Source organism: Diospyros lotus, chromosome 12 (genome assembly GCF_014633365.1).
Source record: "Diospyros lotus cultivar Yz01 chromosome 12, ASM1463336v1, whole genome shotgun sequence".
NCBI classification, from domain to species: Eukaryota; Viridiplantae; Streptophyta; class Magnoliopsida; order Ericales; family Ebenaceae; genus Diospyros; species Diospyros lotus.
Window position 1 is genome coordinate 31645079 of NC_068349.1, and position 52936 is coordinate 31698014.

At 35.2% G+C, this 52936-nt stretch overlaps 6 protein-coding genes across 7 annotated transcripts; 4 read left to right on the top strand and 2 right to left on the bottom strand.

The window, feature by feature from the left end:
* Window positions 1–25720: 25720 nt before the first annotated feature.
* LOC127787610 (uncharacterized) lies at window positions 25721–26557 on the bottom strand. The gene is made up of 2 exons (XM_052315674.1): window positions 26185–26557; window positions 25721–26064 (listed from the first exon to the last, which is right to left on the bottom strand). Exons 1-2 carry the CDS (start codon window positions 26555–26557, stop codon window positions 25721–25723), a joined length of 717 nt encoding a protein of 238 aa, XP_052171634.1.
* A 1426-nt stretch (window positions 26558–27983) lies between these two features.
* On the top strand, window positions 27984–30778 carry LOC127787612 (protein FAR-RED ELONGATED HYPOCOTYL 3-like). The gene is made up of 3 exons (XM_052315676.1): window positions 27984–30291; window positions 30384–30521; window positions 30692–30778. Exons 1-3 carry the CDS (start codon window positions 29404–29406, stop codon window positions 30776–30778), a joined length of 1113 nt encoding a protein of 370 aa, XP_052171636.1. The 5' UTR covers window positions 27984–29403.
* On the top strand, window positions 28107–28730 carry LOC127787611 (protein FAR1-RELATED SEQUENCE 5-like). The gene has a single exon (XM_052315675.1). It carries the CDS (start codon window positions 28107–28109, stop codon window positions 28728–28730), a length of 624 nt encoding a protein of 207 aa, XP_052171635.1.
* Window positions 30779–34939: 4161 nt separating the features above from the next.
* On the top strand, window positions 34940–38094 carry LOC127814074 (zinc finger protein WIP2-like). 2 transcript variants are annotated; one of them, XM_052355307.1, is made up of 2 exons: window positions 34940–35657; window positions 37468–38094. In XM_052355307.1, the coding sequence occupies exons 1-2, from the start codon at window positions 35229–35231 to the stop codon at window positions 37963–37965; spliced, it is 927 nt and encodes a 308-aa protein (XP_052211267.1). In that variant the 5' UTR covers window positions 34940–35228; the 3' UTR covers window positions 37966–38094. The 2 variants fall into 2 exon arrangements, with proteins under 2 accessions (XP_052211267.1, XP_052211268.1); XM_052355308.1 differs by having other exon boundaries at window positions 34942–35657; window positions 37504–38094.
* A 3627-nt stretch (window positions 38095–41721) lies between these two features.
* Window positions 41722–43710, top strand: LOC127787349 (uncharacterized). The gene is made up of 2 exons (XM_052315344.1): window positions 41722–42005; window positions 43335–43710. Exons 1-2 carry the CDS (start codon window positions 41801–41803, stop codon window positions 43562–43564), a joined length of 435 nt encoding a protein of 144 aa, XP_052171304.1. The 5' UTR covers window positions 41722–41800; the 3' UTR covers window positions 43565–43710.
* A 749-nt stretch (window positions 43711–44459) lies between these two features.
* LOC127787348 (thylakoid lumenal 19 kDa protein, chloroplastic) lies at window positions 44460–45327 on the bottom strand. The gene has a single exon (XM_052315342.1). It carries the CDS (start codon window positions 45266–45268, stop codon window positions 44564–44566), a length of 705 nt encoding a protein of 234 aa, XP_052171302.1. The 5' UTR covers window positions 45269–45327; the 3' UTR covers window positions 44460–44563.
* Between the last annotated feature and the right edge of the window lie 7609 nt (window positions 45328–52936).

Consider the following 52936-nt stretch of genomic DNA (forward strand, 5'->3'; position numbering starts at 1 on the left):
GCTCAGCTAAGTACCTTTCAAGCTCATTTTTCATTTCAAAAGCATTATTTTCAATACCATCTTTCTCAAAATAAAATTCAAACATATTAACAGCATTATCATCATCATCATCAAAATCCACTACTGAAAACTTTTGTTCAGAAGTTGTCCCACCCTGTTTATCTTCTAGTGATTGTCCATTTGAGTCATTTGCTACATAAAAATGCACCAACTTCTCTAGAGTGCTCTTGATATAATCCATTATGGTTTTAACTTCATCTTTAGAATAGAGTTTTGTGCAAATAAAATGCCACATATTTTATCTTATACCTAGGATCAAGCACAACCGCCACATAAAAAAACATATTCTATTTTTTAATGTTACCCCAATACTTATCAAATTTTATATTCATTCTAGAAGCCATATCTTTCAAGATTGATTCATAAGATGAACTCCATTTGATTGGTCTCTCAAGCACGTTACAAATTTCATGAAAATAATTATTTGCAGTAACATTCAAAGAAGCACTAAACTCGAGGGTAGCATCATAAAAAGTATTCAAAAACTTACAGAATGTTGTACAATTCTCCTAGTCTTTAGAATTTGGTGGCCTAATAGGCTTTTTTCCCATTTTATGCTCTTCACAAAAATATTGTGAATAGAGCAAATCCTCTTCTTCCAACAATATTTAAAAGCATCAACAAATCTCAGTGCATGCTCCAACATTAAATAAGTAGAGTTCCACCTTGTTGGTACATCCAAGCACACTAGAGCCTTTTTTTCCTTTCAAGTATTCTTCATACAACTTTTGAATCTTGCAAATCTTGAAGGAGAAGCTCTAACATATCTAACTGCATTACGTATAGCCATAATATAGAAGTCCAATTCCTTTAAGCCATCACCCGCTACCAAGTTTAGAATATGAGCCGAACACCTCACATGTAAGAATTCTCCATCACAAACAACACTCTTCCAAATCTGTAATCTTTTCTTCATGTGTGAAATAACCCCATTGTTAGAAGCAACATTGTTAACTGTGATTGTGAAAACTTTCTCAATACCCATTGTTTCAAACATGCCTAAATTATTTTACCAGTTGTCTCTCCTTTATAATTTGGAATTTAACAAAAGTTCAAGATTCTTTTTTTCATTTTCCATTTAGAATTTATAAAATGAGTTGTGAGCACCATATAATTGACATTTTGAATGGAAGTCCATGTATCAGTGGTAAGGAAGACTCTTTGTGAATTCTTAACAAAAAATAACTTTAACTTTTTCTTTTCATCATTGTAAAGACTAATTATATCCTTAGCAATTGTAGTGCGTGAAAGAGGATCAAACATAGGGCATGTAGTATCACAAAATAATCTTAAACCTTATTACTCCACAAACCTAAATGACAATTTATAAATGACAATCATTTTGGCACATACAATCCTACAAGCTGTCTGACTAAATCCCATAGTTAGAAGATTACTACATGCAACACTTTCATCCTCATTATTACTATTTTTTTAAAAATGTAAAATTTTCTGCTTCTTATCTTTTAATCTATAAAGATTCTTCTTACATTTATTGTTTACATGGTTTCATAGAGTACTTATTCCATTTTTTCTACTATCACTTTCATAATCTTTATCACAATAATGGCACACAATTTGTTAATTGTCGACAACTCAAAAGGTAAAATAAAAGCTATTAGTTCAATAGGTACTTCTTCTCAAACCTTTATTTATGATGTTTATTATGTTAATGACCTTAAACATAATTTGTTAACTATCAGTCAACTATGTGATAAAGATTATAGTGTTTCTTTCAATGAACTTAAGTGCAATGTAGTACATAAAAGGACAAATAATGAAATATTTACAGGCAAAAGAAGTGGAAATGTTTACATAATTAATCTAGGAAAGGTTAAAAATAATGCACGTTTAGTAGCTGTAAACAATAATCAAAGCATTCTATGGCATAAAAGTCTAGGTCACAATGGAACTGTCTAGAATCATAATTACATTCCCTTTAATTTCACCACCAGAATTTACAAATTTCGTAAAATGATCCCATACCTCAAACTTTGATTTGATTATTTTTCTCTTTACCTTTCCAAGTGATGTTGCGTATGTACATCTTAACCTTGACTTGGTGCTGGTATTGGTGTGGGCCTTAAACTGTCATTGGTAAGGTTGTTTGTGGTGTGACTTGTGTCTTCTTGTCTTGCCATAAAAAATCAATATAGTTTTAATTAATATATATTAAAATAACTTATATGATAAAATCCAACAAAAAAACTAGTGATGAAACCAGCATTTAACTTTTGTATTATGAAACCAAAAATAATACCATATCCTAATAAGACACAAAAGAAATACCTAGCAGCTAAAACCAATTTCAAGTTTCTCGTATTATGAAATTGAACCAATTACAACATCCTAATGCAATTGAAAATTAAAAGGAGCATTTCTATCATGCTTGAATTAGAAACAAATATAATATTTTCATGCAATTAAATGAGAAACGTTCAATTAAATTCACATTCAATTAAAAAAAATACTACACTTACATTGCAACATGACGATGTTGAGGTTGTTTTGTATCAACTAGGTATCATTGTATCAAGAACCTGTTAGAAGAATGTTGAAAAAATTAGTCTCAGGCAAGTAGACATGCAAAATAGAAAAATCCATCGCAAAACAATTGAAAAATTAAAACCCTAATTCAAACTCACATTTGTGGGTCACTAGTAGGTTAGTCGTGAGTAGTAGGTCGAAGAAGGGGAAGGTTGTAACGTCCCGCTTTTCGAGCGTTAAATAACTTAGGAATTTCGAAAATATTTTTTTTTCCAATATAAATCATTTCCCGACAATCCCTTCTACCTTCCTAGCATACTAAATAAGAATCAATAAGTTAAGACAGGTAATCATCATAAATGCGGAAGCTTAAAATCGAAATCTGATATAGTACATATCTAAATTCACTTAATCATATCATAAGAATCTGTACCATCTTATCATTAAATACTTAAATACATAGAGACTTAACATCAAGAGATAACAACTAAGTACCTTAGATGATTCCTCAGAAATACATTAACTAGTAACAATTATACATGATCTTCAATATAGTACAATCTTCTAACCATGACTAAGAACATGTCCTGAATCCTCACGAAGGAGCATATACCCGAACAACTCGCTGAACCTATCGGCCATGTCATCAATCATTCCTTTGCCATAGCTGCAAATCCTAACTAGAACATTTGAATGTTCTAGGGGCATAACCCAATTAGAATATGAAACTTCTAGTGAGGGTTTAGAAACATGATACATGAATGCATGATGCAATAACATGAACAATCACATGCTTTAGTGTAACTTCCATGTCCACCAGCCCGGCATGGAATCCTAGGCAAAATCTTGGCACCTCCGGCAAGATAATCCTAATGTTATTCCATCAATTACCCTTGGAGAATTACGGCTACACTATCGAGGCGACATCTCATTCCCATGCATAAATAACAATATGCCAATAATATCGTGCCATGCAACATCATGACTTTCCATACAATATGACAAAATGATCATAGCAATCATAAAAATCATGCATATATAAGCAATCATATCATAAATATAAGTTCTTGGAATAAAACCACTTACCTTAGCACGAATTTCGGACTACCTCAAAAAATGGGCATCGTCTCGATTTGCGAGTTAACCTCGAAAATAACAAAAATCATAAAGATCCTTGGTCAAATCACTTCCTGACCAATTATTTCCAAGAAAAATCGATAATCTAATTTTTCTAGATTTTTTCTTATTTTTTCTCTATTTTTCCTATTTTTCTTCTATTTTCCATAATCATCAATTCTTCAAAAATTCAAAATAAATATCCAATCAAGAAATTTCGTCAATTTTTACTCATAAAAATTCCTAAAATAACATTTATAACCTTCTTAAATTTTCTGGGAATTTTCAGAAATCTCTTCCTATTTTTTTCTAATTAACTTTCCTTTAACAAATTCTCAATAATTATTTTATCATGAGATTTCTAAAATAAAAATTAATAAAAATAAAATATTCATTGTTTCTGTATTTTTGGATTTTTTTATAGAATTTTATCCATTTTATTTCTATTTTTAATCTATTTTCCTTTATTTTCAGTATTTAAAAATAATAAAAATTATCTCCGATCATCTTCTCCAGCGTTGGGACACCGAAAAATTAAACGGATTATACAAAAAGATATCTTACCTTGAGTGGATCACCTTGACCAAATTTGAGCTTGAAATAACACCTGAAAGACCTCCCTCTGAGCAAATATCAGTCCATTTCCAACGAGATTTGATTTTTTCGGCGAAACTCCGATCGCCCCTCAAATGAACTCCAAAATTCCTCAAACTTTCCAGAAATGATCCTCACCTCATGGGAAACAAAATCCCTATGGTTTGGTGCCTCAATTTGTTCAAAAACAAGGTCGATTTAAAGCTTAAATCTTGCAAAACTTTCGGCCACTATATCTTCTATTTATAACCAAATTTGAACCCCAAAACAACAAATCTCGAGCAACCCAAGGCCTCTGATGTCTCCTCTTGCATTTAATGAGTCCAAATCCCACCAAAAGTTGCCTTAAAAATTGATTTTCAGTGGATAAAAATCTAGTTTCTTTCAGCCGAAAATTTGACCAATTTTGACCAAGCCAAGGCTAATTGCTGGCCTAGACTCGACCTAAGAGCATCCTAGGTTACTTTTCTCGAGTCATTCTCCATCGAATTCGGTGATGGGAGGTGGTGGAGGAAGCTTGGTCGGCCATGGCATAATTGCTCTTTGTGTAATTTTGTAAAATTGCACTTTGACCCCAACTTCTTCCAATTTTGAACTTTTGGTCCTTTCCTTGAAGCCCATGAGCTTCCCAATAGTGCTATTGTAACCTACAAGTTCTATACTTTCCATTGCATCCCCAAATATTTTGAAAAAATGTCATTTCGACCTCCCTCCGGTAATTTTTGAAAAACTGCACTTAGACCCGAATCTTTGTTTTGGCCCTAAACCTCTTCGTTTTTTCTTGAAACCAACGAAAGGTTGTTCCCTATGAAAAAATGAAACCCCCTCAAGCTTTCGTTGATTTCTCAGAAATCGTGTATAACAATTCGGTATTGCAGCCTAATTGGCAGTTGTATTTTAGCTATATCGAAAACTATTTTTGATCTCATTTCTTTCAATACCATAAATCATGCCTCGAAATACTCATCACGGTCATATTATTTTCCTTTGGCATCTCGGCTCCAGGCCACTCCCTGCAGTCGATTCGGTCAATTTTTCAGGTTATTTAGATACCAATCTTTCCCAAAATTTCGTTTTTCTAATAAAATGCTTATTTTCTAATAAAATGCTTATTTTCAAATAATCCGAATTGCTTAGGTATTACAAAGACAGAACGGAAGGAAAGTCGAAGGCAAATGAGACTTGTATGAGTCGGTTCTTTGTTTAGGTTGAGTAGGTATCACTGTATCAACCACGGTTGTCGGTTGAAGGTTGACAGCAAAGGGGAATGCAGAATATAAGAAAGGTCGATTAGCTGAAGGCGAGGTGAGAAGTGGGATGATGGTCGTTGGTTGAAGGTCAATGGCTGGCCAAGGGGAAGGCGGGTCAAAAGGAACAAGGAAGGTTAATTGGCTGAAAGAGATGTGAATAGGGACGACAATTATCTGGTCTTCTCTTTTTCCTTTCTTTTTCTCTTATTCTTTTCCTTTTTAATGCCTGTGACAGGCTTAAAACAACGTCATTTTATAAAATGATGTCATTTTAAAGTTCATCAGTTTAGTTATTTCCAAGCAAAAAAACTTAACCAAAACCAAACAACTGAAATTTCTCAAAAAAAAAAAGAAAAAAGAGAGACCAAATAAATTTGAATTAAAAAAAAAACTAAACCGAATTGATAATTTCAATCGGTTAGGTTCGGTTATTTTAGTTAGTCCAAAATTTTACACACCCCTAGTCAGGTCAACCTAATCCAAAAATTGTGTGGATTTAATTGCAGTAAACCGGATCCAAACCTCAATAATGGGTAAGGTGATCCATCAAATCGGGTCAAAGACCTGCCTTCTTCAAACAACCTAGGGTTTCTTATTATCTCTCTTAATTGCCACCCCCACCCCTTTGCATCCTCTGATTCTCGACTACTTCATGGCCGACAACTTTAGTTGTCAACTTTATTTCTTCTTTGATGACCTTGCGACAGGGAGCTTTGGTCGTCGGTTACATACACAATAAGAAGCAATGCCTTCCACCGACCACTCAATAAGTTAGTAGCTTCATGCCCATCGTAGGCCATAAATGGAGGCTTCTTGCAATTTCCATCACCAGATAAGAAGAAAACTCATGGTCGAGACAACCGATCATTGTGTGGCAAAAATTAAAGGCAACGACTGGTCAATCATGGTAAAGACATAAGACCCAAGGCCAAAGACGATGACGAAAACCTCTAGAGAAGACGAAGAGATGCAGCCAAAAAACTGCTCTTAACCGGGTAACCGCCACCACCACTGTCATAGTTCACTACCACTATCATTTCCACTGAGTGATCTGTCATCATACGGCCTAGTTCAAAACTTTTAGCGATTTCTAGTGTTCGATAGTGAGTTTCAACAACCATCATCTCCTTCCCCTTTTCCTTATGTACAAATTTTCTAATGCAAAAGGAAAAAATCATACAATTTTTACAACCTTGCTCTGATACCACATGTAATCATAATTCGTATGAATCATAAACATTTAACCACACAATAGGATTGTGAAATTGATATGACTTTGTGCTGAAAATTAAAAGAGCGTACTCGAATTGATTGATGATGAGGACACCATGATCTTCCTTAGAGTGTATTCTGATTCAATATCTCAATTTCCCTCTCCTGGCTTTATTTGCATAAAAATGACTTCAACGATGGATTGTGATTTCTATCAATTTATAAGAAGAAAGATGACCGATAATCACTTTATGTAGCGGTTACAGGAAATTTCTCTCCCATCAAAATAACTACCGCCTTCCACTACTCCATTATGTCATTAATCCCATTAATCAGGCCACATTATGAAAATATATTTTACAGTCGGTCCCTTGTAGCATTGCTGACAGTGGCCCTGGTCGTTCCTGGTAACATTGCATCTTTTTTGTTATGTTTTTATTCATTTTAATAAACATAAGTTAACAAAAAATTAGATAAAATAGTAAGTAATTAACATCATTTTTACTCAAAATTAGCGAAAGGAGTATATCATATATGAACCACAAACTCAAACCACGAGAATCTCTCAAACTATTTCTCAACCACAAATAAATTTTGTATAAATAACCAAAATCTAGGAGAGGTTAAAAATAATGCAATGTAGCTTTCATTTCCAGTGTTTAACAGATTGAGAAGTATAATTAACATGAGTGATGGAATCAGTATTGACAGGTCAATTGTGGCTGCCCAAAGATGTCAACGAAGACACTATTAGTTGGAGATTTCTCATTTTAGTTTTTGCAGTTGTATCTTCATTTTTAGTTTTTGAAATATTTATTTTATTAATTAATTAAAATATTTAAAAGTTAAAAATAAGATATATTAAGAAATACTACATTAATTTGTCTGTGACTATTTATGAATACAAGAGACAATCCCACCTGTACCTAGCAAAAGTGTTAAATATCTCACTTGTAAGTTTTTTTCTAAATATTTTTTTAATACATAATCTAAGTACCCTTAGGTATTGGTATTTAGAAAAAAAATAAAGGTTAGTTTTCTTTTTCATCCATCATCTAGAAGCGATAATAAGAGAGGCTGGCTAGGAAGTGTGTTGTTGAGATGGAAAGGACAAATAATGAAATATTTACATGCAAAAGAAGTGGAAATGTTTACATAATTAATCTAGGAGAGGTTAAAAATAATGTATGTTTAGTAGCTGTAAACAATAATCAAAGCATTCTATGGCATAAAAGACTAGATTACAAAGGAAACTCCCTAGAATCATAATTCTGTTTCCCTTTAATCTCACCACCAGAATTTACAAATTTCGTAAAATGATCCCATATCTTAGACTTTGATTTGATTGTTTTTCTCCTTACTTTTCCAAGTGATGTTGCGCTTGTACATCTTGAGCTTGACTTGGTGCTGGTATTGATGTAGGCCTTAAATTGTCATTGGTAAAGTTATTTGTGGAGTGAATGGTGTCTTCTTATCTTGCTATCTAAAATTAATACAGTTTTAATTAATATATATTAAAATTACTTATATGTTAAAATCCAACAAAAAAACTAGCAATGAAACCAGCATTTAACTTATGTATTATGAAACCAAAAATAATACCATATCCTAAAATAGACACAAAAGTAATACCTAGCAGCTAAAACCAATTTTGTATTATGAAATTGAACCAATTACAACATCCTAATGCAGTTGAAAATTAAAAGGAGCATTCAATCATGCTTGAATTAAAGACAAATATAATATTTTCATGTAGTTAAATGTGAAACTTTCAATTAAATTCACATTCAATTAAAAAAAAATACTACACTTACATTGCAAGATGACGGTGTTGAGGCCGTTTTGTATCAACTAGGCATCATTGTATCAACAACCTATTAGAAGAATGTTGAAAAAATTAGTCTCAAGCAAGTAGACAAGCAGAATAGAAAAATCCATAGCAAAACAATTGAAAAATTAAAATCCTAATGGAAACTCACCTTTGTGGGTCGCTAGTAGGTTAGTCGTGAGTAGCAGGTCGGAGAAGGGGAAGGCAAAACGAAAGGAAAGTCAAAGGCAAAAGGGACTTGTATAACGCCCATCTTGAACCAAGACATAAGGTACGAATTAAACATAAATCTTACATGGGCGTTATGAAAATCCCATAAAATACGAGTAGGATCGTAACCTAAGCACACTTAGGGACTTCCGAACCAAATGTATAGCTATACACATATTTATCTCGTTTAGCTTTCCAATATCACAAAATATGAACTTCTTTCCTTATTTTCCTCCTTACATCACATGATAGCGACAAGTTGAAATTAAAGTACATCATTTGTATAAGTTATTACAACCACGAATAAAATGTTACAATCACTAACAAAACTTACGCAACCGGTCCTCCTTCTCTTGAGCTCAACCCTAGATTACCTGTCGTGTTTGTTATACCTAGAATGTTGAATGTTCCAAGAATATGAAACACCCAAAAATTAGACAATAACATCTAAGTGAGGGTTTAGGAATCAATTTTGTATGTGAAAATGCAAAATGCATGCTCTAAGGTGTTGCAATCACCCCTACTAAATATATCATGTAACACAGCCTCACACCTTCACCAATGATAATTACATCTAGTCACAAGCCACACGTAGTGATGCATGAGAATATCGAAAATAAAGATAATTACCAACAAAGATGTGCGGTACACATAAGGTCACCAACAACATGCTCAAGATATGTTCAACATGTAAAGAGATTTTTGGAAACTGTTTACCTCAATTTCTACATGCACAGGTATTGTTCACCAATGTCGGGTTTAGATTCATTGTAGTACACGAATTTCTGTAACATAAGTTCTGAATATTCTTACACAGGGTTGTAGGAGATATTTAAACTAATATTTCTAAAATTTTATAGTTAAAAACAAGGCTGTACGTGCCCTCATGCGCTGTCGGAGGAAGACCCATGCCCTTACATGTGCAAGCAAAAATAGTGCGTGGGGTGCACGTGCTGGTCATCTTTCTCGGTGACGGATGACGCAATAACGTCCATTCTCGATTTTTTGGCCATATCTTAGTTATTTTGACTGCGATTAAACCCCTATTTTTTCCTATAGCTTTCTTTCTTCATCCTATAGCTTCATTTTTTCCTATAAGCTTAGATCATACTTACCTCAGGATTTTCAACAAGTTTTGGCATGTATTTCGATGTAGGCCCCAAAAAACTGACAAGGCTATTTCTCTTTTGCTTTTTGACAAAACCTTCATCCTATTTTTTCATAATATCCCTCTCACAATATCCTCATTTCCTTTGGAAATTCTAAAATCTTCCTTCTTAATACCTTTATTTATAGAGATTCTCGACGTATCATATTATGCCACGTGTCTTCTCAAAACATGAGCCCATCATTACCTATTGCCACTTGACCCCTTGGGGATTTGTGCTTAATCATTTCCCTTAACTGCCTGTTTGTTTAGTTCGATTACTCCAACGGTCCTATTATAGGTTTCTTGAAATTATACTTTAGCCCAAAATTTCTAAGTATTTACACTTTGACAATTTCACCTTTCTTTTCATTTGAGTCCTTAGACTTTCTTAATATTTTCAAATGTCCCTTGAAATATGGTCCCTTGTACAAATTCCCTTAGTTTGGGGAAATTACACTTGCTCCCTCTCCTTAAATTTTTAAAACTTCACTTAGCCTTAAAACTCCAAATTACATTTTATCGAGTTTACAAACATCATGTACCCTTCAAATAAGTAAATCTTATGAGAATTTGAGATATTACAACTTGGATGAGTCAGTTCTCTGTTTGGGTTGAGTAGGTATCATTGTATCAACCACGATCATCAGTTGAAGGTCGACAGCAAAGGGAAAGACACAATACAAGAAAGGTCGATTAGTTGAACGTGAGAAGTGGGATGATGGTCGTTGGTTGAAGGCCAATGGTCGACCAAGGGGAAGGCGAGACAAAAGGAACAAGGAAGGTCAATTGGCCGAAGGGGACGTGAAATGAGGACGACAGTTATCTGGTCTTCTTTTCTTCTTTTCTTTGTCTCTTATTCTTTTCCTCTTTAATGCCTGCGGCAGACATAAAATGACGTCGTTTTATAAAACAATGTCATTGTTCACTAGTTTAGTTATTTCCAACCAAAAAACCTAAGCCAAAACCAAACAATTGAAATTTCTCAAAAAAAAAAAAAAAGACCAAATCAATTTGAATTAAAAAAAAAAACTAAACTGAACTGATAATTTCAATTGGTTAGGTTCGATTATTTCAGTTAGATCGAAATTTTACACATCCCTAGTCAGGTCAACCTGATCCAAAATTGTGTGGATCCAATTACCGCAAACTGAATCCAAACCTCGATAGTGGGTTAGGTGATCCATCAAATCGGGTTAAAGACTTGTCTCCTTCAAACAACCTAGGGTTTCTTATTTTCTTTTTTAATTGCCACCCCCACCCCTTTGCATCCTCTGCTACTTCATTGCCAGCAATTTTAGTTGTCAACTTTCTTCCTTTTTTGATGACCTTTGGTTGCTGGCTACATATGCAACAGGGAGCTTTGGTTGTTGGTTACATATGCAATAAGAAGCAGTTCCTTCCACATACCACTCAATGGGCTAGTAGCTTCATGCCTATTGTAGGCCATAAATGGAGGATTCTTGCAGTTGCCATCACTAGATAAGAAAAAGACTCATGGCAGAGATGGCCGATCATGGTGTGGCAAAAATTAAAGGCAACAGCCGGTCAATCATGGTGAAGACATAAGACCCAAAGCCAAAGACGATGATGAAAACTATTAGAGAAGACGAAGAGACGCAGCCAAAAAATTGCCCTTAACCGGGTAATCGCCACCCCCATTGTTACAGTTCAGTACCACTATCATTTCCACTGAGTGATCTATCATCATACAGCCTAGTTCAAAACTTCAGGCGATTTCTAGTGTCCTACAGTTTTCAGCAACCATCATCTCCTTCCTTCTTTCCTTATGTACAAATTTTATTATGCAGAAGGCAGAAATCATACATTTTTCACAATCTTAATCTGATACCACTTGTAATCATAATTCATATGAATCATAAACATTTAACCGCACAATAGGATCGTGAAATTGATATGACTTTGTGTTGAAAATTAAAAGAGCGTACTCGAATTGATTGATGATGAGGACACCATGATCTTCCGTAGAGTGTACTCTGATTCGGTATCTCAGTTTCCCTTTCCAAGCCTTATTTGCATAAAAATGACTTCAACGATGGATTGTGATTTCTATCAATTTATAAGAAGAAAAAGGACCGATAATCGCTTTATGTAGCAGTTACAGGCAATTTCTCCCATCAAAATAACTATCGCCTTCCACTACTCCATTATGTCATTAATCCCATTATTCACTTTATGTAGCAATTGCGGGCGATTTCTCCCATCAAAACAATTGTCGCCTTCCACTACTCCATTGTGTCATTAATCCCATTAATCAAATCATATTATAAAAATATATTTTACAATCGATCCCTTGTAACATTGCTGACAGTGGCCCTGGTCGTTCCTAGTAACATTGTATCTTTTTTCTTATGTTTTTTTTTTTAATTAAATATAAGTTAACAAAAAATAAGATAAAATACTAAGTAATTAACATCATTTTTACTCAAAATTAGCGAAAGGATTATATCATATATGAACCACAAACTCAAACCACGAGAATCTCTCAAACTATTTTTAAACCACAAATAAATTTTATATAAATAACCAATTAAAATCATCCAAATGAAATTTACCCTTATTAATTCCAAAACCGATTCTCTGCGTGAATATGATGTGCGTGTGTGTGTGATGGGGGGGGCACTGAGGGGATCACTGCTGTCGCTGCCGTGGGCAGTGGCAGCAGTGATTAATGTCTTTCGTTTTCACGTATTTAAGCCGCAGCACAGTGATCCAGGTGTCCGAACACTGTTATGCCGACAACCAATCAACCCACTCATCCATCATAGTTATTGTTAATTTATGGCAGAAACTTCCATGGCTTGCCTATTTTCCACAATTTATAATGGCCCAATCAATATTTTTTTATTTTTATAATTTTTTTTGTTTGAAGAATCTCTTTTTTGTTATTTTGATTATTTGTTTAAATTTATATTCTTGAGTAAATTTAATTTTTTATATTTTAAATTTTTTTATATGATAAGTCGAACTTTTCATTATTTCGATTATATTTTTGGACCTATATTCTCAACTCAATTTAATTCTGTATTTTGACGTTAACAGTGTGACTAGTATTTTGTCATCTCATTTTATTTATTTTTTTTACATATAAAAATATAAAGATTAAATTGAGTCAAAAATACAAATCAAGAAATATAATTGAAACAATGAAAAGCTGGGTGGCCACACGAAAAAAAAAGTCAAAGAATATAGGAGTTAAGATTTACTCGAAAATCAGATTTATAAGTATAATTGAAACAACGAAAAGTTCAAGTGAATACATGAAAAAAATATAAAAGTATAGAGATAAAAATATAAATTTGAACATTTGTAATTATGAGTATATACATATATATATATACATACATCAATTGTTTTCCTTTTATAGCTCAAAACACCCCACCTTTACTAATATCATCGATTAAATCTTAATTCGACAAAATTAAGTAAAGTAAATTATAATTAAATTAAATTTAGAAAATAAAAAAAGTTGAACACACAAAACACAAAAGACAAGAAGATGAGAGGGCTAAGAAGAAGACGATCAAGGTTTTGTAGATAATGGGCATTATATATGCTTTAGAGAAAATAGCTCAAAGACAATGGCACATGGCTTTGATAGGCCTTGAACTTTCAAGACTTTTTTTCCCCAAGATTTGGTTCCTAGTCCTTTTCCAAAATCTCAAGCTTTAACTTATATGTACAAATATTTATTTGTGTGGTTGTAATTGTAACAATTACGAATGGATGAAGGGCGAATAGAGTAATGCCCCCAAAGACCAAAGACGATCAAGGGATGTGATACATTATAGAATGATGGCCAAGAAGACAATCAAACGAGGCAACAATATCAATGAGTGAGTCCACTAGCAATAGGAGCCCAATTTTAGTGGCCACATTGGTGACCATAACTATCGACCATATTGTTTCTTGACTTGTACAAATTTTTTGGTTTTTTAGTTTTATTTGAGATTAGTTTAATTAAATTTAATTGATGGTATTTGTAATAGAAGGGTATTTGAGCAAAAAAATTAAACTATAAGGCCTTTCAAAATTACTTTTACCCAAGGGGTCTTCACGCAAATGACCCAAACTACAAGGGTTTGGATGCAATTTACCCAAACAAAAGTAAGATAGAAATCTAAAAATAGACATGAATCATATCAAATAATATATTTAGTTTTTATCTTTTTAAATGAAAACAAAAACTGAACATAAAAAAACAAACACTTAATAACACGAATAGACTGAAATACAACTACAAATTTGGAGATAATATTACCTCTGTGTGTGTGTGTGTCTGTGTGTGAGTGTGGTGGCTGGGAGTAATTGAAATTGAAGGTAGATTACACGCCACATCCACAAGTGGACTGCCACACACTAAGCTAATTATAAGCTATAAATATAAGCCATATAATATATTTAATTAGGACAAACAACACTGTTTTTTTCTGTTTCCATCAAGTAAGTCCAAAGGCTCATTCAAATCCAAGTCAAGCTTCGAGTAGTTAGGTAGCAATTAGTTTGATGAACTGTAATAGTAACTATCGGATTGCAACGGTAACTACCCGTATACTACATTGTAAAATCCGCCTCTATGTCTTATAAATAGAAGGTTGGATTACGCAATTAGAGTATCAGAAAAAGACGAGTGCTACAAAAGAGGAAAACCTAGTTTTTGGTAGTCTTTAAAATCTCTGTGAGTGTGCTCGTGAAAAGCCTCTGTGTACTGTTCTTTCAAGATTAGTGAAAGGGTTGCTCTCGATTGAATGGTTGGATGTAAGATCATCAACACCATGATAATTTGAACCAAGATAATCCCTTGTGTCTTGTGAGTTCTTGTTTTATTTTCTGTATTCTATAACATTTGTGTGTGCGGGTGTGTGTTTGTGAGTTTTATTTGAGTGTTTCCAGCATACAACATTAACAATTTATTATCAGAACCTAGTTAATTAGTCAATCAAGAAAAGCAAGAACCAACATCTAAGGGTTATAATCAGAAATTCTGATCCATGGAAATGGCATCAATCTTATCTGCAACAAGGTATGACATTGAGAAGTTTGATGGATATAATAACTTTGGATTATGGAAGATGAAGATGCCAGCTTTGCTTGGAAATCTTGGACTAGAGGAAGCATTAGAAGGGGAGACTAAGATGCTTGTCATTTATACCACAAAAAGGAAGAAAAAAAATAAATAAGAAGGCCTGCAATACTCTAATCTTGAGTTTAGGAGACAAAGTGCTGCGAGAGGTTGAAGGATCATAACGAGGATACATAGCATGCAACGGAAGCGTTTTTAAATAAAAACTTTCCTCGTATTGATTAGAATCTAGGAAACTTACTTTTCCTACGGATTACCGGACGGAATGAAGCGACAGGCGGAGGATGGGCGGGAGCTTCTTCTCGTGGTGGAGACAACGGCTGTCCTGCAATCCTTCGGCTCCTTCGCATCAGAACTTGAAGGCTCTCTTTCGATCTTCCGAAGTATGACTCGAACTCGTGGCCTCTCTTTCGGTGAAGAAGAGTAAAAAATCGACTTGGATGAAAAACAACCAAGGAGAGAATATATAGGGAGAACCCTAGGGTTAAAAACCCTAGTGGGCCAAACCCTAATGGGCCAAGTCCATTTAATTAATTTTCTAATTGGGTTAGCCCAATTAATTAATTAAAAACTAATGAACTATTATTTTATTCTAGCCCAATTAATTATGGACCATTCTGAATAAAATAATTCTCTCTCAATGTAATTCACCCAACAAGCCAAATGTATTAAATAATACATGAGTTATATCGAGCTACCCCGGGGATCAAAAGACAAATTATTCACGGCTACTAAAATGACCAAAATATCCCTGCTACCTAGTAGCTATATTTTGTCATTCTAAGTGTTCCAACTATCACCATATGTAACACTGACCCCACGAATAATTTTGCATATGCAATGTCTTTGACCTACTAGTGTAATGACGAAAATACCCCTCTGCGTAACACCCATCATTTAGAAAGGAATAATGTACCAACACCTCTCTAAATGATTTCTACCATCCTTAGATCACTAGTCCAATAATCCGTGACTACTCGAATGTACTTGCTTATCACTGGGAGCTACCCAGAAGCACACACTCTTAAGTCACGTTCCCAAGGCCCTGGATTATTTGATTATTCTTGGACAATCAGAAGGGGGTGAATCACAGAAACTATCTTGTATTAGTCTGTCTTAGCTAATTAGAAACCATACTCTCAACTCAAAAGGTTATTGATCTTTGATAGACCTCACCTATAGTGAATTTAAGAATATAGCTCTAAGTTCACTAGACCACCAACTAATACTCAAGTATTAGAGTACTCGTCCACGTAGTAGCATTGATAGACTAGCTCCATGATAATTAGTACTTTGTCATTAGCTTCTACCACAGGTCCACTCTACGCATTCTAAATGCGCTTGTACAATTAGAGTAAACGGACTGTTTACTGGCTAAGGCAAGCCATCCTCCATTAGGATCTATTGTACAATGATCTTATCATGATAGAATGCCCAGTTCTATCAAAAGATCAAGAGTAATATTTTCTTGCTTATTAAGTACCCATGATTCATGCCTAACTGTGAAGAACGACCTATCACATGAATCACTTACTTAATAGCATGGACACTTTTCCAACAATTAAATGCAAATAATATATGTGCCACAAACTGACTAAAAGAAACATCATTACCATAAATTAAAACAAAACGTGTTTTTAGGGCATACATTTCCAACAGAGGTATCCAAGATGAAGACAACAACAGAGATATGGGTTAAGTTGTAAAGCCTATATATGACCAAATCTCTCTTAAGTAGCTTGTATTTAAAGGCAAAGTTTTTTACATTCAAGATGAATGAAAGGTAGAAATTGCAAGAGTATATCGATGATTTCAATAAGCTGTGCTTGGATCTTGAAAATATAGAGGTAAAGTACGATGATGAGGATAAAACCCTGGTATTACTTCATTATTTGCCTAGATCTTATGAAACTTTTATGGATATGTTAAATCATGGCAGGGATACTTTATCCCTTGATGATGTTATAGGTGCTTTAATTAAACTCAAAAGAACTGTAGAATAAAGTGGAGGCAAGGGCACATTAGGAGATGAACTCTTTGTCAAGATAAGGTCAGACAAGAGAAACCCGATAAGGAGGAACATATCAAGGTCTAGATCAAGGAGTGGCAAGAAAGTGATAAAGTGTTACCACTACCATGAGGAAAGACATATCAAGGAGAATTGCCCAAAGAGAAATGAGTTTTAAGAAAGAGATAATTCCGAAAATGTCTCATCTATCTATGAATTTGGCTATGATAGTTCATATGCTTTGGTAGTTTCAAAAAAAGCTAAAAATGAGATATGGATTATGGATGTTCATATAATATGACATCTCATAGGCATTGGTTTCTAAACTATCAGGCTATAGTTGCTGGAGGGAAGGTATTGCTAGGAAATGACCATGAATATAGAGTAATGGGAAAAAGAGATATAAAGTTAAAACTGTATAATGGTACCATTAGGACACTAACATCTGTGAGATATGTACCAGAATTGAAAAGGAACCTAATATCTCTTGGTGAATTGGATAAAAATGGTTATTCCTATAGAAGAGATGGTGGAGTTCTTAAAATTTTTATGGGGTCTCTTATATGCATGAAAGCAAATTTGAAAAATGGAATCTATATTCTGTAAGCTTCCACTTTATGTGGTGAAGTTGCAGTAGGGGAAAATAGAGTCCATGAACAATCAAGACTATAGCATTTTTGGATGGCACATATCAATGAACAAGGATTGAGAGAATTATCTAAACAAGGAATATTGGGTACAAATCAGATCACATGTTTAGACAAGTGTGAGTCATGCATTTTTGGCAAGGCTGCAAAGGTCAAATTTAGTAAGAAAGTAATACGCTCCTCCAAGGCACCTCTAGATTATATCCATTCAAACCTTTAGGGTCCTGCATAGACACTATCCCATGGTGGTTCTAGATACTTTCTGTCTATAATTAATGATTATTCAATGATGGTTTGGGTTTATGTTTTAAAGTCAAATGATCACATTTTTGAGCCCTTTAAAACCTGGAAAATCATGGTTGAAAATTAGAAAAGAAGAAGTATAAAAACCATTAGGATAGATAATGGCCTTAAGTTTTGTAATAAGGAATTTACCCTGTTATGCAATGAAAATGGAATATTAAGATGCCTTACTGCTCTAGGTAACCTTAAACAAAATGGTTTAGCAGAGAGAATGAGTAGGACTCTGCATAAGAAGGTAAGATGCATGTTGTTTCATGCAAATTTACCTCAGGTATTTTGGGGAAAGGCAGTAGCAATTGCAACCTATGTTATAAATAGGTCTCCATCAGTTGCTATAGTTTTAGGACACCCTATAAGATGTGGAAAGGACATAAGCCAAGTCTAGATTAGTTGAGAGTTTTTGGATGCTTAGCTTATGCTCATGTAAAGTAGGGAAAGTTGGAACCTAGAGCAAAAAGATGCTTATTTATTGGTTATCCTACTGGAGTTAAAGGTTATAGATTGTGGAATTTAGAGTCAGGACCAAGGACAATTGTGAGCAGGGATGTTACTTTTGATGAGGGTTCTACTGTTATATTAAAGTAGATGATCAAAAGGATTTAGAGGACAAATCTAAGCTAGCAGATGTTAGGTTGCAAGATAAAGTCTATGAAAATGATCTAGACAACACACATGATCAGGGAAATGATCAACAAGAGAATGGTGAAGATGCCATAGATATAGATCAATAATCTAATCTGTAGTAATACAATCTCACTAGGGATAGAGTAAGGAGGAGTAATAGGACACCAGTCAGATATGGATACTCAGACCTTGTATCATATGCATTGACAAGTGCATAAGAGGTAATTGGAGATGAGCCATTTACTTATGAAGAGGTTGTTCACTCCAAGGACTCTCATAAATGGATAACAACCATGAAATCTGAAATAGAGTCCCTAAGAAAGAATCAGACTTGAACTCTGATAGATAGGCCTCCAAGACAGAGAATTATAGGCCATAAATGGATATTTAAGATTGAAGAAGGAGTTGGAAAAGATGAGAAACCTAGGTATAAGGCTAGATTGATGGCAAGAGGATTCACTCAAATAACCAGAATTGATTTTAATGAAGTATTCTCACCAATAGTAAGGCATACTTCTATTAGAGTTTTGCTAAATATGACAACTCACTTAAATCTAAGCCTAAAACAAATGGATGTAACCATTGCCTTCTTAAATGATGAATTAGAAAAAAATATTCTAATAGAACTACCAAAAGAATTTAAATCAGGAGGAAAAGTGGAACAAGCGTGTTTGCTAAGAAAATCCCTTTATGGATTGAAGCAATCTGTAGGTAGTGGTTTAAGAAATTTGACAAATTCACTAAGCTCAGCTCGACTCGGCAAACCTAAGCATAGGCTCAAGCTCGAGTTGAGCCTGAAAGCTTGGCTCGAGCTCAGTTCAGGCTCGACTTGTTAATTCGATTAATGACCTGAGCTCGAGCTCACCACAAAGCAAGGTAGTTAAAATTGGGATTTTAAGTGAGATCGAAAAAGGGTTCATAAAATCAGATCGTAAAATTGAATCGTAAGATTTTAGAGATAATTAAAAATACCCTTTTAATTTTTGTAAATATATATTTACAATAATATAATTTTATAAAAAATAAATTAATATCATTTAATAACCTGATTATTCCTTATTATAGCTCAAAAGATGATGTTTCCAAAATATAACTCAAAAACTAGTAGGTTGGTATAGGCAATTTAGAGGTAAAATATAGCTTAAAATTCTTTAGAGGATGCTTCCAATGTCTTCCATCATATTTAAGTTACAATTTTTACTTAATTTAACATTGATTAAATCAAGTAAAAACTCAATTTGGGGTTGGGTGGTCCATTAATTAATTACCTGTTTGTCTTGATTTACTTATACAATCAATGTTAAATCAAGTTCCAATTTAGAGGCAAAATATAGCTATTCGTTGCATAAATTTCAATGTCAGATACTATGTGACATTCATATGTTGGAAGCATCCTCTAAATTGCAACTTAAATCAATGGAGGTCTCTAAATCGTAAAATCGTTTGAGGGTCTTTGAAGCGTAAAATTATACACGTAAAATCGAGATTTTATAGGATTTTACCCTAAATTAGATTTTACATGGGATTTGAATCGTTTGGGGGTTTTCAAAGCGTAAAATCGTAAAATTGTATACATAAAATCAGGATTTTAACAACAATGCCACAAAGAGAAGGATGAGCGGCAAAGATGGAGAATTAAGTAGCAGCAGTTGAAGGCAATAGAAGTGGAGGATTAGCAGCGTTTGGTAGCAAGAGACGAGGCAGTGACAAGGGGCGAGGCGGCAATGAGAGGAAGGCCGTGAAGGAAGGAGGGTTGGAGAAGAAGAGCAACAGGTGAAAGAGAAGAAGAGAGAGCAATAGACGACCAAGGAAAAGGAAGAAGAGAGAAGAGAGAGAAAGAGGAAAAGTAGGTTTCCTCTTGGGCAGAGAGATTGGGGAGAAAGTATGGGTTTCTTGAACAAAGAGAGGGTTTCTTGGGAACATAAAAGTGATATAATATATATGAATATATATGTATGTTAAATAATATATTTATAATATATATCTAATATATAATTTAATAAATGATATAATAATATGTATCTAATCGTGAACTTTTTATCTAATCGTTAGACTTTTAATATGTATCTAACGAGCTAACCTTTACTGAGCTCAAGTTCAGCTTGTTTACAAATCGAATTTCAAAGTTAGGTTCAAACTTGGCTCATTTACCTTAACGAATGAACTTGAACGAGCTTTTATCGAGCTAAACATCGAGCTAAGCTCAAAGAGCTTGACTCATTTGCAACCCTAATTGTGTGTACTTTAAGCATGTCTCAAATAAGATCTCTATATACCTAATCCTATATGTAAATGATATGTTGATAGCAAGTCAATCAGATAAGGAGATCTAGGAATTAAAGCTAAAACTGAATGTAATACGTGATAATTTTCAAAGGGTTCAAATGTAATTTATTTGAGGGTGAAAATGAAATTATTAGAAGTTTTGGGGTTTAAGTATAATTTCTGAGAATTATAAACAATCGAATCGATTGAAGGGAATGCCTCGAAACATGAGTATCTTTGGAAGAAAAAGCATGTTGTGGATGAATATAATATCCCATGTTTCATTTGGTTGTCACGTTGTTTGAATGAGTTTGAGATACCAAAAAATGGTTGTGATAGAAAAATAAGTCACCGAATCAGCGAGAGGGAATGCCTTGGGACTTAGATGTCTAAAAGAAAGGGTATGAAGTCATCAAGCATATCAAAATGTGATTTATGATATTGAAAGAAGTCAAATCAAAGATAGTTTTTGGTACAACGTCGATTCAGCCTAAATTATCGAATAGTCGTAGGAAACCTCTGAAAAATTAACAAAAACTTGAGGGAGATTTGATTTTTCATAAGGAACAACCCTTTAGTGGTTTTGAGATAAAACAATAGCTCGGTGAGGACACTGGGCGAAATCGTCTTTATCGAATAACTTTATAGTTATTAATTTTACGTTTTCGGTATTGTAATATGGAAATTAAATTGAGATTTAAGGGCATAGTTGCAATAAGAGAATTACCCAAGTGATATTATGATGAAATTAGGGATTAATGTGCAAATCCCATGTGTGTGGGTGTATTATATAGATATATATACATATTCACGTGCGTGCGTATGGCTGTAATGAAGCTTTTGTAAGCTTCCAGATTCATCTTCTGCAAATGGTGCAAGTGGCTAGCAAACTTGAGGATTAAGTTTTGATGCAAGTGGGAGGTTAGAGTAATGGCCAAGGCAATTTGAGGTGGTGGAGCCTCTATAAATAAAGGATGAGTGGAAGAGATTGAGGGAAGAAAATGAATAAGGAAATGGCAGTGAAATGGAAGTAGAGAAGTTACAGAGAGACGTTGGTCGAGAGAGAGCTTGGTAATGAGCAACCACCAAGTGATCAAGGAGAAGCCGGGAGATGAAATGGTGACCATGGAAGTGGTCGAAGCTGGCTGCAATGGGTGGACAACAACCATGGCTGCAAGCCGCGGCCATGGCAGCTCGGCAAAGGCAAAGGCAAAGAGCTCGGGTGGCCGACAACGACCAAAGCCATGGCCTAGCAAGGTATGTCGGTGACCGACGGGCTCGGTGGAGGCCCGAGAGGCAATCGGGGGAAGCTGTCATGGCTATGGCAGCCATGGCCGCATGCGGTTGCACCGAAGCAACAACCAGCTGTAGCCAAAGGCGACCGCGAACAGTTGCTAATAGCGGTGCAGCAGTCGTGGCGACGATCGGTGGCAGGCAGCGAGGGCGGTTGGTACGCGTTGTGTGCGCTGGAGTTGTAGGCAGGTGCTGGTGCGAAGAACAAAGGAGAAAGAAGATGAATAGGAAAAGAGAAAACAAGAAAAAAGAAAAAAAGAAAAGAAAAGAAAGGAAAAAGGAAATGAAAATGGAGAAAAATGCCGAAAAATTCTAGAAAATTTTGAGGATTAATTTGAGATTAGAGGAGCATGCCAAAGTCAGAAAATTATTTAGATGCGCATTTTGAGACTTAGCACGCATTATGAGGCGCAAATCGACTTTTCGAATAAAATGAGTGGTTCGATTCCAGTCTTACCCTTTGTCTTGAAAATGATTTGGTGTGTGTGTAATGGGTTCAGGTGAGCGATTCTGCCCTCCCGAGCTTAGGTTGCATGTGTTTAAACAAGTTCCCGAGAGCGGTTATACCCTCCGAAATTTGGGTTATATCGTGTAGGCGTTTTACTTGTGTACTTGTGGCATCGTATGCATATTGAACATGTGGTACATTTCATCAACTGTTTTTACTTATAAAAGAGTCGGTGCATGGCATGTGATTTTTCATATTATCGGGGTATTGATTTTCGTGTCGTTGTTATGTTTGTGGGGACGGGATGGGGTCTTCTTGAGAATGGAGAAATGTTAATCCCAGTGATCGGGTGACATGGTAGGGCACTCGAGGATTAAGTATGTCGCGACAAGATCAAACCCAAAGGTGTGTGGAATGAATTTTCCATGGGAGGTTGAGTATGTCAGGGAGATTTTTCAAGTTAGACATGTTGCATGTTGTCGTTGTCTATATATGCCATGCTCATGTGTGTGTTTCATGCATTTAGTAAGCTGTATCATGCCATCACTTAGATGTTTTATCATCTAATCTAGGTTATGCCCCTGGAACGTTCAACGTTCAAGCCAAGGACTGCTGCGAAGGCGAGGATGTGGCCAGTTGAGGGCCAATGATGTTTAGTATGATAGCTGTTGTAGCATTTTGAGGCGATAGTACTTACTTTGATATATGTATGAATGGTTGTATAATAATGTTGTTATCATTTGGTAGCTTTGTACAACGTATTTTGTTGTGGAAATACTATGTAAGAATCTCATGGAAGGCCACGACATTTTGCTGTTATTGTATTCGCTGCGTTATACTATGATTCATTTAGTTTAAGATTATTGATCTTGTTGGTTAAACGGGCAAGACTGGGATTTTTTGGATCTTGTGTGCATGTGAAAATTGTTCTTGGAATCACCGCGGGGTGCCGGCCTGTGTGTGCATGTGAAGATTGTTCTTGATGCACTGCACATGATGAACTTGGAAAAAAAAAAGATTTCTGGGAATTTCCTTATAGTGACATGCCTGGCGAGACGGGATGTTACAGATATCTGCATTTGAAATGAAGGAGTTGGGGGAAGCAAAGAAGATCTTAGGTATTGAAATAACAAGGGACAAATAGCAAAGAAAACTCTTACCGTCACAAAGATCTTATTTCGAGAAACTTATTGGGAAGTTTTAGATGACAAAAGTTAAGAGTGTAAATGTTCCATTTGCTAAACATTTCAAGTTATCCTCGGAGCAGTCACCAACAGATGAAGTAAGCATTGAGGAGATAAAGAAAATACCCCACTTAAGTGTTGTTGGCAGCCTAATGTATAGCATGATGTGTACAAGACCTGACCTAGCACATGCTATGAGTGTTACAAGTAAGTTTATGACTAATCCTAGAAAGGCTCATTGGAATGTAGTAAAATGGATTTTCAAATATCTGAAAGGCTCTATTGACATGGTTTTGGTGTATATTGGAGCTAAGACAAAAGAAGAAGCAAGAATATTTGGATATACAGATGTTGATTTTGCAGCAGATCTAGATAAAAGAAGGTTAACCAGAGGTTATTTATTTAAGCTATGGAATTCAACCGTGAGTTGGAAAAAAAGTTTGCAATTTGTAGTGACACTTTCAACCACAGAAATAAAGTATATAGCTATTTTAAAAGCTATAAAAGAAGTCCTATACTTGAAAGGTTTAACAAGTGAATTGCTTGGAAAATCTGTAAAAGCAATCTTGATGTGTAACAATTAAAGTGTCATACACTTAGCCAAGAGTCAAGCTCATCATGAAAGAACTAAACACATAGGTAAGGCATAATTTTATCAGAGAGATTTTGGAAAAGAAGAAAATAAATTTGGTAAAAGTTGCAACGGACAACAATGTTGCCAATGTGTACACTATGCTATTCCAATAGCCAAGTTGCAAAACTATTTGGGAATACTTCAAGTAATCCCATGTGTATGATCAGGTGTGCAAGAAGATCTTAATGAGAGCACATCACTACTTGAGTTTGGAATGAACTTATGCAAATGGTGGAGAATTGTTATTTTCTATTTGCATCAAGTAAGTCCAAAGGCTTATTCAAATCCAAGTCAAGCTTCAAGTAGTTAGGTGGCAATTAGTTAGATGAACTGTAACGGTAACTACCTGTCTACTACATTGTAAAATCTGCCTCTATGCTTTATAAATAGAAGATTGGATTACGCGATTAGAGTATCAGAAAAAGATGAGTGCTACAAGAGAGGAAAGTCTAGTTCTTAATAGTATTTGTAATCTCTGTTGTGAGTGTGCTCGTGCGAAGCCTCTGTGTATTGTTCTTTCAAGATTAGTGAAAAGGTTGCTCTCAGTTGAATGGCTGGATGTAGGATCATCAACACCATGATGATCTGAACCAAGATAATCCCTTTTGTCTTATGAGTTCTTGTTTTAATTTCTATTGTTCTGTTTTATGTATTCTATAACATTTGTGTGTACAAGCGTTTGTGAGTTCTATTTGAGTGTTTCTAGCATATAAACACCTTCTTAAAAAACCAAAAATTCATCACCCCCTCCCCAATAATGATGCCTCATTAGATCAACAGGTGTCTTTTGGCATTGCTTGTCAAATCCCACCATTTTAGGTTAAGATTTATATGTAGTTATCTCTGTTATATATAGTCTATGTAATCGGATCCCCTAATATGTGTTGGTATTTTTATGGACTTCTCAAGCAATTTTATTGATAATCAAAGTACTTATTTATACAACTTATTTAAAACAGAAAAAACATAAAAATTGCAACCAAATCTGCTACGTGTTACATAACAGAAAAATTACTAAAAAATAGCTGAAAACTAAATCAAGCCTAACATAACTTTGACAACTTCAATTCCATGTCAGCATTAAATCCTAACTTATTTGACTATTTCAGTAGCATCATAAGTCATTATTCAACACTCCTCCATGACTTTGAGGGTGCAAATGCAAATCATTTTAATTTTGGCATGTCTTGGATATAGCATATGGGCATTTTATGGTTTATAGTTATGAGGCATAGGTATGGTTATGGGTTTTGGGGCATAGGCATTTTTTTGAGGCAAAGGCATGGATATGGTTTTTTGAGTAGAGTTAAAATAACTCATCATCCTCATGTTGGTCAGCAACAACTCTAGCTTCTCCTTCTTGTTGTTGTGATATGCACACAATTGTGATGTGACCTAGTTGATCACATTTGTTGCACTTTACATTGGGCCTCCACCAACACTTGTGTTGTGGATGATTGGTTTTTTTGCAGTATGGGCAAGGTGGATAATTTCCACTATTGTTGTTTCCAGTATTTGCAAGCTTCTTGTTGTGATTCCAAGCCTTTTTTTCACCGGTGGGCCTTGTTTGTGCCTGTAAAGCTCCTTCGACGGCTTCTCCTATCCTCACAAGCCTTCTTTGTTTTTGAGCCTGTAAAGCATTAAGTAACTCTGCCAAGGAAATGCTTGACAGATCTTTTGCATTTTCTAGAGAAGAGATGGTGACTCCATACCTCTCTGGAAGTGTAACAAGTATTTTTTCAATAATTCTTTGATCAGGAAAATCCTTACCTAACAACCTCAGTTTGTTAGCAAGGCTAAGCAACATGTCAATGTACTCCTTTACAGTTTCTGACTCCTTCATTCTTTGCATTTCAAACTCTCTGATCAAGTTTAACACTTGCATATTCTTCACTCGTTCATTGCCTTGGTATTCTTCTTTGAGATGATCCCAAATGGTTTTTGCTGAAGACAAGTTCATGATTTTTGTGAAAATATTGGGAGAAATTGCAGCACACAAGTAGGCCATGGTTTTAGCCTTCCTTGTCTTCCTCTCCTTGTGAATCTTTATTTGGTTCATGGTTGGATTGGTCGGCAAATCAACGACTTCGTAGTCTTGCTCAGTTGCTTCCCAAAGATCTTGTGCCTTGAGATGGACTTCCATTTTGATAACCCATAACTGGTAGTTGTCGCCACCAAATATTGGTGTTGTTGGCATTCCATGACTTGATTATGCTTCAATTTTTGCAGATTGTTGGTTTGAATTTTCTCTTAACTCACAGGCCCCTCAAGAAAATATGCTCTGATATCATTTATTGGTATTTTTATGGACTTCTTAAGCAATTTTATTGATAATCAAAGTACTTATTTATACAACTTATTTAAAACAGAAAAAACAGAGAAAGTGCAGCCAAATCTACTATATGTTACATAACAGAAAAATTCCTAAAAAATAGTTAAAAACTAGATCAACCCTAACACAACTTTGACAACTTTAATTCCATATCAGCATTAAATCCTAATTTATTTGACTATTTCAGCAGCATCATGAGTCATTATTCAACAAGGACAATTCTATACGACCAATGTGGCCGACAATATTGTTGACAATGTGGGATAAAATTACATTTATATCCCTTAAGACAATTACAAGTATATCCCTGAAATACCATAAAGTCGGATGCGGCTTAATCTTAGGTTAGGGTTTTACAGTGCGCCCAAAATTCACTCTCTGTCTCACTCTCTCTCTCTCTCCCTAAGCCTTCATCTTCATCCTCAGATCGGTGCTTGAGACGGAGGATGCAAAAATCAGAGGAGAGGCTTAACGGTGGATGCATAAATTAGATCGGTGACGGTAGACGCAAAAATTAGATTGGAGGACACACATGAGACGGATCTCCCTCGTTCCCACGGGCATCTGCAAGGTCCACTATCACTCTTTGTCTCTGTCTCTCTTTCATTTTCATCCTCATTCTTTCTCTCTCTCTCTCTGATTGTGTGCCCAAACGGCCTGTAGTAGGGTTCTAAGGTGCGCGCTCTCTTCATCAAGCTAAGACGCCCCATTTTCGGATAGATCTCTCATCTCTCATCTTCATCTTCATCTTCATCTTCATCTGCAAGGTGCCTGCTCTCTGTTTCTCTCTCTCGACACAAAATGTATATAAATTGTATTACAATGTGAGATTCTTGCATTTTTTTAATTGAGATTCTGTTGGTTGAGGCATTAATGGAGATGAGGTAAATAAGAACATCGAATATGAAAACCTCACTCTTTAGGAACACTAGTAGTGAATAGATGGTGAAATATATTCTGTTAACCCTCCCCTACGGAACTCTTACTGTTTAATTGGGAGAAGAAATTGTTTGTTCTCACATATAAATTTTTTTAATTGCTTACTTGCAGTGAATAGATGGTGAAATAAATTTTGTAAATTGTTTGTTCTCACAGTAATAAGACATTACTGTTTACTGTTTAGGAACACTTGCAGTGAATAGATGGTTGAGGCATACATGTTTACTGTAAAGATTACTGTTTATTTAATACTAAACCCACATATAAATTCCATTACGCCCCTCTTTGACCGTTTGGTTTGTTTATGTGAATACATTTTTTGTTTTTGAATTTGTTGTGAGTTGTTGCCGTGAATATAATTTATTATCTATATTTTCTTGTAGATAATCAATTCTATTTTACAAGACAAAGGAAACAAAAAATGAGTGATAATCATATTGTGCTTGCGGAATCATTTGAAGATAATGAGGAAACTATCGTTGCTAATGAGGATATTATCGAAAATAATGAGTGTCCTAGGTTAAACGACGAATTACCAAGAGAAGATAATGACCTTGTCCCTAAAGTTGGAATAAAGTTCAAAAATGAGAATGAAGTTTTTGAATTTTATAAAAGGTATGCTTACCATGTTGGTTTTCCTGTTAAAAGAAGGAATTCGAAGAAGGGTGATGATGGGGTGGTACAATATGTTGGATATGCTTGTAGTCGAGAAGGTAAAAGAAATATTAAACCTAACACCTCTTTGAACCCTCAACTAACTATTCAGTTAGGGTGTAAAGCTAGACTGACAGCATGTTCAGATGTTTTAGGAATATGGAGAATAAGCACAGTCCATCTTGAGCATAACCATAAAACAAGTCCAACCAAATCTAGGTTATATCGATGCAATAGGCAATTAAGTGAACATGTGAAGCGGCAGCTTGAAATGAATGATATAGCTGGAATTCCATTACACAAAAGTTATAACTCAGTTGTTGTTGAAGTGGTGGATATGAGAATCTCACGTTTGTGGAAAAGGATTGTAGGAATTACATTGACCAAGTGAGGAGGTTAAGACTTGGGGAAGGAGATGCTGCTGCTATTCAAGCTTACTTTTCAAAAATGCAAGCCTTTTGTCCGGATTTTTACTTTAGTTTGGATTTGGATGAAGAGTACTGATTAAAGAACGTCTTCTGGGCTGATAATAGGTGTCGACAAGCATACAAGGAATTTGGCGATGTTGTCACATTTGATACCACATACCTAACCAATAGATACGAAATGTCGTTTGCTCCATTTGTTGGTGTAAATCACCATGGGCAGTCAACATTACTTGGTTGTGGTATAATTTCCAATGAGGACACCCGGACTTTCGTGTGGTTGTTTAGGAGATGGCTTGAGTGCATGGAGGGTCAGGCCCCCGTAGGAATAATCACAGATCAAGATAGGGCCATGCAAAATGCTATTGAGATAGTCTTCCCTCACACGAAGCATAGATGGTGTTTATGGCATATATTAAAGAAGTTGCCTGAAAAATTTGGTAACTATAGCGATCAGGCTTATATTTTTTCATCCATACATGACGCGGTGTATGAATCACAAAGTCCAAAAGATTTTGAGCAAGCCTGGAATTAATGATTGACAAATATGAATTGCATGACAACGATTAGTTGTCTGGACTTTATAGAGAAAGAGGTCGTTGGGTCCCATGTTTCTTAAAAACTAGTTTTTGGGCAGGTATGTCAACAACGCAACAGAGTGAGGGTATAAACGCATTTTTTGATGGATATGTACACTCGAAAACCTCATTGAAGCAATTTGTTGAACAATATGAGCGGGCAATGAGGTGTAAAGTTGAGAAGGAGTTTCAGGCTGACGTGAAATCATTTTCTCAGATGGTCCCATGTGCAACGAAGTATGCCATGGAGAAACAATTTCAGGAAGTCTATACAATCTCAAAATTCAAGGAGTTTCAAGAAGAGTTCACTGGGATAATGTATTGCACGATTGTGTCTTCCGAAGAGGGACTACTAGGTACGAGGTACATGGTACGAGAAGAGATTATATTTGAGGAAAGAGTGAGGCAAAAAAAATATGTTGTTGTTTTTAATGAAGTGAAATGTGATATTGTTTGCAGTTGTCACATGTTTGAGTTTAAGGGAATAATTTGCAAACATGTTGTCACAGTTTTGATCCAAAAAGGTGTCAGATCAATACCTGAGAGGTATATCATACGACGATGGAGGAGAGATGTTAGTAGATCCTATATGAGGGTCAAGATTAATTACAACGGTTGGATTAGTATGCCTAGCCAATTGAGGTACGATGAACTGTGTAGTGAGTTTGCCAAGGTAGCAGACTTGGTAGCAAACGACGAAGAACAAACCCGGGCAACTATGGAGTGGATCCAATCTCGATTGAATGCATTGAGCATATCCAAAGTGAAGTTGAGATGCGGTAGTCATATGTATTCTCAACACAATGTGGAAGAACAAGGCCCTGATTGTGGAGAGGCAGCAACAGATACAAGTGGCCAAATATTTGATCCAAGATGCTCGCAGACAAAGGGAGCCCCTAGGAAGCTTCGCAAGAAGGGCCCATTGGAAACAAATACTAAGAAAACGAAGGTATGTTTTGTTCTATTTTTTACTAACCTCAAAGTAATATGTTGTGCTCAACTTCTTGATTATAATGGTTGTATATTTGATTTTATGCCTAGGTCGGATCCTCGAAAGCAAACAAAGGCAAGGCCCCACGGCAAAACATTGTTCAAGATGTTCAAGTAGTCAATGAAGGTTTTTCACAACATGCACAGTATCACGCGCTTACACCATTGACCTACTCACAACATTTGATGGTAAGTATTTGGATAAGATTAGGTTACAAAGACCCCATCTCCTTGTACCATTAATTCATTATTTGTTTTTCTTTAAATAATTAAAAGACCGATTCAGCTCAAGCCATAAAAAATTTAACAAAACTGATAGTATATTAAGTGATTCTTTATAGAATTTTTTGATTTATAAGAATTTGTTTACTGATGCATATTTGACCGTGCACGTTCGAATGATGTTGAACAATATATTAAGTGATTCTTTATATTCAGCTCAATGAATTTTTTGATTTATAATAATTTGTTGAACAATATGATTTTTTTTTAAGTTGATGCTAAAAATATTTATGGCTTCAGCTAAGAATTTTCAGCTAAGTTGATTTTTAAGAATTCTTGGTTCCTTCACTGCAGGCTACCACTCACTATCAAACCTGGAATCCTTCTCCCAGAGTGCCTATGTTTGGCACGGGTCAACCTTTTATGCCAATGAACCCGCCCTACAGACAGCCCGATAACAACTTACCAGATTTTTGAGATTAAGGTACATATTTTAAGTTATTGTAGTAAGGAACTATATATTTTTGTTTTGCATGGTATTGGAATAATTAATCTTAACTCTAGTGCCATTGGTATGTGCTTGATGCATAAATTGTTTATTGTGGTAGACTTAAATTGTTTACAGATGCATAAATTGTTTATTGTGCTAATTTTTTGGTTTCTTGTTCAGGTGACCCAGGTGAGAGTTAGAAAGAGAAGCAGGAAGGTTGCGCTCATGTCTTATTTGATATGAACGATGTACTAATTTTGTATTGAAGCAAGAAGATTGTACTAATTTTGTTAAAATATGACTTAAGAAGTTATTTTAGTTCGACTTGTGGGTTTTGTATTTGCTCTAACATCCTTTGAATTAATATTTTATGATAGCTTTTGAGGATTATGGCGAAATGTAAGTAATGAAATGTTTTACTTACATTACATGATTTTGAAGATTATGGCAAAATGTAAGTAATGAAATGTTTTACTTTCATTGCGTGCATTGTTTGATTCATAGATTCATAGATTTTATTCACAGTTTGTATGCTACAATTCTCTCTAATTTTTTTCCAGTATTCCCAGCAGGCCGATGCCTTGAAGGAGATCATCTATTCCCATCAAATTCTAATTTGTTGATGGTTCAGGTACTCTGCAATGGGGCTGAAATGCTTGGCCGATTGATTCAAGTCCCATTTATGTAAGGTGGCAATTCGTCAATTCTTCATGGGGAAATGCCAATCTCTGTGGAAGGTTGTTGCATGTTGTTAATTGTATATGCTTGGGAACAATCCACAATCCATTAACCAAAAATTCAAAGAAAACATGAGAATCACCAATCTGAGTTGCATCTGAATATCAGCTATTTGTTATGCCGTATTTTTTTACCATAATGTAATCTTAAAATAGCTCATTCACAAATCTGAAAATGTTCTTTTGCAGTGTAGAAAGCTGTTGAATTGTATCAACTATTGCCCACTTCAGTAGTCCGGTCTCTATTATGGAGAAATGATCAGATGGCCCGAATGAGCTTTTCATTTTCTGGCCCTATTAACGTTTAGGTAGTTTCAGATGACCCGAATGAGCTTTTCATTTTATGGCCCTATTCCGATCATGCTGTACGCATAATGCATGGAAAAATATAATGCATTTTATATTGCTGCTAAAACACCTACAAGTTACTCATTATTGCAAGCAATCATGTTGTACACATAATGCATTTTATAACTTCAACACATCCATTCAGATGCAACAAAGGTCTATAAATGAAACTTTTGCATTGGTTGATAAGTTGATTGTTCAGAGCCATTGCATGGCAAAATATAATACAAACTCATGTAAAAATGTATATTAAATAGGTTTAACAATGCCTGACATAACCCAATAACTAAACAACAGTACATGTCTAATAACATTTTATACACTGATTACAATAAAGCTAAATACCTAAATGTACTACCTTCATTCTTCATTAGCCATAAAATAAACAAGCAACTCAATCCTAACACTATTATACATCTTACAAATTTGGTCCTATACTCCTGGACCTTAATTTTTAATTGAAAAATTTCTTCTATTAGACACATGTGGTCTTTCTGGGGCTTTAGTATCTTCGCTTTTCTCCTGACGACTTTTTCTTCAAAGACCCTCGCATGTTCTTGTAGTTTTCTCTCTTTTGCAGCCATTTCTGTCTTGTTACGTTTCAATATATCCAATACAACTCCACATAATGCTTTCTCACGATCTGTTCTTTCATCATCGATCCACTGAAACCATTTGCAATCATTATCCTATTCACAAAACCATCCAATAATCAATTTTGTTCACATTAACAAAATAATTTGATTTATAAGTTAACAATTTACCTTCCAAAATCGGCACCTCAAAAATTTTCTTCCATGATTACTTTTAGTCCATGATGTATAGGAACAGACAGGTACACCATGCTCACACATGATTCCATGATAAGAGGTAGAAGAGTTCATTGAAACATCACTCATTTCCAAATTGGAATTCATCTTAACTAAAATAATACAATTTGCAAAGTATGATTTAGTTAAATAGTATGCACTAACATTTGCAAATTTGTAAACAGTACAAGGCTAAATCTTAAGCTTTTCTCAAGCTTTCCAATGTTTGATGAAAAGTAGGTAAAGGTAAAGAATAATTAGCCCACATAAACACACGTTTTACATGTAGAAGAGAGGGAGGCTACCAACATAAGCATATGTGCTAATGCTGGTTAAATGGATGAAAACCAAGTAAAGGATAATTAGCCCCCCCGTGTCCCCCCCCCCAATCTCTCCCCATGTTTTTCCTGTGACCCAATTGATCTTTTTTATTGTGTGTGATCTACAAGTGCTGTCTTGTAAAATATTGAGCTAGTCACTCTAATAATGCCTTAGCATACATAAGGGGTTGTGAGCATAAATTCTGTGATTCCTCATTCTGCCCCTTCCTATCTTTAAACTAAAAAAACTACCAAATTATGAATCATTTGCAATGCTGCCAATAGCCAACTGCCATTGCATATAATAGACACTCATCTTTTGTGTTCTCCGTTATTACATATAATAGCTAATTGTTAATTAAACACTGAGAAAACAAAAGTATAAAGCTAATTGGTAATAGTAATTATTAATTTACTATGATTTCTAGCAAAATAAATTGGTATCATACACAACCACAACCACAAAATGTGACACCAAATCCAGCATTCTGTCCACTAGTTGGATAAACATAGGCTTTCTAATATGAGACAAATGTATGTGCATCATAAACTAAAATTACTAAATCTATTCACTGAGACAAATTAATTAATGTGCATCATAAACAATTTCAATTAAACTTATATGTATTTATGCTAAAGTTACGGAGGACCTGGAGGCTTCACGCGGACTTGGAGGCTTCACACGGTGGAAAGACACCGAGACTTCGCACGCCGAAGGTCGAGAGGGAGAGAGAGACTGAAAGATAGGCCGAAGGTCGAGGACGCTGGAGACTTCAGATCCAGACCAACGAGAGGAAGAGAGAGGCTAGCGGTGTTAGGGATGCCGAAGATTTGTCGTCAGATCCAGACCATCGAGAGGCAGAGAGAGGCTAGCAGTGTTGGGGACGCCGAAGATTTGTTAGAGAAGGCGACGTGGCGGCAGAGGAGAGACGGATCCGGCGGTTGTTGGAGATACGATGACGAAGGCGAAGAGATAGAGAGATGGGGAGGTCGAGCTTGATAGAGAGAAAGGGAGGTCGAGGTCGAGGGCGAGAGGGAGAGGGTGAGGTCCGACAGAGAGAGGGCGAGGTCGACGGCTTGCAGTGAAGAGACAGAGTGGGAGGTCGAGGTCGAGGGCAAGAGGGAGAGGGTGAGGTCCGACAAAGAGAGGGCGAGGTCGACGGCTTGCAGTGAAAAGATAGGGTGGGAGGTCGAGGTCGAGGTCGAGAGCGAGAGGGAGAGGGAGGTCCGAGAGAGAGAGAGGGGCAAATAGGTCAGAGAAAGAGAGGCAAATTTGTGGGTCTCCCAATTTGAGCGGGGATTCAAAATAATTGGACAAGAATTAGCCTTCAATTTCTCCCGAGAATTTGGTTTAAATCTCGCGAGTATCCCACATTGTCAACAATATTGTCGGCCACATTGGCCATATAGCATTGTCCATTCAACAATATGTAAACTCTCCAAATTCTTATTTTTTAACCTCTCCTCAAGTCTTCTTCTTTGTTCCATGTTTGTATAAACATGGAACAAAGAAACATGTTTACTTGGCAAGCAAAATAAAAAAAACTTGGAACAGTATTAAGGACGGCCATCAATGCAAATGTTGGACGAAATGAAACTTGTCACTGGAAGGGGTTAAAAAGTAGAGAGAAAAGTCACACATTATATATAACTGCGAGTGCCAGTGCTCTCTGTCTCTCTCTCAAGCTAGCTAATTTGTCGTCTTCTCTTCTGTGTCGCCTTCTCTTTCCCTTACAGGAGCTAGCAGTAGCTGATAAGCTGCAATTGTAAGGAGCTAGGACCTTACAATTCTTTCATTTTCAAAACCCTTATATATATGTATGTAACTGCGACTGCTCTCTCTCTCTCTCTCTCAAAAAGGGTTTGTGTTTCCTAAATGTAGCAATAGCAATTCATCTAATCAACAAAAACAATTGTTCGATCGTGTGCAAGTGCAAGATCGACCTTGCCATTATATTCTTTCCATCAGCATGACGGAACCCTACTCCTGTTTCTTCAACTTCATTCCTCTTCTTCACCCACGCCTCTTATCACCACCTCCGCCCGGAGAAGCTCTTTCTCTCCTCAACAACCTCAGTTGCAGCACCGCCATCGCAGAAGACCCTGAATCTTCTTCATGCACTACTGCTGCTGCTGCTGCCATCGATGAACTCAGTCATGAATCTACTGTAGCCCTTCACATAGGACTTCCCAATAGTCACCCTTCTTCTTCTGCGGATTCTGTTTCGTCTAAGATCTCATCAGAAAATATTACTCAAGGTGCCAACAACAGCAAGATGATGATGATGATGAATAAGGTTCGGTATTGGATCCCTTCTCCCTCTCAGATTCTCAATGGTCCTACCCAATTCTCATGTCCTGTTTGCTGCAAGGCCTTTAACAGATACAACAACTTGCAGGTATATACATCAAACTCAGTTTGGATATGCATATACAGATCTGTATTCCTTCGTCTTCTTTCCCTTCTCGTTTATGATATATCGATGAAGGAGAGAAGATGGGCACAGTTAAATTCCTCCCCAATTATTGTTTATTCTCTTTTAAATTATCTAGCTAGAACTTGCTAATTTTATGATAATCCAAAATGAGTCCTGCTCTCGCTAATTAGTCGAAAGAATTCTTTTCAAATCAACCAAAAAAATTAAAAAAAATCAAACCCATTATGTCTTTTCTTTTCCCTCTGATGTCTCTCACGTATGGGAAGGGTTCATCTTTTCTGTTCCTTTCTTCCCTTTTGTTCTTGTTGCTATCTGCTTCAGGGTCGTACTTGTTTCTAATCTCTTTCCTTTTTGGGTTTATGAATCTTTTGGGTTTTGTTCTTTTCTTCGCTATAATTAAGATTATGAATCTTTGCTTAGTGCTTCTAATATTCCATTTTCTTTTTGGCTTTTTCCCTGCAGCCTACTTTATTATTGAATAATGAAAATAGAGATATATACGTATGTATATGTTCCACGTCTGACCGTGATAATGAGCTCCTCGATCTCCTTATAATTTGATTTGACTCTTCCTCCTACCTGCAATTTTCCTCGTGCACCTGAGCCTTATGAGGTGCTTTGAATTTTGTGAAACGGCCAGTTGCTGTTAGCTAAATAGTACCGAAAATAATCAACAAAATTTACAGTGGCTGTCTAGGGTTTTTAATTAATGATTTAATTTCATCAATGATGACTACCCTCTGAAACATAAATTCTCTTTATCTGTTAAGAGCCAAATCTAATGAAACCCAGCTGATAATTAATTGAACTAGCTTTTCCCTTTAATTTTATTCAAGATCTGTAGCTGCATATCTACATTAATTAGGTCATTGTAACATAAATTTGATGCTTTGAAGAGTATGCGACCATTATAGTTTGTTCTATTGTTGTTTTCTTGTGATTTTTTTATTATGAAGATGAATATTGGTACAAAGTGATCAAAATACATTTATGCTGGTCATCAAAATTAAAGTTTTTTATTTTTTTTTCTAAAGATAATTCGTAAACTAATTCACTTAAAATATTTCTCGATTTTTTTTTATTCGGTCCAAAACTTAAAAACAATTTTTGGAATTATAAGCAAATTGCTTTGAAGAGTATGCACTGTATTATATATGTTCTTTCCGGAGAAGTATCCAGTGATCTATATGCTTGTTTGGGTACCTTTTCTCTGTTTTCAAACAAAAAGCAAAGAAAATTTTCAAAATGCTATGATTTTAATATTACATTTTCATATGCATGGAAATGATTTTCAGTATATATATATATGTGTGTGTGTGTGTGTGTGTGTGTGAACGAGGGCACATACTCTTATTTTAGACTCACAATACTTTGAAACAAATTTTTCTCAAGTTAATTCATCAAACTGCATGTTCTCCTAAGTTCAATGTTCTTGCAATACTCTTAATTAAATTCTATAACAAGAAGTTCTTTGCTAATTAAGCACATTAGATGTTATGTCAATATGTCATGTATACTATGGATATCTGATCGAGTTTTCTCTCTCTCTCTCTCTCTCTCTCTCTCTCTCTCTTTTCTTTGTTATAAATTTCTTCTACTCAATCCATGTACTCATCTCATAGGTAATTTCACAGATCGATTCACTTTTCATATGATCGATCATGATCATGATCCTTAATTTCGTCTAATCATATATTTTCAATAGGAGCCACTCCAAAATCTTATATCTCACGTGATTTTGCTTCTCATTTTATCCACATTTTCGTCTCAGTTATCAGTTACCCTCTCGTATATTAACCGTGCGCAGATGCATATGTGGGGGCATGGATCTCAATACAGAAAAGGGCCTGAATCCTTGAGGGGGATGCAGCCAGCAGGATTGATGCTAAGGCTCCCATGCTTCTGCTGTGCGGAAGGCTGCAAACACAGCATTGAGCAGCCCACGCCAAGGCCTCTCAAAGATTTCAGAACTCTTCAGACACACTACAAGAGAAAGCATGGCGTCAAAGCCTTCAACTGCAGGAAGTGTGGCAAGGCATTTGCAGTGAAGGGTGACTGGAGGACCCATGAGAAGAACTGTGGCAAGGTCTGGTACTGCATTTGTGGTTCGGATTTCAAGCACAAGAGATCTCTCAAGGATCATGTCAAGGCCTTTGGCATTGGCCATGGAGCTTCATTGGCCGCTTCTGAGTGCCTTGAAGATGAGGATGAAGCAGGAGCATCTGAAACTGATCGGCAAGATCAGAAAGGATATATCATATATATATAGTTTCCAGTATTAATTGCCTGTAAAGTGTTTTAACTTGTCTACATTAAATATATAATATATAAGTGGAGTCTGATTCTACTGTTTCATGATTCAGCTTGTGGGTGGAAATTCATTGAGGCCATCTTTGGTTTGTGGGTTTCTTAGTTTTTGCTTTTGTTGTTTTTTGGGAATGAGAGAATTGAATTTTAAAAATTTTGGGAAACAAATAATCTGTTCTCATGTATTTTTATTTTCTTATAACAACAATTTAGGTTTTGGGTTTTTACATGGCTGAGGCTTGTGGTGTTGGGATCTAGCCACAATCCTCATTTTAAATAAATTCTCACTTTTATCCAAAAAAACAATTTTTTAAATGAATCAGTGAAGTAAACTAAATTGTACATCATCTTTAGTGCATATATATATATATATATATATGTAGGGCTTTTTTCTGTTGCCGAACCCGACACAGGCATAAGGGGGGCTGGGGGGGATATATATATAAATATAACAATTTCATATATATATATATTATTATGATATCACAAGTCATCAGTTCAATATGATAAATAAAGTTTTTGTCCAAGATGTTGAACAGTGTCAAATTCAAATTATGTTGGTGTTTTAATTAATTCAATTAGGTTGAAAGAAAAAATTCTAATCCATTTATGCTTATTTTATTTTATTTTCTAGAATATTCATTAGGGCAAAACCAAACAAAGAGAATATGTAGAGATCATATAGCTGGCAATAAAAGATGGGAGGTCTGGATCAACCGAGATCAGAGTAAGTACAAGTACTCTCCAATTAACCAAAACCTAAACCAATGCTAGAAATTGCAAGCTTAACTTGAAAACATATGGGTTTGATAGGCAAACTCACAAAACCATTGACTGAGAAGGGGTTAATTAATTTTTGCCTCCCAAAGGAGGTAGGGGAATGACTCAAGAGGGTCACAATCAACATGTAGATAGCCCGCAAGCCTATCAAAACTAGAAGGCCTGGGATGCAAGCAACATTATTAGGGGACAAAAAGGAAAGACCACAACCAGCAAAAGGTCAAAGCAGAAACAGCCAATATATTAATAACAAGGAAAACAAAACAACAACACAAGGAACAAGAGAACCACAAAAACCAAAGCTTAGCCAAGAAAGAACAAAACCAACTGATCAAAATCTAGTGGCTAAGCTTTTGTGTTGGATTGTGATCTTCATCTTCATCGTTACCATCTTCGACTGTTTCTTGTCAAACCCAAGAGATGGGGCTAGACCTGTGATGCATCAACACTTTCTTCAAAGGCACAGATGAGACGATACAGTTCCTAGTGTGAGGATTCCAAATCTCAATCGACCACCAAACCCGCATTTGGGACTCAAGTCACATGTTGTTGAGGACACAATAGTTAAGGGAGAGCCGAGGAGAGGAAAGGAGGTGATGGAAGTAGAAAATCAACGGTGGCTAGCCGAGAGAGGGATAATATGGAATGAGGTTGTGGAAGACCATGAAGGGCTCAAGCGAAAGAAAATGGGAAGAGGAGAAAATAATAATTAGAGGAAGGGGATGCAAGATGTAAAAGACCAATGAGGGTTGTTATCAGAGAGGACAAGAGTGTGTCGGCAACTAAATCCCAAAGTGTTCTGTTTACCTAGGGTTTTCAACATTTTTGTTTTGCTAAGTAATATATATATATATATATAGGCAGTCTAGACAAGGGCTCTACAAAATAGGGGCCTAAGAGACTATATATATTATAAGATCTAATTACAAATGCACATAACAATAAATAGAAAGGATAAAACCTTAAACAAAACCAAAAGCATTAAGATGAATTCTCCAGCAACAATATATATATGAAATCGAGCATCCAAGACATGACTACTGACATGGTCAATTTGACTCTTCCACTCACCAACCTCAACGGCCACATGGTCGCACCAGTCCAACATGGATCGGAATCTATCATAGGGATCCATTTTATATAGCTTTGAAGGCTGATGGCGAAGTTTAGGATGACCATATATATATATATATATATATATATATGAGGTTGTTTCAATCTCGACGAGAGGCCAATGTGCATGTACTAGTGAAGGTTCTTTGGACCATGAGGAAGGATGGAAGAGAGTGATGATACTTATTGGATCATAATACCCACATCACATGTAGGAGCATTAGTTCCTCCTACTGAAGCTCTGGATCTAGGTTGGGAGTAGCATTCGAAATACAGGCTTATCCTAAGACCCAAAAACAAACTTCCAATTCTTAACCTATCTCCCTATTCAAACTAAAAAGAGCAGATAGAAAGAAGTCATCATACTCGTCTCATCCTCACTTGCAAAAGATCGATCTTTGTTGCTTGTCTTAAGTGTTTGCTTTATCTATTTTGGGCTATGGATTTAGGGGTGACTCTTGTTAGTTTTTGTTTCGTTACTTGGTTTTGTTGCCATTGATTGGTTTTGCGTAATTTTTAATTGTCTGTCTCCTTTGTTGTTAGGTATAGTTCATTGGGTTAGTGATTTGAGTTTAATCGTGTAAAATTAAGTCTTCATTTCACTTCAAACAATTACTCATTAATTTAGCATTATATTTATCTACGTAGCTTATTAAAATGAATAAGATAAAATTGTATCAAGATAAGGTTAGAATGATTTTCAGACTAAGATATAGAATAATCAATATAAGAATGGGAAGCATTCCAAGATTTTTATTAAACAATTTGTTAAATTTTTTGAAATGTATTAAAAAATATATGCATCATTTTTTTTATATGTAAAGTCCAATATATGCCTGTATATATGAAAGGGGAAGAGAAAAGTATATCTGAAAAATGCTAAATAAGAAATCAAGTGACTTCTTTTTCAAGGGTCGACAGATAAATTTAATAAATATATTAGAAATGATAAAAATATAAAATATTTTCTATATCTTATTTTTTCCGATCTATATCCTAATTAACAAATATTATTCTAACAAATTATTGTTATCCATGACTAAGGCTACCTTTGAATTTTTTGTTATATTTATTTTTAACTTGTAATTTTTATTTTCAAAAATGAAAAAACAGTATTTGGTTGACTCTTTCTATTTTTGAAAATTAATCTTTATTTGAATTTTTTCACAAAATTTTTAGAAATAATTGTTACAATTCCTTGTAAAATACCAAATATTTTTGCAGGCCATGCTCTATTTTTAAATCAGATTTTTATCATTGTCATCTACTTCCATGTTTACTATTTTTATAATCCTTTTCTTTTTTGTTAATTATAAAAAAACTGAAATTTACTCTACTTTTCAATTTTAAAATAAATGTTGAGTTCTCAATAACACCTTCATAATTTTATTTAATTTTGATTATGGATCTCTACTCTATCTTGTCACGTTAAAATATAATTGGTAGAAAAAAAAAAAGAGTTTTAATGGCACTTATTTGGTGTTATTTTTAATGAAAATGACACAAAACAATTCATTTAAAAAAAATGACATTTAGAGTAGTATTTAGAGTATGGATAGGTTTTAGTTATCTTTTGGCATTTTTAATTTTAATGGCAATGAAAATATAGATATATGGTACTTTCAAGAAATTACATTAAGGCTGAACAAGGTGATAAAAAATTATTTAAAATTAAAAATTCAAATAAAATTCATTTTGTATAAATAATCTAACTTTATTAGGAAAAAGAAAATGTTTAATCCTAGTTTGTAATGTGGCTTGTCAAGTTGCCACCTGTCTTTTCAAGTATCCTCCTATCCCTCACCTGTCTTCTAGTGGATTTTTTATTTCACAAAACAAACCCTAATTGCCAGCAAGACCAGCAACCCCAAAAGACGCATCTCAGCTTCAAATCTCAACCCAAAATGGCTTTGTCTTGCAATAGTGCTGCTCAAAACCCTCTTTCTCAGCCACCAAATTCCATGAAGATCAAGCTGGCTTCAGACATCAGCCAGAACACGCCACATACAGTTCAATTCCCTGCCCAGAAAAGATGCTTGAGATGCAACACTAGCTACCAAGACAAGGATAACTCCCCAATTGCTTGTTCTTTCCATGGCCACACAACTGGTACTATGTCCTCCTTTTCTGACATGTTTGGTTTCTTCATTTTTGTTTCCCCTTTTTTGGCTGAATGTTGGCCTCTTTTTCTTTCTAGGGGACATTATGCAGAAAACCCATGTGGAAAATTTGTCATTAACTTGCAGTGAAAATGGGAAAAGGACAGTGCAACTTTAGATCTGTCATTCTTACCCATTGGGTCTGATTCAGATATGATTTTTTTTTTTTTATATATGTTCTCATGAAAATTGGATGGTTCTGGATGCTTATTTTATTGTTTGGGAACTTCAATTAATTCTGGGAAATGCCATCCACCTCATAAATGATATTAAGAATCTTAATAAAGTTATTACAAGGCAAGAAAATAATTTTGAGAAGCTTTTGTCATCCTAGGTCACAGTCCCAATATCTTTTCATAAATATTGGATGCACCCATTATCAATCTAAATTTAGGTGCAATAGGGTTCCCGAGCTAGCTCTTAAGTAAATTTTGTCCTGCATATCTGACTGAAAACTCAATTGGAATATGAATGCAAATTATATTTACATAAAACTTCTCAGGGCTGAATCTACAATTTAAGGCAGAGAGATAATGCCCAAACTGACCACTATAAGGTACCAGTCTCAGCAATTCATCCTCCACTTCTGTATGTTTGTTGCAATCAACTCTTATCTCCATTTATATCCAAACTATTGCTCCATTATTATCAAGTTAGATTTATAATAGTTCAAAGAATGAATTCATGGTAGTGAACTTCTGGGTGAGACTTCTTTTTTCAGTAGATTTTCTTCTTGTTTGGTGCTGAATGAGGAAGGAATCAGCTCAACTGATTATCTATAGGCAAACTCTTTGAATCAGTTGCAGGTCCATAATCCTTAAAATTCAATGAGAATTAGGAAAGAACTCCTCACCTGTGTGGATACCATTCTTGGCTAAATCTGGTAGTCGTCTGGCTCTCAACTTGGTACTTCAGTAGGATGATGCTATATTAACTTCATAATAATGATGGCGATCTAATTTTCCAATGTGCATTGTTGGTAATATATCCTGCTCTGTGATTACTTCTTGTTTTTTGTTTTTCTTTGGCCAGAAGAGTGTACAGAAGACTATTTGGAACAGAGCTTAAGGAAGATGTTATGTTTCAGTTGAATTTCTGAAATAGACTGATTGCAAGTGTTTCTAAGATAATGGATAAAATCATTAGAGAACTACAACTCCTCTGTTTACTTGATTGTAAGGGTTCTGATTACAATTAGGATATGCTGCTTAAGTACGAAAAGATCTAATCAGCAAGAGTCTCGCGACACTCATGGAAAATAGGCATTTAATGTTTGTAGGAGAGAAGGGCTTGTTCGCACTGGCGCCTCCTCATCAGGGGATTGATGGAGAGTGGAGTGATCAATCAGGAGTAATCGTCTACAAATGGAATGATAAGAGCAATAGACCGAACACGGGAAGATCAAACTGGAAAAAGAGATGGAGCTGTTGTCAAGAGTACAATGAAAACGCTCCACCTTGCCGGCGAGGATGGCATGTCTCATACGACGATGGCTTCACCATGCACTAGGCTAATTAGCCCCATGGCTGATCATTTGTATTGCCAGGTATCATTCATTCAGCAGCACCCAGATAAGAGTAAGCTCCCTGTAATGTCTCTACCAAGAACAGAGTTGTAAAATTGATTTCTTGAATCCATTGTAGAATTTTGGTACCCATCATGCATCATTGCTTCTATGGTTAATCAGTTACGGAGAACACCATTTGGCCCTTGGAAAATCAATCTGCTGGATCTTCTTCACCTTATTTATCTACTTCTTGAAATGAGCTCAACGTTTACTTTTCTTTTCACTTCTTTAACACTTGGGAAATTTGTTTAAACTCCATACATAAGATTTTTCACTTGCAGGTTCACTTTAAGTTCTTCATGAACATGAACCTTGTAAGGGGGCTGGAAACTTTTATACCCAGAAACTGTTGTCTTTTGACAACATTAGTATTTGTGCCACAGCTTTTGCCCCTTTTTGTTTTTGTTCAATGGAGAGTGAAAAGCTCCAATTCTGCTGTACATTTCTATTCACAATCGATCCCAAACCCAAATAAAGGAGGCGGCTTACGCAACAAAAAAAAAACTTGTTGGATCAAACAACATGAGAGACTTAAAGCAACAAGAAAAACTATAGATTAGTTCATTACACACACTAGTAATAAGAGGTCATAGTGGCCTCTTTGGGACTGATGTTTAAACCTTTACGGGGCGAGTATACGTACAGGTTTTTGTGTTATGCTCGGTTTATGGTTAATGCTCGTACGGCTGATGGGTTTACCATACACTTGAGTCACACTTTAAGACACAAATTTTGGATCTCTAATTGATAAAAACAGCAACAAATCCGTCACAATATTGACTGAATTTGCAGCATATATACCGCAGATCACCACAACTATTAGTAAAAGATTGGAAATGGCTCAGAGAATGAATCGTATCGTTTAAAATACCAAATATTCCATTTTCTCTTGCTCTACAGACAACATCATGATTCATATATGTATACACACACACCCCCCACTAAAACGATCCAACTGTTTTGAAGGATTCGTGAAGGTGCCTCAAGGTTTCTTGATCTCTATTCCACTCCGGCGCCGGCGCATTGACGAAATGAGCGTAGAGCTTGTTGTTGGAGCAAGTTACAGAAATCAAACTATGAGCACCAACGCCATCAATCTCGTACACATAATAAACTTGCCCATTCTCGTCCTTCTTCTCTTCCGATCTCACGTCATCTGCGCTCGCAATCAGATCTTGAAGATCCACGTCCGACAAGGCCAGATTGTTCAAAACGGCGTCTTTCGGGGCCAATTGGCGAAACCCAGAGAGGAAGGTCAAGTATTCTTTTTCGGATTTCTTCTTCGGGTTGTAGAATTCGCTGTCGGTGCCGTTGGTTCCCTTCTCGACCTTGGAGACGAGCCGCTCCTTCCAGCCGTCGGGGACATCGTAGACGTACTCGGCGGAGTCTTTCTTGCTGGAGTTGCCGCCGTAGCCACCGTAGTTAGCAGCGCTGGCGGCGGTGCCGTAGTATATGTGGTAGTCAGCTAGGGAAGGGGTGGCCGTGGTTAGGATTGCGGCGGCCGCTGCGGCGGCAGTGAGGGTGGCGGTGAGGTTGGTTGAGGGTGGCCTGGTGAGTGGGATAGTGACGTGGTGGTGGGGTCTGGGGGGCGACGGCGGTTTCTGGGCGGCGGAGAGGGCGGCGGAGGGGGAGAGAGTGGCGGCCATTAATTTGAGATGGTGAAGGGAGTAATGGGTGTGCGGTGTTGGTTATGTCTCGCCTCTTTCTCTGCAAAGAAGATTTTAGATTTCTCCTTATCCAAATAAGGAACCAATACATTAACGCCATGTCATCTCTCTCTCATTTTAATTTTTATTTAAAATTTATGAAATTAAAATCTTATTAATATAGTTAATTTTTTAAATAATATTTATTAACAAAATCCCATAACTCAAAAAATAATAATTATTTATATGATATAATAATATAATTATGTCCAACTCATAAATCATAATGTGTCAACTTTATCATTAACTTAACTTTATTTTAAGTAGACCCATTTCATTTTTCCTTATTTTCTACATATGATTTGATTTGATACCAATAAAATAATAATTTGATTCCCTTAATTTATAAAGGCCTCCCTCCCTCCCTTACTATACAAAACTTCTTTATTGACAAATAATTAATTAAATTATTTTGCCATTATAGCACATGAATAGTAGGTAACAATAATATTAATGAATTTGATATCTCAAGTTTGAGTTCACAGCGCCTTAGTTATCTTTCTTTCTACTAATTAGGCTTCATTTACAAGTGAAGTTTAAGATTAAGTTCATTGATTTCTTCTTAAAAAAATTTACTTGTAAAAACTTTGTAGAGGATTTGGTACAACAACACTAAACTAAAAGAGGGTTATTATTATTGAATCAATTTTGGGCATATCAAAGAGTCAAAAACCACCCTTTTTAAAGTGTTGTTAGAAATCTAAAAAATAAATTGAGTTTTTTACTACTTATATTTTGTAACCAAATACTTTAATAAGATCTTCTACAAATTTTCGAAAACAAAACCTAAATAACTCATAACAAACAAGCCCTAAATCTAAAATAATATAATTTTCTTTATAAGAAAATGACAAATAAACCCTTTCACCCCAATTAATAATTTTTTCACCTAAGAACAAATTTTCCTTCGGATCAACTTTTTTTTTATTTAGTTATTAAAAATACTTGGCGTCAATGGCGTGTTAATAATATTGCTTAAAGGATAGAGAGAAAATGCTTTGAATCGAGTGCGATTTTGTTCACCCTCTTTGACGAGGGTGACCATAACCCCCGAGTGATTTAGGGGTTAAAATTAACACACCCTTGTGTTAATTTTAACCCCTAAATCACTCGGGGGTTATGGTCACCCTCGTCAAAGAGGGTGAACAAAATCGCACTCTTTTAAATTAATATTGGAGTACCACCAAGAACACTAAAGTAACTTATGCCATATTCTTAAAAAAAGCTTGAATAATCTTTAATAGAAGGGTACAAAAATAAAATATTTAAAGATGCGAGACAATTCTCTCACCAAAAATATCGCATTAAAAAAACATAATAATTCTTTACAAATTCACTAGATCATGTATGAATTCTAGGCTGCCCAATGCGAGACAAGATGAAAGAAATTTGTGTCCTGACAATTATTCAAAGTATTCCATGACCCAAATAATTTGCTCATTTTTTAAAATATTTAGGTTCTTCTATTTATATTTGTAAGCATTTTAATATTCTTAAGTAATTATTATTAAAATTAAAGCCAAGGCATTATTATAATTCTACACATCCGGCTAACCATCTCGGAAAAAGAACATCATTCATTCATTATTCAGCTTGTTATTAGTTTGATGCGAATTGATGAGATCAGGACAGAAAAGCAAAGCAATATCCAACCAGAAAGCATGAGATGAGTAAGTACATAGCAATCCAAATCCTTCTTATTATTCTGTAACTCATAAATTGAATCGTAAAAATGAATGAACAACAAATCAAGAACGCCTGACTCTTCCTTCAGCAATCCAAATCAAAACTCAAAACTCAAACTCACAACCAACTGTGTACAAGTATGAATGCGATCCGAATCCAGGAAAACAAGATCTAGTGCTTGGCGAGCGCCAGCAGCGAAAAGGCCACCGATGCCAAGAGGATCGCCGCGGAGATCGGAAATGAGTGCGAGGATCCAGAGTCCATCAACGGCGCCGGTGCCAGAGCCATCTCGAAGTCCTGCGCCGACGCTGTGCCTGCGGAGAAGGCCGCCACCGCCACGAAGGCCACCGCTACCACGAACACTACCGCCAAAGCATTCGCCGGAGATCTCAACTGTGCCGCCATCGCAACAGATCCACAAAGATAGATGATACTTTGGGAGGAATAATAGAGAGAAATGAGCTTCGATTCAAGCAACACTGGTAAGTGTCGATGCTTGTGATCTGAAGGAAGACGAAGGGGGAGGCGAGATATATATAGAGTGAGGAGGGGGGCGTGTGGACCCCACAGTGGACCAAGGACAGCTGGCCTGAACGTTAAAATTTGAACGGTCATGTGAAAGGAAGAAAGGAGAAGAGGCGTGTTACACGAGGCAGGACGGGAGCTCCGTGTTTCTTAGTTGGTGCAAGTGAAACGTTGGGGCTTTATTGGGGTTTAATCTCGTGGGAGCCTTACCCTTTCGCATCCATGTATTCTACACTCTATACCCATAACAGCAAAAAAGAAGCTTACCCTTTACCCACCCTGCACTCTTATGCTAAGGGTATGTGTATTTGTTCCTTCGGTAGGGTACTTTAAACAGCTGTCAAATCCTTAATATTTTACACACAAATTAAATATTTCTTTCATAAATTATTTTTCAGTAATACTATTTATACATTTAGGTTGACACCATATTAACACTCTATTAGTCAATTACCAATTCATCCCTTATTAAATCTTTCAAAGCAATGACGATTTAATCGGATGGAATTAATCTTAATAGATTTCGACCTTTGATCAAAGAAATATCAAATTCAACACCATTTATTGCCAGCGTAGATTTAAAAGTCAAATCATAAGCTGATTAGCCTTTACTTTGGAGGAAAGATGGACTTAACCCATTTGCTCAAGAAAGAAAATATGGTTATCTATTTTTCTAACCTAAACTTAACTAGCTCTATATAATTGGGGTCTTTCTTCTCCCTCAAACACACACATGGCACCTAAAACCCTAACCTCTCTATTTTATTGTGTCACAACTTCTTTGTTGCCCCTTAGTTTGACTGAAGCTTCATGCTTTTGCCATCTTAACTGATTCTTAGCTCTCTTTCTTTCGTTCCTTGCCTATGTTCAACAAACCCCCCCCCCCCCCCTCCCCATTTCTATGATATTACTTCTCCTTTGTGAACTCTACTATGTGCATGTAGAGGATTGGGATTTTCTTGAAGGGTCAATTTGGAAATCGAGTTGTTCAAAATTTGGTGGTCCTATTCTATGATGTTGCTTAAGTGGTGTGTTGAATATCATCTCTGAGCTTTGTGTATTCACTATTTGTGACCGCCATTAGTGGTCGAAAAGAGTTCTTCGATTTCTTTTGTATTTTTGAATTTCTGAGTTTGCTTAATCTTTGCATTAACTTGTTCCTTTGTAAGTTTTTTAGCTCACGATATTGGTAATTCATTTAAATAATAAATGTAGATATTTAAATGAATTACTAATATATTTCTCACTTGAATGATTTAATGAGTAGTGTATTAATAATTAATTAATAGAGTGTCAACACGAGTATCAATATAGATGTGTAAAAATCATTACTCATCATTTTCTATAAGCTCAACACTCTACTACCACAAGCATGATGTAATGCCCTCATTTATTAACTTTTTCTTATAAAATCATTCATAAATTTTTCATGATATAAATACGACAAATAAATCAAAGTTGAGCACGAAAATGTGGTAAAGATCAAACCTATTTAATGAATCCGCATAGAATTTAAAGCATCAATGAAATTCAGTTACATAATCTAAACTCAAGTTTCATAAATAAAGTTTTCTTCAACACTTGAAGAATAAAATTGTACGAATGAAAATTAAGTACGAGACTTAATTTTATTCAATTATATCATCTTTTTTTAAAGGAGTTTGGATCACCTTTTGGCACGTGGAATATGTCAAGTGATAAATCATCGAGTGACACCTCCCAAAACATTTATGCACGTGAATAAGAAAAATAAAAAATAAAAATAAAAAACATGATATGCATTATTATGAACTTAGGGTGCGTTTGATTACAAGGGGTGGAATTTGAGTGAAAAGAAAATGAATTCCAGGGAATTGAATTCTAGAGAAAATGAATTCCTGAAAATTAGAAATTTAAATTGTTTGATTGGTATAATTTTCTACCTAGAAAATGATGTTATTTTCCATTTTTTTGTGTTTGATTGGTAATATTTTTCATAGAATTGAATAATTTTCCTGATATTTCGTGTTTGATAGGCATTATTTTTCATGAAAAATGACACATTTTCTATAAAATTCAATGGTGAAAATGTATTAAAAAATATTAAATCTTGTACAGAAAAATTAAAATAATAACATATTTTAAATTAATTAAATTATTTTCTCAAAAAATGAAACTACAAAATTAATTTTTTTATTTTCTAAAGAAATAATTTATATATAATTTTTGACATATTTACTTTTTATATATTTATATTTGTTAATTATTAAATTTTTGACATATTCACTTTTATATATATATTTATATATTTATTTATTAAATAACCATCCTAAATTTAACTTATTTACTTTTTATATATATATTTATATTTATTATATAACCACCCCCAACCCAAAAACCCCTCGGCGTGCCAGCAGTCGCCCAACTCCATTTTCCAATTGCCAAGAAAATTCCATCTCCTCCCTTTGGAGAAAAATGGCATCACGTGAACAAAAGTTGGAAAATGAGTTCCCTGGAAAAAAATGCTATCAAACAATGCAAAAGTTGAAAAATGAGTGAAAAAATTATCTTTTCCTTGAAAAATTTAGGTTATCAAACGCGCCCTTACTTTAACTTACAACGCAATGATTATCAAATTTCGATTTAGGATATGAGCCCACACCTTTTGGTTTGGGGTAAAAACCATAAATTACCATCTTGTTAGTATTTTTTTGCCAAATACATCTCACTTATACATACATGTTTGATACTTAGGCTTTTGAGTAATAAGTCATAATTTAAAATAAATATGCATTCCATGTCTTAAATGCAATTTATGCAATTTAAATGGGTATAATTGAAATAATAAATAAAGTGTACATTATTAATGAGATTTCATAAAAAACAAAGGACAAAACATATAATTTTTAAAAAATACCACATCTAAGTGCAATAACCCAAAAAAATGGGGTAGAAGAGTCACCTTGGCAAAATTCAATCTTTTAAGAGTAATGACCGACTCCCTTTGTCTTCCAACAAAAAGGGGTAATATGAGTTTGCCTTTATGTTGTTTATGGGGTTTGGTATCGAGCTCACTCCAATTTGATATGGTTTGATATAATTTCAAATTCAAATTCAATTTCTTATATTATTAAAATTAACCTATTTTTTAAAAAAAATTCACAAATTATACATAGACCCTTATTTCATGAAATTTTAAATTATTTTCTCGAGATTTCATCCCAAGCCCAATAATTCACTTAGTTACCATCAGGCCCATTTTGGTTTAATTTTCATTAGTTTCTTGAAATTTAATTTAATATCTAAAATTTTCAATGTTATATCAAATACCCCTTAAAAGAAATTTTATCCTCAGAAATTTTCTAAGAGTACATCTCGGAAGTTGACTTTTTTTAAAAAAAAAAAAAAAACTAATTTTTATTTGAATATCCCAAAGATAACACATCATTCAATCATCTCATTGAAGGTGAGGGTAATTTGTCTTAATTTCATTCATGTGTTTCCACGTAGCTTTTTCCTCTAAGTGATTTTTTCACTACACCTTGACTAAGGAGATTACTTTGCCATACAAGACTTGATCCCTTCGATCTAAAATTTTCAATGATTGCTTGGGATACGTCAAATCCTCTTGTGTTTCTCTAGTTTATGTTGAAATTTTGTGCATTGCATCCGATTCATGCTTTTGAAGTTGTGATTTGTGAAACACGTCATGTATCTAAGATAATTGAACAGGCAAAATTAATCTATATGCCACTAGTCTAGCCCTATCAAATATTACACAAGTGTTGATGTATAGCATGTTTAACTTTCTTTTCTTCTTATCTCGAGTCACTAGTGAGGTCATGTTTAAATACATCTTGTTGTCCTTTTCAAATTTGAGATCCCATCTTTACTTGTCTAGAAAAGATTTTTGACAACTCCAAGAAGTCTAAATCCTCTGTTGAAACATTTATATTTTCTCAATAGTCAGTTATACTAATTCGAGAACTAACACCTTCGATTCTCCCACTTCAATCCAACACACAAGAGCTTGACACTTCTTATCGCATAATGTTACTAAGGGAGTCATTTTAATGCTACTCGGATAGTTGTTGGTATATGCAAACTCCATCAAAGGTAGATGATTTTTTCAATAGCTAGGGAAATATATGATGGAAAACTATTATATACCTTTTAAGGCTTGTATAGTATACCCAAACTCCTGATATGTTTGCGGGTGATAAGTTGTGCAAACTTTAGCTAAGTTCCCAAGTATGCTTAAAGGCTTCTCCAAAATCTTATGGCAAATTTTGAGTTTTTGTCAAGGATTGTACTCATCGGTAATCCATGGAGTCGAAGGATTTCTTTAACCTATTGTTCGGCTAACTTGTTCATAGATTTGCCAAACTTCATGACTAAGAAATGTGTTGATTTCGTTAATCCATCCATAACTATCCATTTCGCATCATTGTTGCTTGAGCTTTGAGGAAGACCCATCACAAAATCCATCATAACATGTTTTCATTTCCATGCTGAGATATCCAATAGTTATAGATTTTCTGTTAGTCTTTAATGTTCCATCTTGACTCTATAAAATGTGCCACACTTCCCATGTATTTGGCCACGCTCTTTTTCATTCTCAACCATTAATATATTTTCTTGAGGTCCTTATACATTTTAATAGGTCCGGGGTGCATCGTATATTTGGTCTGTTGTGCCTTGTCCAAAACTCTTTTACCTTAGATGTTATTTTTTTTGGCATGCATACTTGGTTATGGAATCTAAGTATCCATCCTAAAACTCAAATCAAGTCTTCTTACCTAATCATGTTTATTGCGCTATTAGCAATATCTTAGATCTTTACAAAACCCTGTCTAATTTGCTCCAATAGTTTTAGTTGAATCGTCATGCTCACGATATAGGCAATCATTCTATCAAGAGTCACTAGTACTATCAACAAACTAAAAGCCTTTACCAATTGCCACTCATAACTCATCAACATGACCACCAGAGCCTGCTTCTTCCTACTAAGTGTTTACCATCACGTTGGCCTAGAGACCATAAGGGAAAAAAAAAAGTTGGGATAAAAAGATCCACCTAATGAATATACATCGATCCAATAACGAACTTCACAACAGACAAAGCCCAAAAGCTGAAGATAAAACAAAATGGTCAAAAAAAGAGTTTTATGACAAAACATTCAAAGATATTTCAGTTGAAGGATCCTTGCAAGAATCTCAACAAACTCTTGCAAAAAAAGTGTGAGAGATCTTAAGCTCCTACGAAGCTTACGTGCAAAGCACAAAATGAAGCACTCGTTTAAGCAAAGTGAAGCATATAAATAAAATAAAAAAATACAGACTTTTATATGCATAAAAATAGAAATTATTAAAAAAATTAAATAAGAATGAGGAGTACAAATTTAAAAAAAAATATAAA

What these genes read in the sequence shown, in the direction of transcription:
- LOC127787610 (XM_052315674.1), bottom strand. Translation starts at nt 26,557, where the DNA reads ATGGAAGTCCATCTCAAGGCACAAGATCTTTGGGAAGCAACTGAGCAA. An exon ending in TAACAAACTGAGGTTGTTAG is followed by an intron (nt 26,065 to 26,184) that starts GTAAGGATTTTC and finishes TTTCCTTGGCAG; the next exon opens with AGTTACTTAATGCTTTACAG.
- LOC127787611 (XM_052315675.1), top strand. Translation starts at nt 28,107, where the DNA reads ATGAGTGATAATCATATTGTGCTTGCGGAATCATTTGAAGATAATGAG.
- LOC127787612 (XM_052315676.1), top strand. Translation starts at nt 29,404, where the DNA reads ATGTCAACAACGCAACAGAGTGAGGGTATAAACGCATTTTTTGATGGA. An exon ending in CAAATACTAAGAAAACGAAG is followed by an intron (nt 30,292 to 30,383) that starts GTATGTTTTGTT and finishes TTTTATGCCTAG; the next exon opens with GTCGGATCCTCGAAAGCAAA. An exon ending in CCTACTCACAACATTTGATG is followed by an intron (nt 30,522 to 30,691) that starts GTAAGTATTTGG and finishes TTGATTTATAAG; the next exon opens with AATTTGTTTACTGATGCATA.
- LOC127814074 (XM_052355307.1), top strand. Translation starts at nt 35,229, where the DNA reads ATGACGGAACCCTACTCCTGTTTCTTCAACTTCATTCCTCTTCTTCAC. An exon ending in ACAGATACAACAACTTGCAG is followed by an intron (nt 35,658 to 37,467) that starts GTATATACATCA and finishes TTTTCGTCTCAG; the next exon opens with TTATCAGTTACCCTCTCGTA.
- LOC127787349 (XM_052315344.1), top strand. Translation starts at nt 41,801, where the DNA reads ATGGCTTTGTCTTGCAATAGTGCTGCTCAAAACCCTCTTTCTCAGCCA. An exon ending in TTTCCATGGCCACACAACTG is followed by an intron (nt 42,006 to 43,334) that starts GTACTATGTCCT and finishes TAATGTTTGTAG; the next exon opens with GAGAGAAGGGCTTGTTCGCA.
- LOC127787348 (XM_052315342.1), bottom strand. Translation starts at nt 45,268, where the DNA reads ATGGCCGCCACTCTCTCCCCCTCCGCCGCCCTCTCCGCCGCCCAGAAA.